The sequence below is a fragment of the Engystomops pustulosus genome, chromosome 3, assembly GCF_040894005.1.
Source record: "Engystomops pustulosus chromosome 3, aEngPut4.maternal, whole genome shotgun sequence".
NCBI classification, from domain to species: Eukaryota; Metazoa; Chordata; class Amphibia; order Anura; family Leptodactylidae; genus Engystomops; species Engystomops pustulosus.
The window spans coordinates 198899985-198951613 of NC_092413.1; the positions used below are offsets into that span (position 1 = coordinate 198899985).

General features: G+C 44.6%; 2 protein-coding genes across 7 annotated transcripts; one reads left to right on the plus strand and one right to left on the minus strand.

Moving 5' to 3' along the window:
* The first annotated feature begins 1848 nt into the window (after positions 1–1848).
* Positions 1849–8494, plus strand: LOC140122555 (isoamyl acetate-hydrolyzing esterase 1 homolog). Of its 3 annotated transcripts, none has more exons than XM_072143557.1 (7): positions 1849–1938; positions 2714–2782; positions 4307–4359; positions 4754–4902; positions 6549–6710; positions 7216–7337; positions 7831–8494. In XM_072143557.1, exons 2-7 carry the CDS (start codon positions 2723–2725, stop codon positions 8008–8010), a joined length of 726 nt encoding a protein of 241 aa, XP_071999658.1. In that variant the 5' UTR covers positions 1849–1938; positions 2714–2722; the 3' UTR covers positions 8011–8494. The 3 variants fall into 3 exon arrangements, with proteins under 3 accessions (XP_071999658.1, XP_071999655.1, XP_071999656.1); XM_072143554.1 differs by having other exon boundaries at positions 1860–1942; XM_072143555.1 differs by lacking the exon at positions 1849–1938 and adding an exon at positions 2078–2158.
* A 1195-nt stretch (positions 8495–9689) lies between these two features.
* Positions 9690–46230, minus strand: ADAM17 (ADAM metallopeptidase domain 17). 4 transcript variants are annotated; one of them, XM_072143559.1, is made up of 20 exons: positions 46075–46230; positions 43648–43933; positions 35588–35720; positions 34831–34964; positions 33777–33865; positions 32004–32157; positions 22751–22893; positions 22077–22163; positions 19275–19388; positions 17642–17786; positions 16920–17008; positions 16155–16307; positions 15310–15509; positions 14436–14539; positions 13332–13466; positions 12505–12635; positions 11451–11529; positions 11198–11286; positions 10589–10645; positions 9690–10213 (listed from the first exon to the last, which is right to left on the minus strand). In XM_072143559.1, the coding sequence occupies exons 2-20, from the start codon at positions 43778–43780 to the stop codon at positions 9875–9877; spliced, it is 2508 nt and encodes an 835-aa protein (XP_071999660.1). In that variant the 5' UTR covers positions 43781–43933; positions 46075–46230; the 3' UTR covers positions 9690–9874. The 4 variants fall into 4 exon arrangements, with proteins under 4 accessions (XP_071999660.1, XP_071999659.1, XP_071999661.1 ...); XM_072143558.1 differs by having other exon boundaries at positions 31998–32157; XM_072143560.1 differs by lacking the exon at positions 46075–46230 and adding an exon at positions 35980–36119 and having other exon boundaries at positions 31998–32157; positions 43648–43786.
* Between the last annotated feature and the right edge of the window lie 5399 nt (positions 46231–51629).

A 51629-nucleotide genomic window follows, 5' to 3' on the forward strand; every position in this document is an offset into this window, starting at 1 on the left:
CACCCCCAGAGTTTGATAAATATACAGCCTCTGTCCATAGCCAGGAAGAAAATAATAAAAGTATGCAACATCCCCCACCGGGGCCTAGCCTTTTCTCGGGGGCCTGGAGTCAGCCGGGGCCCGCAGTACCTGAGTGGCTGGCGGTTGCGGCCTAGGCACGCTAGTGTCACGGTGCTTGGTATGGGGAACCAGAGGGCTGTCCTACAGCCTGGCAGGTCTCCAGCAGGTGGTGTTGGCAAGAAATGATGAGGGAGAGGCTGCTATAGCGGTTCTCCCTGGGGCAACCCTTTGGTGTCTAGAGTATGAGTCTCTGTGTGGTGGACAGGGTGCCTGTGATGGTGGCAGCCGTAGTAGCAGGGACCAGACGGAGGCAGACGTTGAACAAAAACAACTTACAGTTCTTTATTGGAACCGACAGGAACCGTAGCAACGTGCCTTAACAGGATGGTGGAATGCTGGAGATGTAGTTGGAGGGAGCCACAGGATGTAGATCATCAACCTGGATGCAAAGGGCAGGCTGGGAGGTATCTGTGTCCTAATAGGATGCTTCAGCTTTATCCTGGATTGCTTCAGGTATCACCCTTGAAGGTAGGATGATACCCCTTTCCTCACTAACTAGCTATTAGCTTCACTCTTCAGGCAGGGAGCTGGCTCACCTGCTCTTGGTCTGGTGTGCTAGCTGCACAGACTCTTCTGAGTCTCTAATCTGAGAGAGTGAACTCTCTCCTCACACTGCACTCTCTTCTGAGAGAGAACTGACTTCTTCTGCACTCTAGAACTTTCCTGACCAGGGGTTTTGTTACTCCCACTGGTCAGGTGGTGGCCACTCCTCCAATTACATCTCAGCTCACAGAAACAGAGTGTAACACATGTGATTGGCTGACACATATGACATCACACAAAACACTTAACTCCTGCCTTACCAGGCAGGTTCTACCACTGCAGTGTTCCCCTGTGTCCTATAAGGACTATGTAGTGACATGCTGTGGGGCTAATCAGACCCTACACAGGCTGCAAGCTACATGGTGGGACGTATTCGCAAACACAGCTCTGCCTTGCATCGGCGAGGGTGTTGCAAGTAATACTCATCTCTGCTCTCCACTTCTCCCAGCAGCAAACGCATCTTGATATGTCTTGCCCTTCAGGCACTACATCGCTCTGTATGACGTCACGCCGGGCCGTGTCTTAAAGACAGCAATGCAAATGATTTTTTTGGGTAGTACGGATTTACCAGCTATTGGTCTATACATCTGACAATCTGCCGCTCCCATGAGAGGTCCACCATCTGCCGCCTGAGGCGGGAACTTCCTCCCGCCTCATGGCAGATGCGGCCCTGATTGTAAGGACACTTCGGCGGGGGGAATTCTGACATGTCCTTACAATGTAAGGACCAGACGTATCCCATTGTATGCTTATACGTCGCCCAGAGACCTGCCTGAATGCTGGGAGAGAAGTGAACATATATGGGATGTTTCCCCAATGATGTCACTCTTCTTATATGGACAATGACATCACTGGAATCCTCTCTCCTGATGTATCCACTCAGCAATGCTAGGGGTGAGGATGCAATAGGGCTGGTGACACACTTTAGTTGTCATTTCGAATGCATAGAAAACACATGCGTTTGAGCTATGGCACTTGCCCGGGTATGCCCAGTGCTGGCCCTGGCTTGCCCCTGGCTCAGGTAAGCCCACTTGACCAGGTAATGCTACGGGACACCGGCCAATGAACAAAAACCGATGAAACGCAATGGCCACTTCTTACACACAAGGCGGCCGCCAGGTAAAAAATGCTGATGGCGCTAGGTGTCGCTGTCCGCTAGAAGTGCCCGGAGCGGGTAGAGGAGATTTTATCTGGTCACGTGACTCCCCACGCTCCTCCCCCCTCCCGGAACTAGGAGCGACACCTTTGTGTCTGCACTGTGGAAGGATCTCATCTGTGCGTACGGGTGATACAGGGATCCGGGGAGCACATACACTAACCTAGTAACACTTCCTGCTACTTCCCCTTCACATCAAATATGTCACAGTTAACATGTCTCTTTTGTGTATATAGAAAGACTACATCTCCCAGCATGCTCCGAGACCCACTTGCTGTGCAGGCACGCTGGGAGTTGTAGTCTCTCCGGGGGACATGGCTGCTTTGCACCTGCAGCAGGGTATGTTACTGGCAGGGTGTAGCATGGGGGTCCAGGGCTTTATAATCACCAGACCTGACTACTAGGGACATGCCCTGCATCACATCCCATCAGTATAACAACCTGTTCCTCTGTTATTACCACTGGAAATATAAAACAACTTGCCTATCATTCGTGTTTGTACCTACATAGTTTGATATTGTCAGCAGTGATTGTTCAGACCTTGCAGGGCCACACTCAGTTGTCAGTTTAGTGATAACTTTCCTGGAGGTGTAACTGAGGAACATTACAGAGCAGTGGAGACAGTACTGGCTGAAATAGACCCATGTGGAGGAATGACAGGGGGTGACAGACTGCTTGTCCTCGCACGGTCTATAATTTACATAGATGACGAGAGGAAAGTCCCTGGACTGCCTTTTATTTAGGAAGTGAAAGTGAAAATGACATCTGATACCAGAGCAGCTAACGGGAAGGAGGAGGAGGCCGGTCTTTTTGGTTATATACAGAGCCTGGACACCATATTGTATCTCTGCGTCTGAAGTACATTTATAAATCTCTATCATCTCCATCTTCTAGAATTCCTTGATGACCGTCAGGATGATTTCTTGGCCTCGCATCCTCCTCTTTGGAGATTCAATCACTCAGGTAAGGAGATTTTCCGCTTGCTCGCCTCTGCACACAGCGCAGCCGTGGTAAGTGGCTGAAAAGTGCTGAGGTGTCGCTTCTGTGTGTAGAGTGTTATTTATAATCATTACTCCTCACCAAAAAGACGGAATATTGTCTGAGCTCAGTCATATTAGATCCCACAATGCACTGCTCTGGAAAACCACAGGAAGTAACATCTAAGGCCACGTTCACACATTGCGTTGGAATTGCGTTTAGAAAAGCATTTCAAATTAAATCGTCCTGCGACAACTATAGCCTTGGGCCCCTGCGCTCGGCTCCACACTCCAGTAGCCTCTGAAGTTCATCTCCATATAGGATAGATAAAGTTTTTAGTTAGTTATGACTTAAAGTTTAGGTAAAGTCTGTGTAGGGCTTAGTAGAAAGAAAGGTATTTACTGTCAAGAAGACCTCTGTATTCATCGAACCAAGGGCAGCCAGTAGAAATCTATACATGTACAGGCGGTCCCCTACTTAAGAACACCCGATTTACAGACGACCCCTAGTTACAGACGGACCCCTCTGCCCCCTGTGACCTCTGGTGAAGCTTTCTGGATGTTACTATAGCCCCAGACTGCAATGATCAGCTGTAAGGTGTCTGTAATGAAGCTTTATTGATAATCCTTGGTCCCATTACAGCAAAAATGTTTTACTTACTTACCGTATTTTTCGGACTATAAGGCGCACCATCAATAAATGCCTGCTAGGTTCATATATAAGGCGCACCTGATTATAAGGATGAATGACCAGCAGGTGGCAGACCTGTGCACAGTTCAAGGCAGCTGTTGTCTGTAAGTACGGTTCATATATAAGGCGCACCGGATTATAAGGCGCAACTTTGATTTCTGATAAAATCAAAGGATTTTTGGTGCACCTTATAGTCTGAAAAATACAGTACAAATTCAAGTTAAGAACAAACCTATGGAACCCAAGGACTGCCTGTATTAGGGGGATGCTCCATATCTGTTATTGAGAGAGAATCCTACAAAAATCTTCCAGTGACAACCTTCTTGTTCATACTAATGAAGTTTTGTGAATAGCACCGTATATACACTATTATCTATCCATAGTTTGTAAACAAGGGTATATTTCGGTATTTATTACCCTCCTCTATTGGGGTCAATATAGAAACGCATTTCAAGAAGAGGAGCGGCTTCCGACCGCAGCTCAGGTTAGATTTAAACGCTTGCGTTTAGGAACTCGTAACACGTATTTTGCATTGTTTACCAGAAAAACTTGTGTTGTCGACTCCTGAACGCAAACATTTAGGTGTAAACACATCTGCATTCAGGAGTAGCTTCTCCACGCTGTGCTTGAATTGCATTTATAAACTCAATTAAAACACATTGGGGGTGATTTATCATAAGTCTCTTAGAGCATATTAGCATAGTGTTGAAAAAATTTCCTCAAAACTATTTTACTTTTCAATATCTATAAATGTGGAGCGTGATCTATTCCTCCATTTTGTTATCAATGCAGAGTTGATTGATTTTCTCTGTTTTGTAGTTTGCCTTTGAAGCGAATGGCTGGGGAGCAGCGCTGGCTGATAAGCTTGTAAGGTGAGTGTAGCAGGACTGGAGGATGGGGGTGTATATTACATGAGACCCCTATGATGGTCACTCCCCTCAGTGATGTATATTTAGCTGCTCAGTTTTTCCTACATAGGTGTACATATCAGACATATGGTGCTTTTCTAAATATTGCAACTTGCCCTTAAAGGGGTTTCTATCTAACCTTTTCCTGGATAGAGACTATTAGGCTCTTGATTCAGTCACGCAAATGGGGGTCTACAAGTCACCTACATTATGAATGTAGCCCTTCATTCACTTTTGTGGGACCACAGGACATGGCTGCTCTGTTATCATAATTGCTGATTCCCCGACCATGTCTCTTGTAGGAATCCCCTTTAATCCTGGCCCTATCCCCTGTAATCTGGTTTCTCTCTTTTCCCAGAAAATGTGATGTCCTCAACCGTGGCCTGTCAGGATACAACAGCAGATGGGGGAAACACATTCTACCGAAACTCATCCCTGATAGTTCCCACGCTGAAAACATGGCTGCCGTTACTATTTTCTTTGGTGCTAATGACAGTGCCCTTAAAGGTAACTTCACTTGCTCGTCTTTTAAAGGATTTTGTTATTTGAACAATTTACCTCTATTAAGATTAAAGATTTCAATTTGGGGTAATCACTCTCGATCATGTGAATGTACAGCGGTGGAAGATTAGAAGATGTAGCCAGAAGCTTGTTAAATTTGGCTATTGTGGGGGCTCCATTCAGGGTTGGCTCCAGGTTTCAGTAGGCCCCTGGGCGACAGAACCTTAGTGGGCCCCTTTGTATTGAACTCGCGTGGCGGCATTTAAAATTCAGAAGCTAAAACAGTCTCCTGTTCCCTAAAATATTCCCCAGTTTATCATAACGAACAGCCTCCTCATGGTTATTTTATACGAAGCCCCCTCACCCCCTATGGGATTCCTTATGTTCAGCCTTACATGGGCCCACCAGCAGCCCTGGGCCCGGCCCTTGCCCAGGTATACCCAGTGCTGGCGCCAGCCCTGGCTCCATTTGTGGAAATCCATGCAAGTTAAAATGGGGTACAGTAAGTCTACCCTGGCCCAATACCCCTACACCCCACAGGCTGGTCAGGCCACTTTAAGCCTAGTCCTTATCAGCTCTGGTAATACCAGTCCTGGATAACTCATATCTTGTTACATTTATCTTATACAGCCATTGTTTCGAAAAATATCTCTTAACTTTGCCACAACTTTTGTGGGAGTATGGAATTTAAGAGCTACAACCTAGGACTTCCTGAACTATAGTCACCTGAGGAGCCACTGGATTTTCTTTAGAACCCTTCATGGTAAAGTCAAAATGGCACGAGACTTTGGACATTATAGATAGTGTAATGGCAGGACAGGATATTAGGATGCCCAAATACAAGGAAGTAACATCCCTCAGATTAGAATTTTCAAAGTTTTGGTGCATCTTACGGTAATGAAGAAGGTCCAGCTCTATCCTCCTGTTACATGCACGGTTAAAGTGTAACACTTACGTTATATGTGATTCCCCCCTTTAGAGAAGCAAGCAGAACCATGCCCATATTGTGTTTCCCGCTCTTTTTTCAGACTTATGGCGATTTCTGTTCTTTAGCTGCTTTTCATAAATCCTCAGCAGCAGCGAAGTTGGAGGAGACTAATCTCTTCCTATATCTGCCCTGATGCTGAGTTAGAGTCCCTTTTTAAAGGGGTTGGCCAATTTACCTCATGTTTTCTGTAATGTGTGTGAGGGGCAGGATATGAGGTAATTTACCAATGTACCTCTAAAAAAAGTTCTGCTCCGCTTTCCTGATATGTAAAGTGAATCCTCCAGTATTTTACCTCATCAGCCAGAGATTCCTGACAGGGCAATTGGTCATAGACAGATAAGATCACATGACTCTATATCTGCAGCCATTTTATGGACAGGAATCTCTGGCTGATGAGGTGAAAGACAGGAGGGCTGATTGTTAAGGGGGGTGGATGGAGAAATTTTACATTTTACATGATCCACATTTCAGGGTTCATCCAGACTTTAACATTCATCCATTATTATCATGGTATTATTCATCCCTCCAGCCTCTGCCCAAGAAACGTCCTTCACAAGTAATGAGGATGCCCCCTGCTGGGCACAAAGCCTGTCCGCTCCGCGCTACACTGAGAGCGCCGCACAATTACTTCTCATTTTCTTATCCTTTCCCTCCACTTACTCAGATCTAAACCCTCAGCAGCACGTCCCGCTGGAGGAATACGCCGACAATCTCCGGAGCATGGTGCAGTACCTGAAGAGCGTCAACATCCAGCAGGAGAAAATCGTATTGATCACACCGCCCCCGCTTCACGAGGCGTCTTGGGAGAAGCAGTGCATCATCAAAGGTATACCATCAGGATAACATACCGACTATTTTACAAATCCCAGCATCATAGATGAGTGTAGTGTCTCCAGTCTGTGCCAGTCACTCCACTGGTTTCCCTTCTCCTTCCACATACAGTTTAAAATAATAACCCTCATCCACAAAGCTCTGCACAATTCTGCACACCCCTACCTCTCCTCTTTCTTCTCAATCTATCACCCAACCTGTGCTCTTCCATCTGCCAGTTATATTAGATTATTCTCTACCTTAATCCAAACCTCTCATTTAGGACTTTTCCCGAGCTGCATCAATTCTCTGGAATGTCCTTCCCCGGACTATCAGACCAATACCTAACCTTGTGAATATGATGGCGCTATATAAATAAAGATTATTATTATTATATCGCCAGCAGCCCGGATCCCTGCACAGTATTCAGTCCAGGAAATATGGAAGACACAAAGTCCGTATATCCCCATGCCCAGCCTTCCAAACGTGTTCATTCTTTGTCCCCATCTCTCATTACGTAGGATCAAAGCTGAATCGTCTAAACTCTGTTACTGGGACATACGCCAAGGCCTGTGTCCAGGTGGGCGCTGAGTATGGAGCGGATGTGCTGGATTTGTGGACGCTAATGCAGGAAGGCGGCTCGGTAAGAGGAATCATAAACTTATTTATGTAGAATATTGAAATAGTTTAATAACTATTTGATATTAAAGGGATTGTTCCAAGCTTTATTATTATCATCCCCTAACCACCCAATAGCGGATAGTAATCTGGTGGTCCGACAGAGTGCACCATTTTTTTTTTTTGGTGCAACTTTAACATGGGGCATGCAACACAATTCTGTCAGACTTTGCGTGGTCAATCTGGCGCACGGTCCGACTGTGCCCTGGAACGCCCCATTAAGTGCAGAAAATTGTGTCGTCTGAAGAATAGTGCAGCCGTGACACACATATGTGGCGCAGACACTTCTTAAATACTTGTGCGAGCAGTTTGCACTAGAAAGAAGGTGCAAAGTTCGACAGAAAACTGGCGCAAAGCCCTTAGTAAATGTGCCCCATTATGTGGTTTATAGGGTCGGATTTACGCACAGGATGTGGCTGTTTTTATGATCTGTAACACGTTCCTTGTGTCGTCTCCAGGACTACTCCGTCTATCTGTCAGATGGTCTCCACTTATCGGATGAAGGAAACAAGTTTGTGGAGTCTAAATTATGGAAAATCCTGCAGAAGAAGTTGGGCTCCCTACATCTGATCTTGCCTTATTGGATGGATGTGGATACGAATGACCCAGAATCTTCCCTTTTCAAAAGCTGTTTATGAACCAGGTTGGGCCTTAATACCAGATTATAGCACTTAGAGGGTTTGGAAAAAATGACTGATTTCTTCCAAAACCAGCGCCACACCTGACCATGGTACTGCAACTAAACTCCATTCATCTCTATGCAGCTGAGTTGCAATACCGGCACATACCATGGTTGGGTGTGGCGCTGTTTTAGGATAATAGCAGTCACGTTTATAAACCCATTTCATGCTGCATTTATGGACCGGATCATCTAAGTGAATCCAGTACATATAACACTGCAGCATCTAAATGTATGTAGCACATTGTTATCCTATGTAACCTAGCAGTGATATGATCTAGGTAGACCTAACAAACCCCTTCTTTATGGGGGGAGGTGTCCCCCCGAGCAGTAGATTTCCTGTGTCTCTGCTCAGTTTCCTCTCCTAGAGGTCACTCCCGTTATATTCCTGCCCCTCTTTATGTTTAAAGCAAAAAATAAATCTGGACTATTAATACCTAAAAGATCTCTCAATACATTTTTACTTTGTTCTAGATTAGAGATTCTAGATTAATAGAAATAGCGCCACTCCTGTCCATAGGTTGGGCGAGATATTGCAGTTCAGTCCTGCTGACATAACCTGCCGTACTACACACGAAATACATTACACCTCTTGTACGTTCTCCACATAACATGGGGATGTATTGGTAGAGTTTGAAGGTCTTTTAGCCACGGTTTATGGTCCAAAACCATAAGAATTTTTGTCATCCAGCTCCATAGATAATCCTCAGGATAGTCGCAGGGGTCCTTTACCCGAGTATACAGTAGCCCCCTAGCACATGCTTATTGCATCTGATAGAGTGGAGGTCACTATGTGAAGCTTCAAGATGCAAAATAAATAATGATAAATGAGACAATTGTGGTCGGTCTGCGAATCGTAGATGGATTTCATGGACCGACCACAGATGAGGATGAAACCTGGAACATTGCAGAGATATGATACAGGTGGTCCCTTCTTTCCTTAAGAACACCAAATTAATACGGTTACACAGCAGGGACTCCAAGCATCATAGTGATATATGATGCAAGGAGTCCAATTGTCCACACAGTGGTCTGTCCATGAAATACTTGTGCCGGAACGGCCACAGTCCTGAGGATGGTAATCAGTGTATCCTAGTGATATGATACATAGGAGGAGATAGATTTATCTTTAGGGATATATGTGGACCGCTCATCCCGCTGCTTCTCCAGCAAACCATGTGCTACACCCGGGTCCCGGCCATGTTTGTGAAGTTGTTTTTTTTGTTGTTTTTTTTGCACAATCTCAGTGCATTTTCAGAAATTTTAGCAATTTTTTTCGCAACCTATACAAAGCAGTTTCCAAGGCCTGGCGGGTACCGGAGCGTATTTGCACATTTTGGTGACTTTTAGGCGCAAATCAGTGATGCATCATTTGTCAGTATCTGCCAGCAGATGAAATGGGCTCAAAGCAGTGCACCGAGAGCTTCAGAGAATGCATGAAAAATGTGCAAAAAGACACAGTCCCTTCTTTTCTGCAGAACATCAGCACTGAATTGAGATGCTTAGAGCAGGGAAGGGACTCCTTGTATCATATATCATTATGATGCTTGGAGTCCCATCCTCTGCACTGTGGTTGGTGCATGATTGACCATGAATAAAAGAAACCACACACACTACATAATTATCCCAGTACAAAACCAGTGTAAAGCCGTTTTAATCATAAATAGACTCATGGAAGGTTTTCCCTTTAAGAATACGGGTCAGGATACAAAACAACACTTTGCAGAAAATATTAAATATATACAACATCTGGAGACACAATCCAGGGAATTCTTGGAGATTGTCTTGAGACGATGATTGTCATGTCTGAGCGGTGGGAAGGATCAGCACTCGGTCTCCTTGCTGTCCACTCTTCCTTGCCGCTGCAGTTTGAATGAAGAGGCCTTCTCGCTGCGGGTGACCGGGTGGTCTGTCAGGTCCTCGAATGATTTGGCAGGAGAACCGCTGTTTGGGAAGGGATCGTCATCAAACTGGTCTTCGAGGTGCGAGTCTGTGCTGGGGTCTTCCTGGATAGTGTCCATCCTCTGGTGGTCGGCCTTGGCAGAGCTGGGGGCTACTGGCACTTGCTGTAATGGCTGAAATCGGGTGTTGGGTAAGGAGGACGGGAAAGGTTTGACAATACGTACAGGGGCCGAGTCCATACTGCTCAGCATTTCCACATTCTGTCATAAAAAAGACAAAATATGAATGAAAATGTTCACATGTTCCCCAGTTAACTCACAGACCTCAGATCAGACCTGCCTGTGAGGTAAGTGGCTGCAGCTGGAGGGAGGGCTCCTGCAGGATCCAGTTGCCTAACAGGAAGGTCCGGATACTGTCAGCACATTTAGCTGTTTATCGGTGACATCGCTGATCAGATATTGATCGCCCATTTTAAGGATAATTGATCAATAAAAGCAATCAACCCCCCCGTGATCCCCTTTATGTATAGGGAGAGGTCGGGGGACCTCTTCATTATTAATGGCCGCTATGGCCAGCTGCACGTTAGAGGCTGTAAATCTGATCAGGACGCAGCAGATTATAGGACAATGACTTACACTTGGCAGGAACAGGGATTTGGCGTTTTCCTCATACTGCTTGTCCAGCTTCTTATCCTAAAAAAGTGACAACACAGATGTTAGTGAAGATTGATGTGTACAGACTCACAACCTTCATAGCAGTCACTGGAAGGTTATGCTCAAATCGGCCTCAAAAGGATCAGCTGAAGTCTGTCAGCGGCCATGTACACAGCACCGAAGCAAAGCCCACCCCTATAAACTAAGGGGTCTACTAGTCCCTAGTGTCAGTGAGGAAAGTAATGATGCAAATGTGAACATGACTATAATAAGACATTCAATATGATATATATAGAACATGAGCAGACACAGAACTGTGCAGCACATGAGCGTTCGCATTGTTAATGGCTGTGACTGATCTTCCTGGGTATATTGGGTCCTGCCAGTCACAAGGTGTTGATGTCATTGTTTAATAACTCAGATGGCGACCTGATATCTAGGGATCTGCAGGTTGATAAGTTATGCATTAATATTAATATGCAGCCATAATAAAATATGATCAGATAATGTTGTTTAACTTCCCGACAACCCCTTTAAGCTGAGTGTCTTGGTGGGGGATGGACATGACATCTCTAAGGCTTATATACTCACCACACAGTGGACAAGGATACTGAGAGGAATCCAGAACAGCAAAGAAAAGATCAAGACAGAAGCGACAATGTTGTCCGCCATGAACTTGCCTAAAAGAGAAAAAGAAAAAGTAAAATCACCACCGAAAGTAAAACATAGATTTCCCACATTGGCCAAATAGCAGGGTGACCACTGATGGGACCTCAGCAGTGTGTGGCAGCTGTAGTGTATTCATGTATATATGTGACACCGCTATAAACCACTGATCACTCACCCAACGTGTTGATGTTTAGTTTGTCAATGAAATCCCAGATCCTCTCGATCACATCTTGTACTTGTTTCTCACATTTTCCCTAAAATTACAGATGGAAGACACATAAATCATTATTACAAGGACATCACAAGTGTTTACTATGAGAATCAATGACCCCCTCCAAAAATGTATGTTTGCATGCCTCGCTGTAAGTCCTTGTGTGCCGAGCTTATACTGTCCCATTTCCTAAAGAAGTGGCCCTCTCACTTATATTGTCCTTTCCTGTAGCTGCCCCCCTTTCCTGTAGCTGCCCCCCTCCTCCCGTGTCCCCCTTTCCTGTAGCTGCCCCCCTCCTCCCGTGTCCCCCTTTCCTGTAGCTGCCCCCCTCCTCCCGTGTCCCCCTTTCCTGTAGCTGCCCCCATACTCCCCTGTCCCCTTTCCTGTAGCTGTCCCCCTTTCCTGTAGCTGCCCCCCTACTCCCCTGTCCCCTTTCTTGTAGCTGTCCCCCTACTCCAATGTCTTCCTTTCCTGTAGCTGCCCTCCTCCTCCTGTGTCCCCCTTTCCTGTAGCTGCCCCCCTCCTCCCCTGTCCTCCTTTCCTGTAGCTGCCCCCTTCCTCCCCTGTCCCCCTTTCCTGTAGCTGCCCCCCTCCTCCCCTTTCCTGTAGCTGCCCCCCTCCTCCCCTGTCCTCCTTTCCTGTAGCTGCCCCCTTCCTCCCCTGTCCCCCTTTCCTGTAGCTGCCCTCCTCCTCCTGTGTCCCCCTTTCCTGTAGCTGCCCTCTTCCTCCTGTGTCCCCCTTTCCTGTAGCTGCCCCCCTCCTCCCCTGTCCTCCTTTCCTGTAGCTGCCCCCTTCCTCCCCTGTCCCCCTTTCCTGTAGCTGCCCTCCTCCTCCTGTGTCCCCCTTTCCTGTAGCTGCCCCCCTCCTCCCCTGTCCCCCTTTCCTGTAGCTGCCCTCCTCCTCCTGTGTCCCCCTTTCCTGTAGCTGCCCCCCTCCTCCCCTGTCCTCCTTTCCTGTAGCTGCCCCCTCTTATATAGGGAGTACAGAAAGGAATCACCTGATATAAGCAACCACTTACATTGCCATCACAAAACCCCACGGTGCACGGCTTCCCTTTTCGTAGTAATCGGTACTGCTTGGCGGCGTCCATGAAGGGGCTGCAGATCCCATTCTCATCCCGGCAGCAGACTTTACACGAATGTTCAGTTTCTGAAAGCAGAGGACAAATAATATCAGCCACAATGTCACTTATATTCCAGAATTGTTCTCCATGTCAATGGAAGTGTTGTCTTACACTGCTGTGCTCTTAGCTGCCTGCAAGAAGATGCTCCTCTGCTCTGAGTAAAAGCTGCAGCAGGCTTCTACTTGAATACGTCAATGAATTACATTATAAGATATCACATGAATTTTTTTAAAAAAATAAATCGCATACTGGTTGGGTCGTCGAAAGTTGGGATCAGAGGTGGCTGCACTGAGACTATCCAATTCTATAGGACTGATGAGGATAGCCATCCTCATAGAAGTGTATAGAGCAGGGGCAAAAATGAACACCACTTCTCTATTCACAATGGACGCTAAAGCACTTGCAGACCCAAATTTTCAGAAGTGGTCCCAGTGGTCAAAACTTATCCCACAGAGGAAATCTGCCTGTACTCAATTCACTTCTATAGGACTTGTGTGTCCCACAGCCCCATATAGATGAATGAGATAAAGGTCAGACACGTCATAGGATTTGCCCCAAAGAGTTCGGAGAATTACTCCCTGTTGAGGGGTTAAAACTCCTCTGGACCCTCAAATGGCTCTGCATGTGAGTCTGTACATCTGTGGATCGTATCCAAGGTCAGGAACAATCGCCGGTGTTCGGACATTACCCTCTGCCCTCCTGCCCCTGTATTAAGCTCTCACCATTGCAGGCACAGGACTTGAGGTTCCTCTCGATCTCACAGAACGGACGACATTCGCCACTGACACATTTTCCCAGATCTACGCAGACGGTGTCATCAGCGGCATTTCCGGGCGCCGGACACTCGCTGCTGTTCCCTGTGCAGGGGTGAAAGGAGGCGATACTATCAGAAAGCCGCATCAAACATCCAGAATGGACCAAGTGGAATTATATATGGAGGAGAAGATGTTACATAGAACCAGCGGGTCATTATTCTTCTGTGCGGATGTTATTATTATTAAACCTTGTAGCACAGTGCCCCCATTCCTCAGTTAAAGGATATAACTTGGTAGCTTAATATATCAACACTTACTCATACATCCAGGCACCGTGACTGTGGTAATCTTCTTATATCTGTGGTTATCTATGGCCTCCTCCCTTCTGAAATCAACTTTTAGAATTATGCCAATGAGCCAGAAGAGCTCTGGGGGTGTTACCAGAACCCCTTTCTGCTGTAGCTTCACAGGCTGTTATATTGCGCAGGTGCATGTCTCCCTCTCCACACTGCTCCCCCTCCCTCTGCTGATTTAATCTCGCACAGAGGCTCCTGCACAGTGTAAAACCCTGTGAAGCTACAGCACAAAGGGGCTCTGGTAAGACCTCCAGAGCACTTCTGGCTCATTAGCATAATTCTAAAAGTTGATTTTAGAAGGAAGGAGGCCATGTATAACAAATATAAGAAGATTACCACAGTCACAGTGCCTAGATCTAGGAGTAAGTGTTCCTGGTTTATCATGATGGATTTTGATGGTAGATATCCTTGAAGTGATCGATAGCAGATGGTGCAGATCTGACATTAGGCACTGCTTTGGCCCTCAGGTCAGTGTTGTACCTTCTTTTCACTCACTTGGGTATTCTACATGTCATTTCCAAACAAATAAATGGGATTCAGCAAAATACATTGTAAAGGGCTTTGCTTCGTATGTGCCTACAATAAGGAGGGTGCACTGCTCCACCATCAGACTCTACTCCATACATGTTCTGTAGATTTCCACTAGGGCAGACAACAGTTGATAAACGGACCCTAAAATAAAAAAAGGTATAATGAAGAGATCCTTATAATCTACCTGTGCAGTAGGACTCCCCTTTGCAGGTGGCATTTATGGCTTCCTGGCATTTCTTCTGTGCCGTTTCAAACTGGCATCTCCTGCAGCACGGACTGTTCCGATCACTGGAATAATAGAGAATTTAGGCAACATTACTTAAAGGGAACCTGTCACAACATTTTCACCATACACAGCTAGTGACAGGTTCCCATAGAGCCCTATTAACTAACTGACACTCTTATTTTAGCTAAAAGTTGTTTCCCTCACATCCTCATAGATCACCTTTATGTTATATTCCCGTATAAAGGAGTAGAGAATACATCTACTCCTCCCCATGTCCCATACCTCTTCTCAGCATGTCATGTGACCAGGGTGACATCAGCACAAGTCCTTTAGCCTCCTAACATTAGCAAATTGTACCCCATGCATATATCTGATTGCATGGCAGCATCATAGCATGATTATCATACATGGCATACCTCTGTGGACTTCTACTAATCCCCATCCTCCATGAAGGCTGCTGTGATTTCATGTGATCAGATGCATACATGTGGTAGACTTTGCAAATGTAACAGGACCTTAGATTATGTCACCCTGGTCACATGACATGAAGTGGCCATTGTTGCAACAGGGCTCTAACTCAATGTTCCACATAACAGCAGTTCTGTAACACTGAGACTTGTCAATCAGGAGGCGGAGCAATACAAGTGACTCATGAATATGCAGGGATTCATTGCACTGAAGTAGTGACATTTGACTCACATCAGGTGATTGCATATAAGTTGAACTGATTTTTGTCACATTGCAGCAATAGAAAGGAACGATTTAGGGATAAGGACAATGCTTTTCAATCATAGTTTTTATGAAGTCTTTATGTGTGTCTCTGATCACAGACCTGCATTTTGCACTATTCCTAAACTTGCACTCGGAGGTACAGCAGGGGTCATCGTGTTGGTGCAGCAGGCCCGGGTCACAGTCTTCCCCCTCGTCCACCCTGGAGTTGCCGCAGACCTTGTTGTTGCGTTCCTTGAAGCAGAGGGCGGCCTTGTTCATCAGCGTGCGCAGGATGGACTCTCTGCTACAAATGGAGAACATCTGATGGAGATAAGAAGAAATCTGGTAAACATCATCTGCCACTTCCACTGCTGGCGTCTAGTGACAAATCATACAGGCATAGAGGTAAAGCCAGGAAGAGAGACCATAAGCCTGCATTAGGGGTCTTGTGATGGAACCCACCACGGCTGGATCTGCTCTTCTGATCTGGTACCTTGTGGTCATGCATTGCTTGGGGTTTCTTTAACCCCTTCTTGCCAAAGCCCTTTTTTATTTTTGCGTTTCCAATTTTTGCTTCCCTACTTAAAAAAAAAAACCCATAACTTTGATTTTTTTTCTCAGCTCTATACAGTTGTATTTCAGTAAATGGTGATTTTGCAGATTATCTGCTACAGTGTGCCACCAGCACACTGTAACAGATCTATAACAATGACAAGTCCTGGAGTCTTGTATAGAGTCCAGAATGTTATGGCGATGGATCACGGCTTCCTGATGGTGTCATTAGCGCTCAGTGGTATATAGTGGTATATCTTGTTATAGAGCGAGTTAACTGGGGCCTGGAGGTGATGACCTGCAATGTCCTCAGTGTTGTACAGTGGTATATAGTGAGTGTATGGGGAAGCAAGGTGGACATGACCAGCAATGTCCTCAGTGGTATATAGAGGTACATAATGAGTGTATTATTACCTTATTATTCTGATGGTCTCCGCTCACAGCTATGGGATACATGACATATTTGCCCCCACGGTCCTCACTAGGGGCACAGTCTTCCATGCTGTCAGGGTCGTGTTCAGATCCAAAGTTGTGACCAAGCTCGTGAGTAGTTACCAGGTCCGCTTCCTATAACAAACAAGAAACAATGAGAGGTCCAACCTACATCCCTATAAGAAAGTCAGAAACACTTGGTGGATACATTGCCATTTTTAAACTTTTTTTTTTAAAATTCTGCTCCAATAAATTCTCAGCTGCAAAAAGTGTTACGTCTCTATAGGGGTAGCAATCAGATTTCTTAATCGTTAACTTGCTGATGTTTTCTGATATGTCATCTGATGCTGATAGTAACATGATACAATTGTAGCATCCAGCAGTCACCACCGGAGGGAGCTGTTTGTATACTGTATCATGGTATATACAGTATGCATTTAAAGAAACAGAATTAAAATTCAGATTTTTTTACAAGTAGGATATTTTTTTAAAAAAAAAATTATATTTTTTAATGTTTAGGTTTAATATAAAACATGTCAAATTATACATTAGACTTAACAATTTCATATTCCCTAGAGATACCAGCATCTTTTCTTGATGACGTGTTCGGTGATGTGATGGAGCTGATCAGTCTGGGGAGCGGGTGTCAGCTACTGATTTATCTTGAGCTGGGCACGCGACATACATGGCGCTCCTCCTGTACATTGCTCCTAGGACTTCATGCAGAGCGGCGGGTCTAGTCCTTACCTTTGTAAGAATGGTTTTTCCGTAGTTTTTTGTACTTGTCAAACCAGTGTTCAAATAAATGGCTTTCTGTGATGACTCACTTCTGTAAGCTGTCCGGGGATAACAAGAGATGAAGTCATGTCAGACGAGACGTCTCACTAATGTAGAGACAGAAGTCACAGGCATCAACTAGGTCTGCGAGGATTCTCGAGTGACGAGGTGTGAATACTAAGCAAGAAAGACTGCGTAATAAGACGTCTCGCTGTACGCACGACTGCTAGACATCTACTGCAGGGGAATAGCAATAGCTAGGAGGACGCCACTGGAGAATGAGTCTGAAGAGAAGTCTAGGAGAGCTCCATAAAGGGTTACTAACCTCGTATATCCTTAAAATTTACTGAAATGCAAATTATGGTTCAGAAAATGACCACACATTGGGGCACATCTTATCAGGGCTTATGTGCAACAGCCCCAATATAGGCACAAGTCAGGAATTTTGCCTATTTCCCCCTTACACGCCACCTCAACACCAAGTGGCGGATCAGGGGTCAGCACAGGTAGGTGCACTGCCTGAACAAATATGGAGCAATTGTACGTCAGTTCAGACCCAACGAAAAGTGCCCCGCTGCCACAGTGCTGGTAGTCCTGGTAGATCCAGCGGATGCAGGGTGTGGTGGTAGCATCATATGCTGACGCACTTAGGACCAGTGAATGGTAATTGTGCCCCGTTGGGCATAACTCACCTTTAGGACAGATTCCACCGTGGGTATTTGGCTTGTGGGATCCGACATAAGCGAGTCCTAGGGTCCCCATATCAAAGTCCTGATAGGTGAAGAGATGAGCCAGGCAGACGGTGGACGCCTTATCTGATATGTCATTGCTGAATTGCTGCAGACCAAAAATATTCCAATTACTAACCCTACAGAGTACATCAGGAAGAACGAAATTATTATTTTATGGCTTTATATATATATTTTTAATCCTGAAAAATCCCTTTAAGGGTGCGTTGACACTTGATGTAAAGGCTGAACAATGCCTAAGGCTGTCCCTAGGCTATAACAGGCCAAAAGAAAGCTATTTCGTAGTTTTTTTTGGCAATTTGCATCAGCAGAGTTTATTTTTAGGAAGGTTTATCAAAAACATCTATTTCCTGGATTATTTCTATTTTTGGCAGGGTCTTATAACCTCTGTGCCATTTCTAACTATTCAAAATTCACTGATTATTGCATTTTATAACCAGAAGTGTACATGTAATATACCTCCACTACATAGGAAGTTCATATTCCATAGGGACATATACAAAAAAGACATTACATGGTCAGATGAGACCACAGGAATGAGGGGTCTGCTCAAAAGTGCTTACAATTCATGTGGAATTACCCACTCTGTACTGCCCTCTCTCTCCCGGTACTACACTTACCATACTGCCCTCTCCCTGTACTACACTTACCATACTGCCCTCTCCCTGTGCTACACTTACCATACTGCCCTCTCCCTGTACTACACTTACCATACTGCCCTCTCCCTGTACTATACGTAACATACTGCCCTCTCTCCACTACACACACCGTACCCCCCTCTCCCTCCACTACACACACCGTACCCCCCTCTCCCTCCACTACACACACCGTACCCCCCTCTCCCTCCACTACACACACCGTACCCCCCTCTCCCTCCACTACACACACCGTACCCCCCTCTCCCTCCACTACACACACCGTACCCCCCTCTCCCTCCACTACACACACCATACCCCCCTCTCCCTCCACTACACACACCGTACCCCCCTCTCCCTCCACTACACACAACGTACCCCCCTCTCCCTCCACTACACACACCGTACCCCCCTCTCCCTCCACTACACACACCGTACCCCCCTCTCCCTCCACTACACACACCGTACCCCCCTCTCCCTCCACTACACACACCGTACCCCCCTCTCCCTCCACTACACACAATGTACCCCCCTCTCCCTCCACTACACACACCGTACCCCCCTCTCCCTCCACTACACACACTGACCGCCAGTGGACCATGCTATCCTCCTTCTGTGCTATATGCACCATACCACTATCAGGACAATGTGCTCCTGTGTTTGGCTTTATATTTTGTGTTACTTATAAGCAGCATAATTTGCAGAGTGAGTGCCCACCTCTGACCTGATATTATCTGTATTATCTGCTCATTCTTGTTTTTCTCCTCCTGAGTAGACATCTGGGAACCTCAGGAACAATTACTTGGTTTTTAGACTTACAATATCACATTACGGAGTAAATGATTATGGTAACTGGATGGAGCAGAGGGCTCAGGGATGAAGCCCCCATATGGAGGGCAGCAGCGGGGGCTATTATACATCTGGCCCACATGCCCTCTCACCTCCAGCAGCTGCTTCACATCCCAGGCATCTTTGTTCTCGTTGGGGTAGTTCTTGGCCATATTATAGTGCAGTTTGGGGCTGGTCACATTCTCTGGTTCCTTGTGAACAATGATCTGTATAAAAGAAGATATTAAATCAGATTTCGGAGAACACGGCAGTCGCTGTAGTATGTACAGGAGTTGCAGATCGTGTCAGTATTGGAGAGGATACAGCTTGAGAGTAAAATGTTCTCAATGTTCTCTAGTACAGTCTGTGGCAGGTTTTCGGGTGTTTGTACATACTCCAGATTGCTCATTCCTCCTCCCCCCATCTTAATGTCTTCTCATCTTGCCTCTTCCTAGGAATATTGTCATTCCGTCACCCAGTGATCCCAGCCTTCTGCTCGCCAGCTCGTTCCTCGGTGCCAAAAACTTCACCCATTTCTGCTGCGCCATCTGTGCCCAATCTATACTACTGTAGTTCCTGAACAAACACCGCATGGCGCAGCAGACAGGACTCTTCAGAAACAATTACCTCTGCTAATCGCCCCACCGTTATCAGCCAACTGGTAATAATAGTGGCTGTATATCATCCCTGCTGAGGTAGTAAGACAGAGACAACTGGGAATATAGGAAAACATTAAACTCCCAGGGTTTTCATCTACTATGTCCATATAAAAATCCTGATGTTGTTCCATTGGAGATTCAGGCCCAGGTTGAATTGTTACTTCTGCACCCAACATAACCTTCCAATAAACGTTATGTAAATCAGTAGCCCAGTGTCTATACATAATAAATAATAATTCCTTTATTTATATAGCGCACACAGATATGGACTTATATATGGACTTGGAGAAGGAAAGAAGGACTCCAGGTTTTCTCCAAGTCCTGAACAAACTTATACATGAAGGATAAAAAAATCCTTAAAAATAAGCAAAGGAATCACCGAATTTTTTTTTGCAATAGCAGATAAATCTAACTATCCGGCATGAACCATATGTCAGTACACAAGGTTTTCCCAAAAAGAAGCAAAGAATGAAATCTTCAGGACACTGAGCAGGAGAATCATTAACTTCCATTAATAATTTAACATAATTCCCAGCAACAAAGATTCTCCCTCCTCCAATACGACATGAAAAGTGGATAATGGAGCAGCCAGACAGGACGTTACAGCTGGTGTATGACATCACGTCGCAGGACTGTATGCCAGACACCCAAGGGTGTAAGGAACGTTCCCACCGCACCTGCACCGGATATCCCCAAGTATATTTATTATCATGAAGTCATGTGGTAGCAATGGTCAAAGCATAACCTAGATAAGTCCAGCATATACAGAATATTACCAGCTTGCCCTCTTTACCAAGCACAGTGCCATGCAATATGTAGAGGCCATGCTTGGTATTGCTACGCAGCCCCATTCACTACATGTCAGATTCTTGGAGAACCCCGCCCGATAATGATATTTTTAACAATCAGTTACAATTGCATTAAATAAATCTGGATTTTAGGACCCATGCAGTACGAGGGGGAGGTGAACGCTCCTCACCCCTCCCCTTTCCGTGGGAAGATGAGCAGCCGTATCGTGACCGGATGCCATAGACTTTCATGGGGACTGTAATCTAGCCGCAGATTATGCAGCCGTATCACTGGCCTTCATGTGGTCGTGTGCACGGGGCTTTAGTTTGAGGTTCCTGCCATACTTATTAGAAATTAACATAAAACACATCACCTACCTGATCAGTGTATAATACAGTTATGCATTAAAGATATTGTACCCTAAAATAATGTTCCATCCAAAAATGCATACAATATTGAAACAGGAAGCAGATCTCAGCAGTGCCCCATAAACCTCCATATAGTTATATAGTGCTGGAGTCTGTATGAGACCTTATACCAGTGAACCTTTTAGAGCCTGAGTGCCCAAACTACAACCAAGACCCACTTATTTATCGCAAAGTGCCAGCACAGAAATTTAATTTGTGGTTTAAACCAGTAAAGCTGAAAATAGAAGAAATTTGGATGATCATTGTAGCTTCCCTCCAGGGTCCCATAAACTACAATGATAATCCAGATCTGTCCACATCTTCCCTCTCCTCCAGTAGTCCCAGGTACAGCTGTCACTTTAAAATAGCTCTGTGCACAGCAAGTCCTGGGCTGTCTGGGACTGCAGGAAGGTACCTGGAGTCATCTCTGGTGATGGCCTGAGTGCCCACAGAAAGGGCTCAGAGTGCCACCTCTGGCACCCGTTCCATAGGTTCGCCACCACTGCCTTATACTATGGATACCATTGTAATCCCATATAGCAGTGATGGCGAACCTTTTGGAGATAGAGTGCCCAAACTTCAACCAAAACCCACTTATATGTCGCAAAGTGCCCACATGACAATATAAGTAGTAACTTAACCTGCTCTAATCACAGGTTTCAGGCGTATTGGTGTCCTCCATTCACCAATATAATAGAAATATGATGAAAAAATTTGGATTGTAGCTTCCTTGCAGGGTCCCCTGAAAAGGAAGAATCCGAGTTCCGAGAGCAGGAGCTCCAAAAATAATGTCTCTATATTTACACTTTGTTATTCCTCCTGTAGTCCTGGTAGCCAAGGATGGCGCTTTAAAATGGCGCTGAGTATGGCACGTCCTGGGCTCTATTGGACTGCAGGAGGAAGCCCTGAGTCCTGCCTGGCAAACTCTGTGTTGAGGTGAAGGCTTGGGTGCCCACAGAAAGGGCTCTGAGTGCCACCTCTGGCACACGTGCCATAGGTTCGCCACCACTGCCATATAGTAATGAGGAGAAGTTCCCTATTATTTCCAGAGAGGACTTACCTGTTCTATCTGCACTCCGTATCCCTTGTACTGTGTATCCCAGGACGTGTTTCTGTAGATGTCATCTACTCGGTCAATGAGCTCAATCTGTAATTGTCAAGTCATAACATTAATCAATGAGCCGATGATGGGAAAAACAGGAGCACAAAATGTAAACTGATTCATGTGGGGCCATTATTTTGGGACTCACATCTACGTACAGCTAAAGAACAATCCCAGAATAAGTACAAGGAGCGTCTCTTGTTGTCTCACTGTGTAATGTTTCTTGTCTCACTGTGTAATGTTTCATTTTCCCTCTGGAGGCGCTGCAGAAAAACTGAACACCTCTTCCATTTTGATCACTGTGAATCATAGTATTGAGACCCTTTGCTATAATATTACTGTCAAGACACCCGACTTAGGCTGCATTCACACGAACGTACGCCCCCCCCATATGTTCGCCGCGATGGAGAGGACGAGGGGTGCCCCCTCCCCTCTCCATAGCGATGCATATTGCTCGGCGCCGTAACAAAGGGAAAGAAAGGACATATCCTATCTTTTCCATGTGTATGGATACATACGTCCCCCCGACGGTCCTGTGAATGCAGCCTAACAAATAGGGATAGTCCAAAGCAGAAAACTCCTCTAAGAAGGACTTGTCAGATCACTACGTCTCATGAATGCGGGTCCCTTACCAGATAATTTATGGTGGTGCTCTCTTCCTTGCGTCCCATGTATCTGAAGAAGCGATGGTCGGCCACCACCAGCATCTTACACGTGTTCTTGGTGGGATCTGGGGGAGGTCTCTGCCTTTTCTCTCGATGAAAATGTTCAGCGTCTGCATAAAAAGAAAAGCAAAGGAGAGTTTTATTGATTATTACTGAAGGATTTGTCCAGGTTGAGGAAAACACGGCTATTCTTTTCTGGAAACACATTTGAGTACTGACATTTCTTTCCCTTGGACATGACTTGTGACATATATGAGATGTGTGCAGTCGCTCATGATGTCCTATACTGTGACACACATTATATATTTGAAGACTACACATATATAATACAACCAGCATATCCCACAATCTAGTTATACTGCTACATGCACCCCAAGTGCTCCCCAATGCAGTCTAGACTGAATGTCTTAAATTGGTTGAAGGGAATTAATACTCCATTACAGTCCCATCCCATATAAGAAATGTCCTTTCTAGAATTCCCTCCTTTATATGGAAATTCAGCTGCTTCCCTATGAATAATCTCCTCCAAAGTCATGTAAAAATGAGCAGAGAAGAGTCATATTTGCCTGAAATTAGTCTAGTTTAGACAGGGGGAGAGTCACTTCAGATGCTCCCATCTTTTCTAGCACCTAGAAACATGGTGCTGGTATCATATTAAGCTTATCTTTCGGATCAGGCTTGTGGTTCTGTGATTTACAGAACTGGTGATATAGGCAGTTAAATAAATAGGTGAGCAATGGATCTTGATTTGGTGCTCACATTTCCAACCATGAAGAAAATCTACCACTGGTTTATAGCTGTATTCACCCTTAAAGGGGTTGTCAGACATTAATAAAGACTTTATTGTTGAGCTGGGGCTATGAAGAACCTATACTTGCCTTCCTCGGGGCTCTCAGTGTCCTGCACCGCCGTCTGTTAAGCAGGGGCACGGCAGCTAACACCCCCCTCCCAACCCTATGTCCCAGCGCTGTAGCAGGTGATGGGACAGGAGACGGGGGGACACGCCAGGCCACCGGAAGTTGTTGGAGAGGAGCTGCCATGCCCCTGTAAACAAACAGGCAGGGCAGTGACAGATGGCACAATAGGCCACTGGGTGCCACCTACACAGTGGAGAGAGCTGAAGGCTCCACACAACTTGCTACACTCTACTGATGAGATGCAATCATGTCAAAACAGTGCTGACTACCGTTGGTAATCTGTTTTATTCTGGAATAGATATACTGTAATGGTTTGGCTTTAATCCCTAATCATGTCATTAGGCTTCCTGAAAGTCATGCTTGATGGTTGAGGGGCTGCCTTACAAGGGAGCAAAGGAGGCATGGTTTTCCTTGTCCCATCTAGGAAAACTTATTTGCCCATTTCCCCAGTATCCTCTAGTAGAGCATCAATGGCTATAAGTCTCCACACGCCTGCAAGGCGGCCTTAATTGACAAAGTCTCCGTAAATTATTTCCCTGACCCTCCACACAACTAGGAAACCAAGTACATGCACCATGTACAGCCCCACAGAAGTGATGGTGAAGCATCTGCTCGGGGTCTTGAAGGCCCCTGTCCTAGTATGATCGTATGTATAGTGGATAAGTTTACTAATACTCTTATGGTCTTCCTGAATGTGACATCCCAGTACCTTGCCCTAGTCTCAGTGCAGAAGAGGATATCTCCAGCACAAGAGGGGTACAACAAATTATTATTCTTTATGTGCACAGAAGCCTTTCTCTAGTCGTCCACATAATTTTGGCTTTACAAAACAGACCTTCATGTACAGCAATTTTTTTATGTTATTTTATTCTGCCTGAAAATTACAGATGAATGTAGAGTAAACAGACACGTATAATATTCGGTATAATATCTTGCTGTGATATAATCTATGTAAACCGCTAAGAGCCGGTGTAATGATAATCTCCCTCTGAATGTCCTCTGACTCATAAGCATCGCACTCACTGACTCATTCGCTCTACAGACGCTTCATCCTTTGAGTCTCCATGAAAAACAATAAAGCTCCTACATAATATTTGGAATTGTATAACGATTCTATGGCAATTCATGTAACGATTCATGTAAAATTTAGGGTGGAGTTTAATGAAATCCCATATTTTCTGTACAGTCCGTTTGAAGAAGACGGGTGCACCAGAGGCGTGGTCATGTCTACAGGTGCACCCGTTTTTTTTTCCAAACAACAGACTGTACACAATACAAAGGGATTTCATTAAACTCCCCCTTAAATTTGGAGCGTTGCCTAAACAGTGCAAAGGGATATCCCTCATCTGATGATTCATGCTGCACTTTAGCGGATTTCCAGTAAGAGGCCGACACTTATGGCTCCGGCTATAAATGAATAATCAGGTAAATTAAGTACATTACTCTGCATTACCTGCTGTGTATTTCGGAGCATTACTGAATCTCCCTGGCTCCATTCCACCATACACATATATTTAATAGATCCCTGCGCGCCCACCTCCACCGATGATACTCACCGCCTGGCGCACTGCCACCACAAAGTGCTGCGTATTATTGGAAGACACTCAATACATCCAATGGGTTATGCCCATCGCACATATAGATCGGAGATGCCCCTCTCATTTCTGGGGGTCTGATTGCCCATGGTGCAGGGTGAGGAGTCATGTATTGGTAGGATCCTTCAAGCCAGACCCCCAATAAACTCAACATTACACCAAGGCTAGAGCTAGGCCATCACTTTCTTTGGACAGGAACAACATAAGTAATAGATTTTACCAAGATCGGATAGTAAAACTGATAAAACATGGTCAAAACAGCTAATAATGATCACCAGTGATGGCCGACAGCAGACGACCATCTTTAAAGATCTGTGGTGCAATTATTTCAGATGCCGGGGAATGAAACTAGATGTGTATGGCCTGGTCCAGCAAATACGGGCAATTATCCGCACATCCTCCCAAAAAATAAAGATGTCAGAGCTTGAGTTATAAAAAAAAGTTACTAAAAACTCCAGCTTTAGTCCAAAACACCTTTAAAAGGAGTTGGGCTGCAGTTCTATATATGGCCACCATACAAAGAGTGGCGCCTTCTGCTTCATGCACCATCCACTATATAGCTCCCAGAAGAGCTGATCAGTGCGGGGTCCTCACTAATCATATACTGAAGACCCCATTTAGTGTGAGGGATGTATGGGGGTCCGGGAAACCACTGTAGGAGCCATGTTTGATACTGGTGGCCTATTCCTATCAGCTGTTTGGGGACCTAGAGTGCTTCAATCCCTAGCAATGAGATGATGACATTACCCTCAGGGCAAGTCACCAGTGTGAACAGAGACTAACCCTGTCCCCAACGTGCAGGAAGATAACGAGATGTTTCTAGTGCCAGGCTAGAGGAGAAGTACAGGTCACATCATTTCACAGACATGATGGGATGTGTCAGACAGAATGAAGGCAGCGTGTATACAAGTCGTCCGTATTACTGATGCCTCGCTGCGCTCACCTCCATCAGTGACAAACAGGAAATACTAGACTAGTATACAATGATTACAACAACGTCTCTGTTCACACTTGATCATCAAGCTTTTTGTTTGACAAATTCTGGTGTACTTAGTTTATTTGCACTGCATGACAAACAAGACCCAAACGCATTGGGGCAGATTTACTTACCTGTCCCATTGCGATCCCGCGGTGTGTTGTCCGATGAGGATTCGGGTCTGCCACGATTCACTAAGGTCGTGCGCCCGATATCCTGCATGTGTCGCTTCCGTGCTCAGGTCCGGCGGAGTTCACCTGCTTCTTCCTGGTGCATGTGAGTGCTGATCTTGCGACACAATTCCTTTTTTAAATTCCACGGCTTGTCCGAATCCGTCGGGTTGTCCTACGCCCACGCCCCCCAATTTCTGTTGCGTGCAAGCCGGCGCCGATGCACCACAATCCGATCACGTGCGCCAAAATCCCGGGGCAATTTGGCGCAAAATGGAAATAGTCAGGAAACCCGACGAAAATGCGTCCGATGGACCCTTAGTAAATGAGCCCCAGAATGTAGCAGGTCAATCCTTCGGGCTTGATCATACAGCGGATTTTACCCGAAGGAAAGTCTGTGGCAAAATCCCCTCCCATTGGAATGAACAGACTTCTAAAAAACAGAAGTGACTTTCCTTTTAGAATTGGGGATATGCAGTTAGCGGAAATATGTGTCAGAAACTGTGTGTTTGGACCCCGAAATAAGGAATAGATCCTTGGTGCAACACATTTTGTCTGAAGCCAAAACCCTTTGTTTTAAAAGTCATAATAATTTAAGAAAAGAATAAATAACAGCAATAAGAAACAATGAAGTTCTTGGTGCAAATGATGACAGATTTGCATCATAATCTGATTAATCAATATGGAACTATCCATTACTTACGTTATTCCTCAGAAATATGGATGAATACATTGACAAATGGGTGTTACCAGTTTGTGGTATGCCCATTCACACTAACAACGGGGTCAGTGGAGAATTATGATTTTCCAGTTGATAAAGTTTTCATATATTGACAAGAGGAATAACAGAGTTAGGCTACATTGTGTCCGCCGAGTTGGCTCCGGGGAGAGAAGGAGGGGATGAGCGCTGCTCACCCCCGCCCCTCTCCGTAGAGAAACATTGCGCACGGCGCCGTATTCCGGAGAATGATACAACATGTCCTATCTCTCTCCCGGCTACGGAACGGTGCGCCATACCGCTCCCGTCAGGAAAATTGATGCCCTTAGAAATTAGCCATGGCTATGATTGGCCAGAGAAACTCCCCGGTAATATGTTCGGGTCGCGCCGTCAACGGAACGGCACGGAAGGCAAAATCCATAAGTGTCAATGGTGTGGATTCTGCAGAATGTGATTTCTGAAGATTAATGAATGAGACAAAAGCAACAAATCTTCTGAGAGTGAATCCACCCAAAATGTATTTCGCCATCCCCGACCCTGAACTGCAGAGAAGATGTTCAAAGTAACAGCAGGAAGCAGAATGTTATTTTAAGATTCCTCTCCTCCGTTACTATAGAAGGAAACGTAGAGTCCTGGCAGAGCCCTCCGACAACAAAGTTATTTCCATCAGATTTTTCATGAATATATTTCCTCTTTCCTGGAAAGGTCACACTACAGGAATAGCCATTTCTGGAAACGGCTGCTTCTGCAGTCCACATCTGTTTTCGGGGTATTAATGTGCCGTTCTGTTAGCCGTTTGGGTATTTTTGGCGGCAAAAATGGAGAAGCCTGAAGCCAAAAATACAGGAACCCCTGTTCACCCCTTTAAAGTCAATGAGCGAGGTCGCTGTAAGTTTGGATATGCTTAAATATTGATGTAGGAGAGTCACGACTGATAGTATCTGCAGTGATTTAATTAGTAGTCGTGCTTTAACTAGTTAATTCATACGGCGCAAAACTTAAAGGGGTTGTCCTTAGAGAAATTGTGCCATAGAATTGAGGATAAAAGCTGATTGTTGATGGCCTATCTGCTGGACAACCCATTGACCATGAGAACGGGACCCCCTGTTCCCCAGATCAGATCTCACTAATTGATGGAGTGACAGGTTTAGAATACATATTACCCTTCCATTCATTGAACTGGAGTGTTGGAAATTGTCAAGTACAGATATCACCGATCTCCTGCCCTCTCATAGAGAGCAAAAGTGAGTGCTGGAGATTCCTGAGCGCTGTGCTCAGCATTTACCAACACTCCATTACAGTTGAATGCACTGGCAGTATGGATGCTCGACTGCTGCTCCACCCCCTGTTCTCCATATTACTGGGGATCCTGCTCTCGCTACCGATAAGGGGTCCTGTTCTCATGATTGTAGGGGTCCCTGCTGTCAGACCTCCACCAATCATGAGAGCAGATGTACATAGACGCCTATAATACATATACCTTTAATCACATGACTTCTGGGAGTGCTGTGGATTACAACGGAGAACCTAAACAATTAAGGAAGAGCGAGCAGCCCATCTACAAGGTCCTTAGAGCTGGTAAGTCCTGTAAGTGCGGCTCCTCACAGCTGTAGTAGGATAAGTGACAGACCGAGTGCTCCGCACATAATTAGTTGCTTAGTTATAGAAGAACTTTGAAGAGAACACGATCCCTAATGAGGGGCTTCCAAGCAAAGCTATGGATGACTCATTCCTTCTGAGCACCACTACAGGACCTGAGGGCATCTCGCCACAAGCTTCTTACACTCACCGAGAAGAGCATTTTTCTGGAAACTAATTGACCTTGACTAGAAACTCTATTCTCTGTTAAAAACAAAAGAGCCCTTCCTATAAAAGGTGGATATAAACATACACAACGATAGCTGGGAAATGGTGACATCGTACATACAGGAGGAGCTGAGGAGATTCTATAATGTCCAATCTGCAGGCAGCATGTTATAGAGCAGGAGGAGCTGAGCATATTGTACATAGTGTCCTATCTGCAGGCAGCATGTTATAGAGCAGGAGGAGCTGAGCATATTGTACATAGTGTCCTATCTGCAGGCAGCATGTTATAGAGCAGGAAGAGGTGAGCAGATTGTACATGGTGGCCGATCTGCAGGCAGCATGTTATAGAGCAGGAGGAGCTGAGCAAATTGTACATAGATGCTTATTTACGAAGGGTCCGCGGACGCACTTCCGTCAGACTTCCTGACATAATCGGGTTTTGCACGGCTGTGACAGGTATTTAACAGGGGATTGTGTCGCACATGATTGGATTTTGGCGCAGCTGCGCTGGCTTTCATGCAACAGAAATCAGGGGGTCCAACTAATTCGGACTGCGCGCGGGATTTAACTTTCAAATTGAGTCACAAGACAATAAACTCACATGCATCAGGAAGAAGAAGGTGAACTTTGTCGGACCTGAGCGGGGAAGCGACACATGCAGGATATCGGGCGCACGATCTTAGTGAATCGTCGCACAATGCACTTTCTGTGAACACCGTGGACGGGTAAGTAAATGTACCCCATAGTGTTAGCATGTTATAGAGAAGGGGGAGCTGAGCACATTGTACATAGTGTCCTATCTGCAGGCAGCATGTTATAGAGCAGGGGGAGCTGAGCACATTGTACATAGTGTCCTATCTGCAGGAAGCATGTTATAGAGCAGGAGGAGCTGGGCATATTGTACATAGTGTCCTATCTGCAGGCAGCATGTTATAGAGCAGGGGGAGCTGAGCAGATTGTACATAGTGTCCTATCTGCAGGCAGCATGTTATAGAGCAGGAGGAGCTAAACATATTGTACATCTTGTCCCATCTGCTGGCAGCATGTTATAGAGCAGGAGGAGCTGAGCAGAGGAAGTTTGTTGAAATGTAATCTACCATTGAAGCATGGAGCAATTTGGAACAAATTTGGAACAATCCACGAGTGCAAAATGTACAGTAGTTTATGAAGTCACTGCTGAAAAACTCCTGTGCGTCATACATAACCTTACCTTCCACCTCCTGGCAAACTTCCAGGACTACAATCCACGTTTCCTCATTCTTCTTTGAAGTACAACTCATCACCACCACTGCAGATGCTTCTCCTTATTCTCAAAATCAAACAATACAGAAATCCCTTTTGTGGCTTATTATCAACCACCGTGTCATTTAGAGATTTCCATGCCCTAAGGCTCTACATCCTCTTAAAGTAATCTTCTACATGTCCAGATTATTTATGTAATAGCCCCATAGCTATGAATACTATCCAGCATTAGATTAAGGTTTTGGGGGTGACCACACACTTGGGATGAACCTTTGCTGATCACATGTACATTGTCGACAACAAAATCCATCCCTCCATGGCGGGGGTTAACGCCTGTGAATCGGGACAGGGCCGATACTCTTCATAGTAAGACCTGTGTTATACAGCATATAAAACCATTATCCAGCATTACATCCCCCTGACCGCGGCCGTACAGACATAAGTATCCACCTCCCATAGAGATGCATGTAATGGAGTATTATCCCACACAGAGAAGATGCTCCTGAGGAGGCAATGACTCTGTACCAGATTCTCCCCACGCAGTAGCTGTTCTTCTTCATTACAAGTGAGTGGGCAGCCAAGGCGGAGGGGGTGGGGAGGCAGCACTTACTGCTAATCTCAAGCCTTATGCTTTTTCACCTTCTGCAAGGATGATCATTACTGCCGTATGACAATAAGCAGCCGAGGAGACGCTGCAACATCAACCGAGCTGCTGGAGAACGTGAACATCCATCACGCAGCCGGCCGCCTGTGCTGATTACTTGGCAATAGAATAATAGAATGGATCATATTCCAGAGTCTGAGACCCCAAGTTTTATATCAAGATTTATTATTGGTTCTGGTAATGATGTCTTTTGGGACCAATTTACTAGGTGCCCATAAGGTGATAGATGTTCCGTTATATTGGATCTTTCCCTTTAAGGGGTTGCCCTACAAACCACATTCATCACCTATCCACAGGGTTGGGTGTCTGATCACAGGAGTCAAGAAGGTCAGACCCCAATCCTTTTCACCATTGTGATATCTATAGGACTGATGGAGATCACTGTATTCAGCTCTTTCCATTACCCATTTGACTTTGAATGCCATGGTCACCGCTCCGATAAAACTCCTCCTTGAACAGGGAACTCAGGACCCCCCTTGTCCCATGCACACCCCCAGATCATGTCCCCAATAGAGGTCTATGACCGTGCCTCACTGCACCATGACCCGACTGGGTGACCGCACCTCAAAAGGTAGGACTTGTCCCATCTTTATACGGATTGTGCCCACTTGGCTTTTTATGGAGAGGGCACTTACTCCCTCTTATGCACCCAGTCATGTGCTTGGCCGGGATCCAGCCTGGGTGACCACACCAGTACCAGTTTTATGGCTCCAGAAATTCCTCCACTATGTGCCTGTGTGATGAAATGAATGAAGTCTCCCCCTCCGCCCGGTACCAGCCTGTATAATGAAATGGCTGTCCTCCTGCACAAGACAATGATGTTCTTATAACTGCAGCAGGTTCATATGGAGCTTACTCATGTGTGTGAATACACAAAGACACACCTGCTACACAGATCGCCTACGAGCATCTCAGGCCTAAGGAGTCTGCAGACTCCCGGACGTCTCTCAGGAATCTGCAGACTAGTCAACACAATATTAAATGCTTGGAGAACACAAATACAGGTTAATCCGCAGGCCATGACTAGTCTGTTTTTTTGCAATAGTTTCATCCAGCTTCAACTAAATACTAAAATGATGTGAACAGTAACCAAGCTGTGAATTAGGAATGAGAAAGCCAAAACTACCTTTACCTCCAGACTCCTCCTGGTTTCGGAAGACGTCCTGTTCTGATTGGACGTAACCACACACTTTGGAGGACTGTAGACGGGAGACTTCTCGGATGTCTTCAGATCGATACACCAGCAGGTTATCTCTCGACGCGTTCCCTGTAAACCTCCACAGAGGCTACAAGAAAAGAGATTCTTAATTTAAAGGAACCATGTACATTTATGATATACACGCATCACATACATCCTTTGTATAAGTAGCTAGTCCAGTTAAAACTTTAAAGTTACCCTAAAAATACATTTCTGTTTATTATTCCTCCTGTACATGAGTTGTACCAAATTTGATTAGTGAAGACCCCCCACTCATTACAAGAAGGGACCCCAGCAGTTCAGTGTTGACGCTCTCACTATTTAAATGAGGCTGAGTTGAGCATGGATCCTGTCACTCCATTTAATACTATGGTAGCTACACAAAATTGCAGAGTACAGCCCTTGGTTATCTCAGGCACTCTCAAAAGCAGTGTTTCACAAGTAGGGTGTGTAGCTGTGGGATGGAAGCAGCTGTCTGCTGTGAGACAGGAAGGGGTACGGCTCAGGGAGAGAAGCAGAACAATGCCATGTCAGCCAGAGCTGTCTGTTGTGACACAAGAAGAGGGTATGGCTGATGGAGGGAAGCAGTAGGACTGTGCTATGTCAAGCTGAGCTGTCTGCTGTGAGACAGGAAGGGGGTATGGTAAAGGGAGAGAAGCAGCAGGACTTGCTGTATCAGACTGTGATGTCTGCTGTTAGACCAGAAGGGAGTGTGTGTAAATGAATTTTGAGCTGCAGTACTTGCTGGTGCTTGAGGCAGCGGCTTGCCAAGGATGAGAGAGAGTAAGTTGACTACAGGCAGTCCCCGGGTTACATACAAGATAGGGTCTGTAGGTTTGTTCTTAAGTTGTATTTGTATGCAAGTCGGAACTGTATATTTTATCATTGTAATCCCAGCCAGAACTTTTTTGGTCTCTGTGACAATTGGATTTTAAAAATCTTGGATTGTCATAAGAACCAGGATTAACACTAAAGCTTCATTACAGACACCTGTGATAACTGTTACAGCTGATTATTGTAGCCTAGGACTAAAGTACAATAAATTACCAATATCCAGAGGTCCGTTTGTAACTAGGGGTCGTATGTAAGTCGAGTGTTCTTAAGTAGGGGATTGCCTGTATTTGCGTTTTCTGAACACCAATAAACAGATAGTCATGCCTTACAACTTGATCAATAGAGTATACTACCGTATTTTTCAAACTAGAAGGCCCACCGGAATATAAGGCGCACCATCAATAAATGCAACGTCTAGGTTCATATATAAGGCGCACCGGATTATAAGGCGCACCTGATTATAAGGATGAATGACCAGCAGGTGGCAGACCTGTGCACAGTTCAAGGCAGCTGTTGTCTGTAAGTACGGGTTATATATAAGGCGCACCTTTGATTTCTGAGAAAATACGGTACATGTGAAAGGCTGTGCAAGTATTACACAGTACATTCTACAACATCAATCAGTTACAACAAAACCCTATAAAAAATTTAGCAGCATTGGACATATGTTTTAATCAAACTGCAATGATCAAGAACAATTCCCCCCACCTTTCCACCCAAGAGTCAGCTCGCGAGGGCAGGGCTTGTACGCCCCAAGGTACACCATTCTAGTTATTCACTTAGGTGGCTAAACAAAGTTGGTATTGCAGGCTCACTCCGAGTTGGAGCAATGGTCGTGATGGCAAATATGTCCACGTAATAAAGGGACCCTACCTCAATGTTATATTCCTCTCCATCTGTTGCGATCCGCGCTGTGAAATCACCATCGCCAATGTGTGCTATGACCTTTGAATTGTGCTCTCCTAAAAAACAAAAAAACCCTCATGACTAAGAATTATAAAAACAGTCCAAAGGCTAATGAATAAAAATATATATTAGGCAGACATAACTTCTTTACATGGATGTGGAATAGATTGCAAATTACAATGGTGATCGGTATTAATGAATGATTATTATGAGAAATGAAAGACTCTCCAAAGTTTTCCATGGTACTGATACTGGTTACCGATCCGGTGTATGCTGCTGCCAAGCCCGGTAACTTTACTTCTGGTTCTGTTCACTACGTTAACTCCGACATTGGAGATTAGGGCGTCAGATCTGGAACTGATGATTTTTTTTCACGGATTAATTTTTTGTTTAACCCCTTAGTGACGCGGCCTGAAAAGGCTCTAGTGACCGGGGCAATTTTTAGCTAATTTTCGTACGTGGCGATCTAAGGGCCTGACCTCTGCCTGATGTACATCACAGAGGAAGTTTCAGCACATAGAGGTACGGAAAAGTGCTCCTGCACCTTGTAACTGCCGGCAAAGCTGCAGCACGGGCGTGCCCTGGTAACATCCCAGGGCCCTTCTGGCTCTTGTTCATTAGCATCATTCTAAAAAATGATTTTAAAAGCAAAGAAGCCATGGATAACAATTATAAGGAGATTACTACAGTCACTGTGACTGGATCTATGAGCAAGTGTCCCTGGTTTATCATGATGGAGTTTTAGGGTAGATTTAGGTAGAAAATCTATGGTCACTAATATTTAAGTAAATACAACTAAGTAACTTTGTGTTGTATCAGATAAAAGGCCTCTATCTCCACATATCTGAGAGGGTAACATCGCACTTCTACGCCAGTCAGGACCTCCTGATGTATCCGGGGAGGGGGTTTCATCATACACTGACGCACAAGGTGCTGTTGTATGATACATGCCCTCTGAAGTTTCTATCTCGCCCCAGTGTTTCACCTACAAATAGTAAATTTCATGTAAGTATTTACTCACCAACAACATGCCCAGTGAAGAAGTCGGAGCGCTTTACGTGATATTCTTTTTCTTTACCATTTCCATCCACTATTACGGCTTTTAGATTTTCAGAGAGATGATCGGCATCGGAGGTTAGGTACAATTTAAAATGTCTGAAAAAAAAAAAAAAAAAAAAAAAAAAACACAAAATGTGATGAATTAAATTTAATTACAAAAAAAAAAAAAAAAAAACACTCAACTTTATAATAATACATAAAAACGGCCATAGAGGGAAATACTCTAGGACTCATCTCCCAGTCCAGACCATACACTCCATTTCCTATCACTGTTACTGGATACAATGGGGGTCATTTACTAAGGGCCCGATTCGCGTTTTCCCGACGTGTTACCCGAATATTTCCGATTTGCGCCGATTGTACCTGAATTGCCCCGGGATTTTGGCGCACGCGATCGGATTGTGGCGCATCGGCGCTGGCATGCACGCGACGGAAATCGAGGGGGCGTGGCCGAACGAAAACCTGACGGATTCGGAAACACAGCCGCATTTAAGACAAAAAATGTGTAGCGAAAATTACACTTACCTTCACCAGGTATAGGCCGGTGAATTTCAGGGCATTCCAGCGCGCCTCCGGGGAACTTCAGCGCAGCAGCGCCACCTGGTGGACGGCGGAGGAACTACCTTAGTGAATCCCGGCCGGACCCGAATCCACCGCAGAGAACGCGCCGCTGGATCGCGAACGGACCGGGTAAGTAAATCTGCCCCAATGTATATTACCTGTCCAGGGCAGTGAAATCCACCATCCTCTCCACATGAGACTGCGGCTCCAGATCCCGCTTCCTGATGGAGTGCTGCTGGATGCCGGACAATGAGATAACATCATACTCTGACAACATGGAGTCCAGGTTTGCTGAAGAGAAAAAGTAATATTTTTTTTATACACAAAACTATTACACAGCGTGCAGAAGAGATCTACATTTATAATTACATGACTTTATCCATAAACTGGAATAGAAGACGCAGCATTTACTGTAGACTCAGGTGGTCAAATAGTTAACAATCTGGTCCTTAAAGGGAAACAGTCACCAGATTTTACCCCAATTAACTACCAGCCTCTTCAGGTAGCGGATGAAATGTCCTTTCTAGAAGTTCCCCATGTGAAATCTCACCTATAAAAAAAATTTTGCTGAGAAGAGAAGGGTCATATTTGCATGAGATGTGTCAAGTTTAGAGGCTGCAGGGCACATTTCAGACATCTCTACCTACAGTTCTATAGCACCCGGACACATGCATTTGGAGATACAGGCAGCTAAAGACATAAAAGAAAAAACACTATGATTAAAAGATTCTACATTCTTCTTTGCCTGAAACGCGTCAGCCAAGAACATGATGGAGGCACCCGTGCCTTTTAAATAACTAAATAAAAGATGATGTTTTAAGTCACTTAGTAGCCAAATACATAGTTGGGAATACGCCTTGCAGATAAAATCTAATTCTCACCTTTTTTATTAACCCCTTATTGGCCCTTTTTTGGTTTTTCATTACGCTTCGTACTATTACGCTTCGGGAAGGGGTTAAAGCGCAACTGTAAAGTTATAATGATTTTTATCAAATTATCATATGTGATCTCCCCTTTAAGAACAAACAGAACAATGCCCATATTATGTTACTTGCCCTTTCTTTTCAAAGTTATGGCATTTTCTGTTCTGAATGTGTTTAACATAAATTTCTCTCACCAGAGGTGAAGTGGGCGGAAACTAACCTCTTTCTGTATCTGCCCTGAAGCTGAGTCCATTTGACTTTGCCCACAGATCCCATGATGCCTTGTGTTCTCTCACAAAGTAATTTAGCATCAAATCCAGTGAGATATCCACATGTAAATCCACTGAAGCTCCCATCATATGGAGGAGCAGGGAACATGTAATAATTGGAAGAAATAATATGTAAAACAGTTAAATGAATGTATAGTCTGTGATGCGTGAACACTAAGGGTTAGCTTCTCTGCGTGGTGAAAAGTAGAAGGTGGGGGAAGGAGCAGCAGGAGGTGAAGAGAGAGACAGATAAAGTTCTGTAGAATCATAGACTGGGATGGAGGGACTGACAGGGAACAGGGGAGATCTTGTCCCTCACTAATCTGTGCAGGAGATATATGCATCCACAGCTCTGAACACATTCAGCTACTCTGTCACATGACCTCCTCCTCTGTGAGCAAAGAGCCCCTCCCCTCCTGTGAGACTTCAGCGCTGAAATAATCTGAGGGGTATAGCAAAGAAACTACTGGATATACCTAATAAAAGATAATAGGCAAAGTTGTTCTACATCCCAAGAGCTGTTGATTTGTGGAAAACAAAAAAAACTTTACAGTTCTTTAACTTTCTGCATTTGGGGTCACAGAATCACAAGCCTGAAGTGATCTGAAAGATGAGGGTTTTATAGTTATTATTCTAGGTGCTAAAGAAAATAGTAGCTTCTCAAGCATCTAAAAGTGACTGATCTCAAGCAAATTTTACAGAACTTTGGAGGAGATTTTTTTTTTATAGGAAAATGAGTAAGATATCACATAAAAGAGTCAATTCTAGAAAGGACATGTCATCCCTTACCTGAAAGGACTGGAGGATAAATGGGCTTAAGTCTTGTGATAGGTTCCCTTTAAATTATAACAAGGGCATCTGCATCTTATAAAGAAACGTTAAAAGACTTAGTGATCCTGATAAAGCCACGCTTTAGTGCAATGTTCCCTTCTATATTTTACTCTTGAAACATTTCATAAATCAATAGTAGAAAGCGACTGCAAGAAATGTTGCAATATATGTAATATGTTTTATATCAAATACTCCCTTCCACTTATTCGGGCACTTGTATTACGGTAGTCCCTCCTTCCCTTCAGAAATCTTTGCTGAATTCCATCTTACGAGCTACAAGACAGACAGAAGCTCACAGAGGTGTCAGATTACATGGAAGTCTATGGAGAGGGGAGGAGTATTGGTGAGTCACAGCAGCTAGGTCTCCCCTCACCAGCACGGAGAAGAATGTAAAACTAAAAGATACAGATGGCGGAGATGAAAGCTGCTGGTAAATCACATAATGACCAGAAACACTTCCTCATGTTCACCAGGTACACTACAGATTTGTGTAAAGTTTCTCGAAAAGTTATGTATGCATTAACAACAAGACCTCACAAAAGGCCTAAATGTGAACCCTGGCCTCAGATCCCCACGGGGATACCCCAAGCATGTATGGGATATTACAGTGGGTTGTCTCGGTGGGGATCTTCTAGTTTGGAAGTCTTGGCAGAAAACAGTGGAAGTGATCCATAACGCTAGGGGAAATTTGTGTGCTAGGAGAACGCCGATTCCGGTGGCAGCGATACAATGTTTGAAAAAGGGAAAATATTCTTCCTTTAACGCTCTGCCAGAAGCTTCACTTGTACATGGACTCCAATCAATCACCTCACACTCCCCAGGACGTCTGCCAAGATTTCCTTTCAGTCGGCCACTCGAGCTCTCATGCCTTCTGTCAGTGGAAGAGGTTCCCGTTTCCTGCACTAAGAGTTATGGCTCCCGCTAGAACCACCAAAACGCCTGGAAGAAAAGCGATCCCTCAGCTGGTTAAATATACAGAGCGCACGCTCTCCCCGAGGGCTCATTACTTCCCGCGCTTCACGCTAACCACAATATGCAGTAAACGATAACTCCGTCCTCGTGTAACAGAATCGGCACTTCCTATGTAAGTGTTCTAAATGGAGTCATTCCCGCTATAGGAAGTTACTGCATGTCGCGCCTACACATACAGTATTTTTCGGACTATAAGGCGCACCGGAGTATAAGGCACACCATCAGTAAATGCCTGCTAAAATGACTAGGTTCATATATAAGGCGCAATGGACTATAAGCGCACCTCTGATATCTGAGAAAAATCAAAGGATTTTTTGTGCGCCTTTTAGTCTTATAGAGAATTATATGCTTAGTTGCCATTGAAGCTTCAAGACACCTTATGTATGGAGGGACTAGTCTCAAGCATTGGTCCGGTGGGATACTGAGCCATTGTTCCACACAAACATTCTTCATACCCTAAAGGTACGACCGTGACCGGGCCTGGAGATGCAAGGGGCCCACAGCCAGATGTCTGCGTTCTGCACGTTTTTACAGGACAAGGTAATGCCGCTAATGCCCTTTATCCTTTTTGTGTTTCAGTTTTTGCTCCTCTCCATTCAAAAGCCATGACATTTTTTGATTGAGAAAGATATGTAGCAAACACTCACTGGCTATGGAGAGGGCTCAGCCGGTGAGCCCTCTTCAATCACCCGCAGGGGTTAATGTATTCCTAAAACCTTGCTAGATCCTAGAGTCATGCTCCACCCTTCAGGCCTGGCACAAGTTGTAATGCAGGGTGCGCTCAAATGTTCGGGCTTTCAGATGCAGTTTTCAATGTCCAAACCAGGAGTGGAGTGAGAAAAAGAGGTGGAGCAGCAGCTCTCAATAATATCTTCTCTGTTCTCACCCTTGATCCACTTTCCATTTTCTCGTGTGCTCATATTTTTAGGCTTTCACTGTGCGCTCCAAATAACACCTCTACTTTATTCTTTGGGTCGGTAATGTCGTGGGGGAAACCAAATTTATACAGGATTTTATAATATTTTCATACATTTTAAAAAAAATGAAAACCTTGTGTATTAAAAATATATACAAATAGTTTTCCAATCTTCTGGCGCCAATACCTTTTTCACACTGGTGTACAGAGCTGTATGACATGTAATTTTTTTGCGTGAGGAACTGACATTTTGGGGACTGTACGACCTTATGATCACCGTTTATTACATTTTTTATGTTGTAAAAAGCAAAAAAGGGTCGTTTCGGACATTTGAGTGCCATTTTCCATTACAGGGTTAAACACAGAGTATATGACTGTCATTATATTTTGATAGATCGGACATTTTTGGAAGTGGCGTTACCTAATGTGCTTATAAATTTTTGGGTTTATTTTTATATCAGAGACAATTTCAGTTTCTGGTGGCAATCAAAAGGTTAATACCCATGATTGTGTCACTGGTGGGTGTTTGCTGCATATTACACCTTGTACGGAGAGGGAGTCCTCTCCATACAGCCGCAATATTCTATTAGTTTAGCACATGTTCCTGTTGGCAGGCCTGGGAAAGCCATCTGCAAGTTTTGATGAAAAAGTAGCAAAATACACTAAAGACCTTAAGAGAGACGAATAGAAGAAGCAAAACTCCTAAGAGCGCGTTCACATGTTCCGATTTTCAGAAGCTGTTTTTGATGTCCAAACCAGTGAAAACAGAGTAGCAGCAACTCTCAATGATTAGTCCTCACCCATTACGATCAACAACTTTTTTTGGCTTCAAAAACGGCATCTGAAAAACTTCAGTGTGAACGCACCCCAAGACACAGATGACTAGCAGAACAAGAAAAATAAAAAAGCAGGAGCACAAAGCCAAAACAAAGTCACACCTGCCCCTATGCTTTCTTCTAAGAAACAGTATCGCCTCCATCAGATCCTCCTTCATAGATGACCTCAAATCTGACCCAATTATTTGAAGGCTAGAGAACAGGCTCTCCACACTGACTTGGGTTGGGGCAATGCAGTAACCACACGAGCAACATCTCTAACAATTTCTGGATATAGAGGAATTGCCTCATGAACAGTCATTTTTTGGAAAAATGTTGAACTTTCGATGTGAGGCTTTTCTCCAGGAACTACTTACTGAGTGTTTCACATGATAACGCTGCACAGTCTAGCAGTGCTAGATAACATGACGGCTTGGCTTCTATACCTATAGTACTTCTCTATGTGTGTGTTTCTGTATTTTGGAATATGAGATGTTAGAAAACAGTTTTCCCTCATATTCTATGTATAGTGTATAGAATGCATCAGAGTGGCTAAATAACTTAAGAGGACAATCCTTCCTTATGCACAATCTTAGTGAATCGTCGGACAATGCACTTTTTGCGAACTCCACGACCGGGTAAGTGAATGAGTCTGAATCGGTCCATTTTATTATGGTCGCGAGTTTTAAAATGAAATGCTAACAATTTAAGGAGGTTACAATTTTTTATTTGATATGAGTAAATGTTATTTTCCGACTTCTTAATGCTACTTGATATACAGGCGGTCCCCTACTTAAGAACACTCGACTTACATACGACCCCTAGTTACAAACGGACCTCTGGATGTCGGTAATTTATTGTACTTTAGTCCCAGGCTATAATAATCAGATGTAACAGTTATCACTGGTGTCTGTGATGAAGCTTTAGTGTTAATCCTGAGGGCGCGTTCACACGTTGCGTTTTGACCTGCGTTTTCATTGCGTTTGAAACGCATATACAACAGCTGAGGAGAGGTGATTTGCCCAATTACATCACTGTTAACGTTTCCGTTTACAAAACGCATCGTTTTTTACGGTAATGTAATTAGGCAAATCACCTCTCCTCAGCTGTTGTATATGCGTTTCAAACGCAATGAAAACGCAACGTGTGAACGCGCCCTGATTCTTATGACGACCCAACATTTTTAAAATCCAATTGTCACAGAGACCAAAAAAATTCTGTCTGGGATTACAATGATAAAATATACAGTTCTGACTTACAGACAAATTCAACTTAAGAACAAACCTACAGACCCTATCTTGTATGTAACCCGGGGACTGCCTGTATATATATTATGCTTCGTAGAGTGTTAAAAAAAAAAAAAAAGAAGAAGAGGGCTCACAGATGAGTTCTTTTCATAGAGAAATAGGGTTTGCTGCATATTGCAGCAACCACGCCCCACAAGCACCGATCGGGGGTGTTAACCCTTTGAAACAGTCAAAAGACTGTGAAAATGGACGCTGCAATCTTTGTTTTGATCGTTGCTCCCCATGAGGTCGTCGGGGAGCGTCAATCTGTCGCCATGACAGCCTCAGGTCTTTACAAGACCCGAGGCTGTCTCGTTTCAGCAGATCTATAGCAATGTTAAAAAAAATATTACAACATTATAAAACCTATAGTTAAAATCTTCCTCCTTCCCCTAATATTAAAATAAACAAGTAAAATTATAAAAAGATAAACTGTGTCCCAAAATATAAATAACTGTTATTCCCAGTGTTGTGCCCCAAAACAGAAAATAGCACCCAAATGTCTGAAACGCCACTTTTTTTTGCCATTTTGCAACATATAAATGTATAAATGTAACAAAAAGGGATCAAAAGGTCGTACGGTCTTCAATTTGGTAGCAATGAAAAAGTCAGCTCATCTTGTAAAAAATGACACCTTAGACCAAAAGTATGAAGTAGTGCCAGAAGATGGGGAAACTATTTTTTTTTCATCCCCAAGGTTTTCATTTAAAAAAAAAAAAGTATTAAAACACAATAAGGCTACATTCACACAATGCATGTGAATACATCTGCATACATCGGCACCAGGGAGAGGAGGAAGGGATGAGCGCTGCTCACGCCCGCCCCTCTCCATAGCGATATATGGCACGGGCTGAATCACGGGGAAAGATAGGACACATGTGCTGCACTGTACCGCTCCCGTAGGGGTCCGAGAGCCCGTTGCCGTGTATGGGGGACGTATATATAAGCCGGAGATATATAAGTCCCCCATACATTTGTGTGAATGTAGCCTAAGCCTGGGTTTATATGACATTTTTTGTATAGGCTAAGCATATAGGTCGGAAAAGAACCCAATGTATAGAGTTAGGCCCCTTTTACACTTGCGTTTTTCACGCGCTTTTTCTGTGCGTGCTTTTGACGCGCAGAACTTGCATTGCACTCTGACCCATTGTAATCAATGGATCTTTCCAGATTTTTTTTCACACACACGCACGTGCGTTTTTTTAAACGCGCGTTTAAATCTCGACATGCTCTACTTTTGCAAGTCACGCGCGTGAAAAACGCACCATACAAGTCTATGGAGATGCATCAAAACCGCAATGCAATGCAAGTGCAATGCGTTTTTCACGCAGCAATTGCCATAGAAAAGATAGAGCTCAGTCCTGAGTCCATTTCACACGCATTTTCTGAGCGTGAAAAATGCATTGAAATTGCACTGAAAACGCGCATGAAAAACTGAGACACTGAACAAACTCTGACGTGATCTGCAACACAAGTGTGAAAGGGGCCTTAGCGTATACATTGACAAATAGCGGCAGACGGAGACACAGTTGTTGCAGCAATCTACGTCTTTTCATCCTGCAGCCTCCGCTTGAGCGACGTATACGCTTAGTGGCTATGGGGAGCAGATGCAGCGTATTGCATCTCTCCTCGCAGCCCATCTGAGCGCATACGTCACTCAGCAGGAGGGAGGATCCGGTGATGTCGTTGTTCATATTAGAACAGTGACATCACTGGGGAAACACCAGTTCAGGGGGGATGGCCGGTTCCTGGAATCCTCCTGACATGTCCTTACAACATATGGCAAAAAACTCAGCCTAAAACCTGTATACATTTAGTATTCCTGTGATCGTACCAACCCAAAGAATAAAATAGAGGTGTTATTTGGAGTGCAATGTGAAAGCCGTAAAAACCAAGACCACAAGAAAATGGCGCAAATGCATTTTTTCACCGATTTTTACTGCATTTGGAATTTATTTTCCAACTTCCCAGTACACGACATAGAATAATAAATACCGTCACTATGAAGTGCAAAAACAAGCCCTCACACAGCTCTGTACATGGAAAAATGAAAAAAAAAATGTCTGTACTGTTCATAATGGAAACCGGGGAACTTTTTTGCCATTATTACAATTGGTGGAAACTATCAATCTAGTTGTGTATTCTACTATGTTGAGGGGGTGGGTATTAGAGACACATATGTGACATATTACCAGTCTCTTCTTACCGTGCTTTCCAGAACTGTCCCGCTGATGCCTTCCCGGTACCCGTTCTCCATACAATAGTCCGGGCGATAACAAAAGTAATAGGGAGAGCACCAGAACGAAGATGATGGGACTGTAATGTCCGCTAGAAGCCATCTTGTATCCTAACCAAGTTGTATCCTAAAGGTTAAAGCTCCAAATAGTCAAAGTACAACTGGTCCATTCACCATCAGCATTTGCCGGGGAGTAATCCACATGACTAGCGAGTTGTTATGGTCATACAATGCTTCTATATACCACCATAGTCACCTGGAGGGAGACAAGACACAGAGAGGTAAGTCCTGGAATGATGAGGTCAGTGGGGAGAGCCTGAACATTTGTCATACCTGCTGAGTACTTGTAGAACGCAGATGAATTTACAAGTTTAACCCCATCGATGGCTACAACGTGTTCCCTTATAGCCGTGGTTCTCAACCTTTCTAATGCTGTGACCCCGCAATACAGTTCCTCATGCTGTGGTGACCCCAAACCATGCAACTCGCAGTAAAAACACAGTAAAATTGCGGCTCCGATGGCTTTAGGCGACCCCCGGTTTTGGTCGTTCTACCCCCATTGGGGTCCCGACCCACAGGTTGAGAACCACTGCCTTATAGGCACTAGAACTGGTTTATATGAAATACTTAAGAATCAAAGTTTTGCTGCTATTCTGCTACAAAACGGGGTCAAAACTGTAATAGAAAAATCCATTCCAGGCATAAAGGGGTGGAAGCTAGTGTTATCATTATACCCTAACCATAGGGGAGGGGTTACAATCAAATTGGTAGGGGTCAGAGATAAGTGAACCGGACGTATTATCAGATTGGCCGCCTAACAGCCAATCCGGTAAATTGAAAACACTACCAACTAGCCCTGGCTATGATAAGTGGGAACGTTGGCTCCGCTCATCTCTAGTAAGGTGCGAATGTTGGGGCCTCCACTGATCCGGAAAACGGGAGGCTTGTACTTACTCATGGGTAGAGCAGCAGAATTTAAAGTTCTTGAAGTTCTATTCAATACTAAGGCAGTATCCGAAATTGTTGAATACGGCGCTCAGCTAACACTGGCACTATGCTTCCCTGTCTATGAGATACTCGGGTGCTGTGCTCAGCAATGTTCTTATAGTATTGAATGGAGCAGCAGGACACATGCTCCGCCCATTAGTGAGAACTGGACCTATTCCTGTTATCGGTGAGGGTCACAGCAGTCGCCACCTCACTTGTTTATACTGCCTGTATATAAATGTGTGCGATTGTATAAACGTGTGAGTGTACACTTATGTATATTTTTGGTAAGGGTATAGGGGACCCCCATTCAGAAGTCAGATATGGGGCCCAGGCTCTCCTTGTTACGTCCATAATGAAGGGGGTCTGTGTACATATACATATATATATATATCAAAATTAAAGAATAATCCAAGCACTCCTTGGGAAAATATATAATGGCAATCGAATAGTTTATTTACAAATAAATATTTATTTACTTGTAAATAAACTATTCACTTGGCATTATATATTCCAAAGGAGTGCTTGGATTATTCTTTAATTTTGAAGTATTTTACCTAGCACCCATGAATTTCGAGGTGCAACCGCACATATCTATATATCTATCTATCTATATTAGGCTGGACATAAACCTAGCAGCCAACACAACACATAAGAATAACCAAACTATCCCTATTGTAGGCTTCATCATCACGGGCCGCACACAGTTGTCTTTTTGGAGACTTAAATTTTGGCCAGCCCCTTATCTCCATAACCTGTCAGGGAAGATGAGGGGTCAGCAGTAGGACAGCTCTCCACCTACTACCATCAGACACATGCATGCTCGGATTAGGCAAGTTTGGGAATTTTTTTTAACCCATTCCATCCTGGAAAGCAGAAGTCATGGGGTGACTGGGAAACCCCAAATGAAATGAGCAGAAGTGTCCCAAAAATCGAATCTAATGAATGTGCGTCCCCTGGCACTACAGGCGATGCAGACGAAGGGACCTCCTAACAGGACACCCATATGCACCCAGACTTTGCTTTTTTTTGCAATATCCTTGTATTTTTCCCTATAAATTGTAAATTATTTCTTAAAGCGGCGACATCAAAACAGTTAACCCGTAAAAGTTGTAATAATCCTAAAACCATCATGTGACTTCTAGGGGAAATAAGATGAAGTTTAGAGAGAGGAAAACGAAAACGCACAAAAGTCTCGACTTACGACTCACATCAAGTGACCGGACTAATATATATATATATATATAGGTATATATGATGTATACAGGGTACAGCACAACACTAAGAGGAAATGGGAAGGTTCACAAAATAGAGGAAGGGCAGCTAAAGGGTTAACAGCGCTGGAGAAGCGCAACCAAGACGGTCACGTCGTACAAAGCAGGTGATAGAGGAGGATGATCCATGACGTACCTGATCGTTGTGAATGTGGAGGAGACAGCGCACGGATACACACAATTCACACCGAAGAATGAAGCACAGTCCAGCAACAAGTCTCTTCCTACACACAAACCCGGAACTCCTTTCTTACAGGATATCCTTGCGCTCGTGTGACTACGCTCCCGGAGGATGTGATCAGACTAGCGTACGGTACGTCATTAGCGTACGTCGTTTACGTAAGGAGCGCGGGGAAAATACTGGGCGACTCCCTGCTCCGCTGCCGCATGTGCGAGTCTCAGCATGTGTCCCTGGGTATCATGTGGTGAAGGGATTTTTTTTATCTCTAGCTTGTCATTACTAGATGAAACCTGGGGGAGAAAAAACAAATGAAGTGGGAAAAAAAAACGCCAAAAAAAAATTTGCGCCAATTTGCAAACTGCATTTTTACGACTTTTCTTTTTGGGGGGGTCACATGACACCTCAACGTTATTCTTTGAGTCAATGTGATCACAGATATACAACATTTATATTGTTTAAGTTTTATTATGTCAATTATGTAATTTTTTTAAAAAATTTAAATATATTGAGAATTCTGTTTCTGCCTAAAGAATTATATATTTGGGGTGGGGGGGTTTCCTAAAGGATTATATAAGTGTGAGGGGGCCCTACCTAGAAGATTATATATGTGAAGGGGGTCCCTGCCTAAATCATTATATACCGGAGGGAGGGGGCTTGCCTAAAGGATTATATATGTAAGGGGGGCTACCTAAAGCCTTATATATGTGAGGGGGGGACCCTGCTTAAAGAATTATATATTGGGGGGGCTTGTCTAAAGAATTATATATGTTAGGGGGAATTATATATGTTAAAAAATTTATATGTAGGGGATGTTCTTGTATTTTGCCGTACTTCGACCTATGTTCATACAATTTCTATGTGCATCCCTCTTGACTATATGTATATGTTTTACTTTTGTTTGTAATTCTGTTTAATAAAAGCTCATTAATGATAAAAAAAAATTAGATATGTGAGGGGGGACCCTACCTAAAGAATTATAAGGGGGGTGTGGGGGTCCTAAAGGATTATATATGTGAGGGGGGACCCTGCTTAAAGAAAACCTACTATTTGGTTATTCCCTGGGCTGAGTGGTGTTGATGATAAAACAGATATAACATTATGATAATGAAGGTCTCTCCCTTCTATGGCTCCTTCAGTGCTTGGTTCTAGGCTTCTCCTAGCACATGAGTTTTTCTCTGCAGGAGAGGATCATGCAATCACTTTTCCACTCTTCACCCTGCCAGACAGAATAATCAATTGCTGCACCATCCCCCAGTTGCTGTGTATGAGTGATCCAGTTCAGGTTGATTACTCGTGCTTGACTAACCTCCATTTGTAATTCCAAGCTCCCATGTGTGATGTGTTGATCGAGACAGCCATGCGGATCCAGCTTTCCAAAGATCCTGAATGTTATAATTGTTTTTGGTGGTATGACAAGTATATATCATATATGAGAGGGGAGGGGTGGGGTCACAGTGAGGTCAGTTGTGGTATGACGAGTAAATATAAGTGGGGGAACAGGGTGGTCAGTTGTGGTGTGCGGGGCATAGTGTATTTAGTTGTGTGAGGGGTATGTTTCATATATGTGAGGGGCTCAGTATGGTCAGTTGTAGTGTGAGGGGTATATATGATATATATGGGATGCTCAGTGTGGTCAGTATTGGTATGACGAGTACATATGATATATATGTGGGTACAGTGGTCAGTTGTGGTGTGAGGGGTATACCGTATATACTCGTGTATAAGCCGAGTTTTTCAGCACAAAAATGTGCTTTAACATCGCGTTGGGCGCCGCCGTTGTTCTCCTCCCGTGCGGCGCCTAGTATGACGTCAGCGGCGCGTCATACTAGGCACCGCACGGGAGAGAACAGTTGCGGCGCCCAATGCAATGTTAAAGAAGACAGAAGACGGGCGCAAAAGCAAGAAGAGGAGCTGGGAAGCCAGAAGAGGAGCCGCGATGACATCGGGGGAGCAGCGCTGCGCATCGGGGCCACCGGAGGGTGAGTATATAAGTTTTTTCTTTTTTATTCTGGGCTGACTGTATACTACTGGGGGGACACTGTATACTACTGGGGGCATGCTGTATACTACTGGGGGCATGCTGTATACTGCTGGGGACAGGCTGGAGTGGCTGTATACTACTGGGGGCAGGCTGGGGTGGCTGTATACTACTGGGGGCAGGCTGGGGTGGCTGTATACTACTGGGGGCAGGCTGGGGTGGCTGTATACTACTGGGGGCAGGCTGGGGTGGCTGTATACTACTGGGGGGTGGCTGTATATTACTGGGGGCTGGCTGGGGTGGCTCTATACTACTGGGGGCAGGCTGGGGTGGCTGTATACTACTGGGGGCAGGCTGTATACTACTGGGGGCAGGCTGTATACTACTGGGGGCAAGCTGTATATTATAGGGGGCTGGCTGGCTATATACTTGGCTGGGTCTGTGACCAATGCATTTCCCACCCTCGGCTTATACTCGAGTCAATAGGTTTCCCCAGTTTTTGGTGGTAAAATTAGGGGTCTCGGCTTATACTCGGGTCGGCTTATACTCGAGTATATACGGTATATGATATAAGTGGAGGTACAGTGTGGTCAGTTGTGGTGTGAGGGTATGTATGATATATGTGGGAGTACAGTGTGGTCAGTTGTGGTGTGAGTGGTATATATGATATATGTGGGGGGTACAGTGTGATCAGTTGTGGTGTGAGGGATATATATGATATATGTGGGTACAGTGTGGTCAGTTGTGGTGTGAGTGGTATATATGATATATGTGGGGGGTACAGTGTGGTCAGTTGTGGTGTGAGGGGTATATATGATATATGGGGGGCTCAGGGTGGTCAGTTGTGGTTTGACAAGTACATATGATACATATAGGGTCACAGTGTGGTCAGTTATGGTGTGATGGTATATATGATATATGGGGACTCAGTGTGGTCAGTAATGGTATGAAGAGTACATATGATATATATTGGGGCACAGTGTGGTCAGTTGTGGTGTGAGGGGTATATATATGTGGGGGTATAGTGTGTTCAGGTGAGGGGTATATATGTGGGGGCACAGTGGTCAGTTGTGGTGTGAGGGATATATATGATGTATGTGGGTACAGTGTGGTCAGTTGTGGTGTGAGGGGTATATATGATATATGTGGAGGCACAGTGTGGTCAGTTGTTGTGTGAGGGGTATATATGATATATGTGGGGGTACAGTGTGGTCAGTTGTGGTGTGAGTGGTATATATGATATATGTGGGGGCACAGTGTGGTCAGTTGTAGTGTGAGGGGTATATATGACATATATGTGGGAGCACAGTGTGGTCGTTTATGGTGTGAGGGGTATATATGAAATATGTGGGGGCACAGTGTGGTCAGTTGTGGTGTGAGGGGTATATATGATATATGTGGGGGTACAGTGTGATCAGTTGTGGTGTGAGGGGTATATATGATATATGTGGGGGTACAGTGTGGTCAGTTGTGGTGTGAGGGGTATATATGATATATGTGGAGGGCACAGTGTGGTCAGTTGTGGTGTGAGGGGTATATATGATATATGTGGGGGGTACAGGGTGGTCAGTTGTGGTGTGAGGGGTATATATGATATATGTGGAGGCACAGTGTGGTCAGTTGTGGTGTGATGGGTATATATGATATATGTGGGGGGTACAGTGTGGTCAGTTGTGGTGTGAGGGGTATATATGATATATGGGGGGGTACAGTGTGGTCAGTTGTGGTGTGAGTGGTATGTATGATATATGTGGGGGGTACAGTGTGGTCAGTTGTTGTGTGAGGGGTATATATGATATATGTGGGTACAGTGTGGTCAGTTGTGGTGTGAGTGGTATATATGATATATGTGGGGGGTACAGTGTGGTCAGTTGTGGTGTGAGGGGTATATATGATATATGGGGGGCTCAGGGTGGTCAGTTGTGGTTTGACAAGTACATATGATACATATGGGGTCACAGTGTGGTCAGTTATGGTGTGATGGTATATATGATATATGGGGGCTCAGTGTGGTCAGTAATGGTATGACGAGTACATATGATATATATTGGGGCACAGTGTGGTCAGTTGTGGTGTGAGGGGTATATATATGTGGGGGTATAGTGTGTTCAGGTGAGGGGTATATATGTGGGGGCACAGTGGTCAGTTGTGGTGTGAGGGGTATATATGATATATGTGGAGGGCACAGTGTGGTCAGTTGTGGTGTGAGGGGTATATATGATATATGTGGGGGCACAGTGTGGTCAGTTGTGGTGTGAGTGGTATATATGATATATGTGGGGGGTACAGTGTGGTCAGTTGTGGTGTGAGGGGTATATATGATATATGGGGGGGTATAGTGTGGTCAGTTGTGGTGTGAGTGGTATATATGATATATGTGGGGGGTACAGTGTGGTCAGTTGTTGTGTGAGGGGTATATATGATATATGTGGGGGCACAGTGTGGTCAGTTGTTGTGTGAGGGGTATATATGATATATGGGGGGTACAGTGTGGTTAGTTGTGGTGTGAGTAGTATATATGATATATGTGGGGGCACAGTGTGGTCAGTTGTGGTGTGAGGGGTATATATGATATATGTGGGGGCACAGTGTGGTCAGTTTTGGTGTGAGTGGTATATATGATATATGTGGGGGTACAGTGTGGTCAGTTGTGGTGTGAGTGGTATATATGATATATGTGGGGGCACAGTGTGGTGAGTTGTGGTGTGAGGGGTATATATGATATATGTGGGGTACAGTGTGGTCAGTTGGGGTGTGAGAGGTATATATGATATATGTGAGGGCACCGTGCATTCAGTTGCGGTGGGAGGGGAATATATGATATATGTGGGGGTACAGTGTGATCAGTTGTGGTGTGAGGGGTATATATGATATATGTGGGGGCACAGTGTGGTCAGTTGTGGTGTGAGGGGTATATATGTTATATGTGGGGGCACAGTGTGGTCAGTTGTGGTGTGAGGGGTATATATGATATATGAGGGCACAGTGTGGTCAGTTGTGGTGTGAGTGGTATATATGATATATGTGGGGGCACAGTGTGTACAGTTGTGGTGTGAGTGGTATATATGATATATATGGGGGCACAGTGTGGTCAGTTGTGGTGTGAGGGGTATATATGATATATGTGAGGGTCAGGTGTGAGGAATATATAGGATGATGCTAACCGTATCTGTTTTATAAAACTAACACACTGACACAGAGAGGAGACAGATTAGAGATGCACGGGACCCATTAGATGCCTATTACAGAGTCAGCCCTGCTACATCTCTGTTCTCAGTCTCACAGATCTTCCCCTGCCCAAGGATCACTTATCTCCATGTAGCTCATCTCTCCTCACAATCTCCTGCCAGGAAGTGAATCAGTGCGTGTCTGTGACCTCCAGTGCTAGGACTGCAGGGGGCGGGCTACAGGCACAAGACACAGTAATCTCATCTGCACGATTTTATCCAAGATGGCCGCCACCCGACCCCAAGTCTGCAGTTACAGGGTCAGATCCCGGGGCAACTGAAATTGTGTACAGAACGGCTGATAG

What these genes read in the sequence shown, in the direction of transcription:
- LOC140122555 (XM_072143557.1), top strand. Translation starts at nt 2,723, where the DNA reads ATGACCGTCAGGATGATTTCTTGGCCTCGCATCCTCCTCTTTGGAGAT. An exon ending in TTGGAGATTCAATCACTCAG is followed by an intron (nt 2,783 to 4,306) that starts GTAAGGAGATTT and finishes TCTGTTTTGTAG; the next exon opens with TTTGCCTTTGAAGCGAATGG. An exon ending in GAAGCAGTGCATCATCAAAG is followed by an intron (nt 6,711 to 7,215) that starts GTATACCATCAG and finishes CTCATTACGTAG; the next exon opens with GATCAAAGCTGAATCGTCTA.
- ADAM17 (XM_072143558.1), bottom strand. Translation starts at nt 43,780, where the DNA reads ATGGCTTCTAGCGGACATTACAGTCCCATCATCTTCGTTCTGGTGCTC. An exon ending in GGACAGTTCTGGAAAGCACG is followed by an intron (nt 35,721 to 43,647) that starts GTAAGAAGAGAC and finishes TTTTCTCTTCAG; the next exon opens with CAAACCTGGACTCCATGTTG. An exon ending in AATCCCTGTTCCTGCCAAGT is followed by an intron (nt 10,214 to 10,588) that starts GTAAGTCATTGT and finishes TTTTTATGACAG; the next exon opens with AATGTGGAAATGCTGAGCAG.